The sequence below is a fragment of the Bidens hawaiensis genome, unplaced genomic scaffold, assembly GCF_021521415.1.
Source record: "Bidens hawaiensis isolate Kalapana, Puna unplaced genomic scaffold, B.hawaiensis_p1.1 tig00030839_1, whole genome shotgun sequence".
Classification (NCBI taxonomy): domain Eukaryota; kingdom Viridiplantae; phylum Streptophyta; class Magnoliopsida; order Asterales; family Asteraceae; genus Bidens; species Bidens hawaiensis.
The window spans coordinates 1-59139 of record NW_027495169.1 but is presented as its reverse complement, the minus strand read 5'-3'; the positions used below and the strand labels follow the sequence as shown (position 1 = coordinate 59139).

Here is a 59139-nt window from a genome sequence, read left to right as displayed (position 1 = left end):
TAAATTAAAAGTTTAAAAACAAGATTTTAATGATTATGTAATGAATGTTTGATGTTTTTTATATTCCTCGAAAAGATTTAATTCACTGTGATATTTAGAACTGTGTTTATGAATAAATCCAACGCTAAGGTAGGGCACCGGGACCGAGGCCTTACAAGTTGGTATCAGAGCATACGTTCGAGAGAAATAAGCATCCTACATGCTTAGACTCGAACAGAGAATGGGACTTAAGTAAGAAAAGAAAGAAGATGCTAGTTCAAGAAACCCATGTGTCACTCAAGCAAGCTAAGTAAGGGTAAGGTACATGATTAATTTCATGTATAATGTAAGAAAGTTAGCTTAATTGCTAGGGATAGGATTATTTGATTGTTTGATTGATTAACTGTTTAAAAGTATAACCTAGCACAAATGGACTCACAAAGGAAAGTGTATAGGACACTGAGAGTAACGTGGTCAGCTAATCACAGCTGGCCATTGTTATTACCTGTTAGCCTTACTATCCTTGTACTAAATAGTTCCTTGAGTGATGACGTTTGTTTTTCCCTATTAGAATACGAATGGCTGGAGTAAGAAAGGTTGTTGGTCAAAGAGGTCGCGCTGGACGTCGTAGTAGGCCACGTATTACCTGGGAACCTTCTGAAGAACCAGTTACTAACACAAGAGAAGAAGGAAGTGCGACTGTGCGAGATCAGAGTAACAATGAGTGGTATCAACTGAATCATGCTATTCAAGCCGTCATTGCTCAAGTTGTAGCTACTGCAGTAAAGAATCTACATCCTAGTAAGTCTGCTAAAAGCCATGCAAGGGCTGCTGAAAAGATAGGGGAGAGTGTTAAGAAGGGTGATGAGAATGAGAAAGGTGACTCGAGTAAGGTTAGGTCTGTGAAAGTTGATGAAAGGAAGAGGGGCCGAGGTGGGTGTAACTACAAGTCGTTCAAAGGTTGCGACCCGCCTAAGCTGACTGCTCTAGGGGATGCAATCGCTACTCTCCAGTGGATAACCGTTATGGACAAGATTATCCAAATTAGCGAGTGTCGTCCCGACCAAGCAGTGGGTTATGCCACTCAGTCGTTTGGTGATGAGGCTATGTTATGGTGGGAAACAATGGAACAAAGGAAGACGCCAGAGGAGATAGAGGCCATGAAGTGGGAAGATCCGAAAGAAATGGTGATGAAGCGGTTTTGTGCCGATGTTGAAGTGGAGAGAACAGAGATGATATTTCTGAACTTGAAGGCGGGAAATATGACGCACCACGAGTACACCACTGAGTTCAACGGCCTGTCCAATCTAGTGCAGCATATGGTGAACACTGAAGCGAAGCAGATCAAGTGCTACATCTGGGGACTTCCACAGAAAGTCCACACGTTAGTCAGGGATAGTAAACCTGCTACCTTTGATTCTGCTGTGGAACTCGCAGAAATGGTTTATGACGAACTGGCTGGGGACGATGTGGTGATGGAGGAAAATAAGGAGAATAAATGGGTTACTACAGCTAATCGGTCCGGCGATATGGTGGCAATAACTGATGAGAGGAAGTTTAAGGTTTGAAACAAAGATGCATGTAAAATATATGGGCAAGTGCATCAGGGAGAACACAAGACTGGATCAGACAGGTGCTATCGGTGTAGAAAGAGTTGACAAGGGATTGCAAGGAAACATAAGCGGGAGGCGCGAAAGGGGTAAAGACATAGGTCAAGCTTGTTAAGAAAACTGCAGAGAGGAGCATTCGATGAGAGAATAATTGCTTATATAATAATTTTAATTCATTTTGTGTATGACTGCTTAAAGACTTATTTGTGCTATTCTACGTTAAAGTTTAAGACTTATGCTTATTTATGATGTGTAAGATATTGCAATTGTTATAAATGGATTTTGGTTATGAATGAAGATTACGTGTGTCATGATAGAGTGTCGTCTTAGGAAATGGTTTTAAAATAGTATGAAACAATGTCTTTTAGAAAGACGAGATGAGACTTGCTGAATCAGAACAAGAAGCAGTACATCGATGGCCTCATGAGCAAGCTACCTTGAATAGCTAAAACACATGAACACCACTCGGTAACTGCAAGGTCAGGATTAAGAAGGATACCCCAGAAAGCTAAGACGGTCCAAGAAAGTGTATGAATATAGGAAGCGTCCCTTTTACAAGGATTAAGCAGGTTTTGAGGACGAAACCTCTTATAAGGTGGGTAGACTTGTAACATCCCGAAATTTCCATGAATAATATTAAAATATTAATTACGTTGGAAAATTTAAATTGAGTCAGTAGGAAAATAATAATAAATAATAATAAAGATAAAAGGATGGTAGGCTAAAATTGATGGAATTGGATCATGGACTTAGAATGAAGATGGGCCTAAAGTCCATGGGCTTAGGGGGTATAAATACCCCTTAAACCCTAAGTCCTTTCCATCTCCATCATTCTACACCTAAGCCTACACCATCAAAAACACACACTTAAGCCAAACACTCTCTACACTATTCTATTCAAGGATCCAAGACCAACCGAAGGTAAGAAGTTATTCATCTCAGCTGACCCAACATTTTAGAACCCGACACCGCAGCTCCAGAATGCCGAATGAGTCGTTTGAATCTAGATCTAGCTTTATTCGGGTGTTTAATCAACCAAAAACGAGCTTAAGGGCCACCTTAGCTTGGATCTGGACACCCCGAATCTATCTGGGTTAAAAACAATCAAAATCTGGCCAATCATGGTGGCTAACGACGGCTGACGACCCTGGAATCGAAGAAAAACCCTAAAAACGCGAAGAATAAGGTTGGTTTGAACATATACGGGCGTATATGTATATATGGCCGTATGTATGTAGAACGTATACGTATGTATTCGTGTATGTATGTATGCCGTATATGTATGCATACCGTATATGTATGTACACCGTGTATTTATGTACGCCGCGTATGTATGTTTGCCGTATATGTATGTATAGGACATATACGTATGTATAACGTGCATGTATGTCCTGTATGTATGGCATGTATGTATGTATGCCGGACGTATATGTATGTATAGCATGTATGTGTGGCATATATGTATTTATACCGTATATGTATGTATACCGTGTATGCATGTATGCCGTGTATGTATGTCGTATATGTATATAGAATGTATATGTATGTATAACGTGTATGTATGTATGCTGTATATGTATGTATGATGTGTATGTACATATAACGCATATCCATGTATGCCGTAATTGTATGTATGTCGTATATTTATAACGTGTATGTATATATGCCGTATATGTATGTATAACGTATGTTTATGTATGACGTATATGTATGTATGACGTATACGTATGCAAGCAAAGAATATGTACTTATACGGTATATACGCTTAGAGAAAGAAACTAATTATTATTAAAAGGTAAGGTTTAAAATGAGAAAGACCTAGAAAGAAGGGCCAAGGACACAAACGAGCACTAGAGTAGTAGTTAACTTATGTGCCTTATTACAGTTAGACGTACACAGCTAAGGAAAGGGATTACGATTAGCTAACAAAATCCAGTTGAGTTTCTAGCCCCATTTCTCTGTTTATGTTTTCGGGGCTGTGTGCATACTCAATGTAGTAGTTGATATTATATATTGCTTGTTAGTAATGTATTTGGTATTAAGAATGTAGAATGTGTACACCTAATAGGTATTTATGTCGGTACGTTATATATTTATTATACATGAGGTACGTGTAAATAGGTGTATGTATGGTATGCAGGCTCTACGTCTGAAATAGTAAGTTAGGATGGAAAATCCCTCTAACTTCCATTAGACAAAGATGTGGCATGTGATAGCGTAGTTATGGACTGCGGACCTTATACGTGTTATAGATGATAGATGTCAACGTAGATAAGGACTGTGGACCTTATATGTATTGTTGGTAAGTGTCAGCATAGAAAACGACTGCGGACCTTAAACGTGCTGGAAATTTAGTGTGGTAGAAAAGGGGAGGACTGCGGACCTCATACGTGCTATGATATAGACGACAACATAGGGAAGCACGGTGGACCTTGTACGTGTTGATGGTATAGGGACTGCGGACCTTGTACGTACCATGAATGGTGAACATAGGTAAGGATTGCGGACCTTTTACGTGTTCACAACCTTGAGTATAGGTATAGACGGCGGACTATGAACATACTCTTGGTTGACTAAGGTAAGTATGGAAGTATGAAAGAATGCAAGTATGAAAAAATAGAAGTATGAATGCATGTATGTGTGTACGTATGAATGAAAGAAGCAGGTTAATAATGTAATATGTATCTACGAATACGTGTGTGTATATATATATATGAATGTATTGCATATTTCTTGATTAACTTTAACCCACTCAGCGTAGCTGACTTTTAGTATGCACGCAGAAAAATAGGACGATGTAGCTGGCTTGAGGGGACACATGGCATGGACTGAGCTGACCGGTATCTATAGTGAATAAAAGTTATGATGTTTTATGTGAAGATAATTTGAAAGTTTAATGACAAGTTTTTAATGATTATGTATGAATGTTTGATGTTCTTATATTCCACGAAAAGTTTTAATTCACTATGATATTTAGAACTATGTTTATAAGTAAATTCAACGCTAAAGTAGGGCACCGGGACCTTATAGGGGGACACAATGAGGATTTGGTTAGAAGTGATTTAGTTTCTTATGGTTTCGGTATTTTCTAGCAAAATTTATATTTAGTATAGTTCGTGACACATATATAAAAGAAAATTATAAATATTAGTAGAAATATATATTAAACACAATGCCCTCGGGCATGTTTGTTTGTGACTCACCCGGTCAAGTTAGTTTGTGAGGTTAGTAGTTTCTCGGTTTTGTTTTGGCAGTTCACCCAAGTTCTCTTGCATTTATCGGTCATTAATAATTAAAAATAATACATACACCAGTTATAAAAACTATTTCTTTTATGAACAATGGTTAGTTTATTGATAAAAGTTATAATGAAAAGGCTATTGTTACACTCTTTCATATTTAAATCCAAACGCTTAGCAATAGTGTTGAAACTCCGAATTCAACACACCATCACAGTTTGGTTTAAAATCATCCTAAACATACAATCAGATAGCAAATGTAATCTCAAAGATCAAGAACATCGGCATAGACCGTAGGCGAGACATAGGTCAACCAAAAAACCGTGATTTTTTTGCAGCTTTATCGCCCGCTGAATTCTTATGTGGCTTCATTTTTACCAGGATAGAATTGAACAATGACATAATTTGTTGGTTTGGTATTTCTTGGCTAGAATGCATATAAACTGATCATTTCCCAAAGTTTGGTTCAAAACTTGTAGATATTATTTGAACATTACTTTAATTGTGTTTTGAAAAAAGTATTAATAATATTTTTTGGTTGAAGCGGAGTCGAGTGTGTATACTCCTTAAAAATGATTTTGTTAATATTATCTATTGAATTTGTGCATGTTTCTGTTGTTGACTAAAGCTATGACCTTCAACAAGATGAGGATTGAGGAACTAATGAGAACGACCCAAATAATAAACCCAACGTGGGTTTACAATACATATATGAATACGGAAAAACCGAAATGTTACAAGTTTAAGTAAAACTCATTTTTAAAAATTTTAAACCTTTGTAAACTTGCATTAAAAGTCATTATCTAAAATCTATATTAACACATTAACACACATAAATGTGTATGTAAGAATAACCAACACGTGCATATCTAATCTTATGAGCTCAAGTGAAGATGAGTTCTTTTGGTTACTTAAGACGAAGGTCAAAGTGGCCAAACTATTTCTTTAGTAAAAGTAAATTACTTAGTCGTGTATTTTACTATATTTTTAGCCCGTGTGGTACACGAGTCCAATTAATTTCTTTAGTTTCTTTTCGAATAACTAATGTAAAAGGATAGGTCTCTATTAAACAAAAGTCATGTGCCCTTATCATTTGTTATTCAATTTACAATAAATACAGATATATCAACCAACTTAATGGTTTATGATGAGAATTGTTTCAATTAATTCTTCCTTCAATTGATTTACTATTTGTTGTTTTCGATTCTACTTGGTTTCACTAGGTATGCTATATACGTGCTTCAACGATGGCTTGATATAGAATAGAAGGTTAGTTTTCTATGATGAATTCGATGTTAGAATTTAAGTCATCAAATTAATATCAGAAGATTTAGCTAGGACCTTCATTTGTAAAGTTAATGATAGATAACATTATTGATATGGTGAAATAGATCAAGGCTGAGGTGGGAAATCTATATCGTTCTTTGTTATTGCACTAGAAGAAATAGATGTGTCAATGTGACTAAAAGGTGCAACATGCCACTCTATGATTGCACAAGTTGCAATGTGTCACACTTTGGTTGGCTATGACAAGTCATCAACTAATAATAGCAGCAACAATACGATAAAGTTAAATAAAAGCTGAAGCAGAAAATCTAGATTGTTCTTTGGTATTGCACTAGAGGAAATAAATACTCTAATATGACAATAAGGTGTAACGTGCACCTTTATGATTACAAGTGCTGCAACGTGTCATACTTTTATTGGCTATGACAAGTCATCAAAGTAGTGATATGGTGAAGTTAATAAAAGCTAAGGTGGAAAATCCAGACTTTTATTTGGTATTGCACTAGAGGAAATAAACACGTCAATGTGACTAAAATGTGCAACGTGGCACTCTACAATTGCACGAGTTGCAACGTGTAACACTTTTATTGGCTATGACAGGTCATCAACTAGCTATAAACAAGTTGTTATGGGTATAAATCATGAAACTATGGCTACTTAAAGATGCAAACCAATCGAATGTAGAGATACACATTAAGGCGAAAATACCTCAAATTATAATATACCAATTGAAGTATTTGGATATTTGAGAATTAGAGAAGGATCAATGGAGATTCAATCAGACGCGTGGTATTTAATTTGGGTAAAAGTTCATATTTACTCTTCGTGCAAAGCATCGTTTGCAATGAAGCACCATTATCAATCGTAAGTTCTTTATTTTCGTGGTCCTAGATCCAATTTGGAATGTGTTTTTTTTAATTTATGTTTTGAATATGTTTTTTATTGTTTATAACATAGATTGTTGCATTACCTACAAGATCTTTGGCCACAAAGTCACCGTTTGATGATTTGCATTTTTTCGAGAAAGAAGATGGTAAGTTTACTGTTGGTTCAAACTTCAAATCTATATCGAATATTCTAACACCTTGGTTTATAAACGTAATTTTTAGTAATTGTTACAACTTTTGTTTTGACTAGCTCCATAAAAATCACTAGGGTTCAATCATAGTTAGTCATTTAACTTTGTTGGAGTCTTATTATAACCAGATTTGTGTTTTACATTTTTTTGATATATATGGTTTAGGTGTGGGTGGTGGTGGGGTGGGGGGAGGTATTATGCAGTGATTGATATCGACTTAATATATTTAATAAATGTGTTACTAATATATGCATCATTTAACCTGCTTATGATATACAGATTGCATCGGATAATGCCCTCCTTTACCCCAGAAGAGGACCGGATAATCTTCTGGGATAGAAAAGGGCCGGATAATCTTCTGGTCACATGCAGAGTTTGGCAACAGCTGGGTTGAGATTGCCAAGCATTTGCTCGGCCGGACGGATAACGCTGTAAAAAACCACTAGAACAACATAATGCAGCAAAAATATCCCCTTTTGAAGGCGGCCTCGGTTTCAGGCCCTCCGGATTTTAATACGGGTAGCCCATGGGGACCGAGTTCAACAATTCAAGCGTGTCGAATGATTTGGGTGTTCCCATTTGGGAAATACCACTTTGGGAGTTACATCCATGGAAACTTAGCCTGGTTCTACAGGTGAATCTTGGGGTCCATGCCTTCGACAACGGCGATTGGTGCAAAGTTGGTGCCATATATTCAAAGAACAATGTGAGGGAAGAAGTTGGGAGTTGCATGGAGGAGTGGTTTAAGAGGAAGATATGAAGCATGTTTGTTTTGTTAGTTTTAAGTTTTTGAATTTTTTAAAATGTAATGAATCCCTTTAATTAATGAACGGAAGTGTTGGCTAAGTGCCAATTTAATATGAATTTAAAAAAAATCAATGATAGTATAAGAGAAGATCCGGAAAACCCGCGCATTGCAATGGCTCGAACTTCATATGCGAATGAACCCTAAAGCCTCTGCTATTTACCTTGTCGGAAACCTAAAAGGATCCAAACCCAATCTCAGTAAAAGTGTGAATCTTTTGTCGCAATAGTTTGAAGATTAAACTTATGATGGCTAAAGTACAATAAACAAACCTGTAAGGACCAAAGTATAAGGAACCGAACTTTATACAAAGTAGAAACAAAATTTAAAGGTATGAAACTTTTTTCACAAAAGTTTGAAGGCTAAACTTGTGGTGGCCAAAGTACAAAGAACAAACTTATAGTGACCGAAGCATAAAGAACAAAACTTGGACTAAATACAAAGCACAAACTTTTGTGGTAAAAATACAAAAACCAAAATTTGATCAAAGTAGAAATAAAAACTTTCTGTGGCTAGTTTACAAAGAATAAAACTTTATAAGTAGCCTTTAATAGTACTATAAATAATATTCATGAGGAATCCATGCGATTTGAAAATAAATGCAAGTTAATTCTCCATATTATTAGGTTATGTTCCCTACATTCAAAGATATTATTAGGGTTTGTTCCATATATTCGCAGATAATATTAGGGTCTCTTCCCTACATTTGCAGATATTATTAGGGTATGCTCCCTCATTGACCATAAAATCGTGCAACCATACAACCATACAACCACGCAACCATCTAGGCATACATACCTCCCTTATATTCATATACATCATATATATCTATATACATAACTTTAACCTTCTAAAATCATATAACATTCACATGACATACACAAACTATTTAAAGTAAGTGTATTGACTTTTCACATTGAGTATGTACACAGCCCCAAAAACATAACATATACTCACTTGGATCTTGTTTCTCTCAGAGTTAGCTATAACACCTTTCCTTAGTTGTGCACGGATAACTGTGTAACAATTTATAAGTATCAGTTAACTAATTCTAACTAGATCACACTTTTTAAATTAGAAAAGCCCTATTGAATGGGTCCAGGGGTAGCGCCCTTGGTTGCGAGGTCCTAGGGGCGGCAGCCTCTAGCAGGGTCCAAGGGGCAGAGTCAAGTTTCCAAATGAATCGAATCGAGTTTCCAAAAGAACCAAGTCGAGTTTTAAATGAATCGAGTCGAGTTTCTTCCAAACGAATCAAGTTGAGTTTCTGATCGAATCGAGTTGAGTTTCCAAACGAACCGAGTCGATTTTCTTCCAAACGAACCGAGTTGAGTTCCAAACGAATCAAGTCGAGTTTTTGATCGAATCGAGTTGAGTTTCCAAACGAACCGAGTCGATTTTCTTCCAAATGAACCGAGTCGAGTTCCAAACGAATCGATTTGAGTTTCTTCCAATCAAATCGCATTCTTATGAATGCGATTCAAAACTGGTTTTTATGCCTTTCTGTTATACACGTTTTCTTTCGTCCCTTAAAGGCCCGTTTTACTACTACAACAAGTTCTGGGTCATAACTTCACCTTCTTGCTTTAAGGGGGCCCGAAAGTCACCCGTTCGTCCCGAATCGCACATTTTAACTCGTTTACTATAAAGTTTATGTTTTTCTTACACTATATGGTCCAATTTACTATCCTACTCAGTTTCATGGTAACCCGACCGCAAACACTTAGCCTTTTAATAATAAAACGTACATGTTTGGATCTGATTCGCTACGGATCCGAGTCAACACGTGATCTGTATGGGTTTCTTATTTTATTGTTTGGTGATGCTTGAACACAAAATTTGCCCTCCTTTAGCTCAGAGTTGGATCCGGATTTGAAGGAGAGTGTTTGTGTGTGTTTTTTAGTATGTATGGATTCAACGATGATGAAAGTAAGGGTTTTTTTTTGAGGTTTAAGGGTTGTTAAATTCCCCCTAAGCCCATGAACCTTAAGGCCCATTACCATCCCATAATCCATCTTTTATTTTCCAAGCCCACACTCAACTTGTTATTATTCTACATAATTTAAACACTAACACACAATTAATTAAACAACAGTCTTTTATTATTTATTCATAAAAGTAGGACGTTACAATTTTTCGGTTTCTGCTCATTCCACCCATTTTCTAGGTAAGTGTTGACCATCAAACATGTTTATATTTATTTTTTAAGCGAAGCCCTCAATAAATTTTAATGATATGGTATTTTGGGGTCAATTGCATTCCGATCCGTTTAGAGTTTATATTAAAGTTAGTTTGGGAATTGTTGATTTCACCATGAACTGTCTTGAAATAGCCTTCGACCCTTTTATGTTTCAGTTTTATTTCATCATTTTGAACCTAGCCGACCCGAATCCGGTCTCATTATGAACCTAGCCGACCCGAATTTGGGTCAATAACGTATCGACACTTAACTAACTATAATTTTCTCAATAAGTAGAGTTACGGGAGGAATTCATAAATAGTTCTTATTCAGTTAAGTTTGGTTTTAAAAGGATGACTTTATGATTTTTTTTCCCGAATATTTTATTATTAAGTCAATAGGCTCGCTTATTTCTCGTTTTTTCTTATAACGAGAGTTATAGTTTGAGTTTTAATATAATTTCTGCTTGTATATTCTCGATTTTTAATGTAATTTATTATTTGATAGTTTTAGGGTATATCATTTGAAGTTTGAAGGTTCGTTTAAGTTATGTTCATCTCTTCTTTCACTCGCCTAATAATCATGGTGAGTAATCACACTCACCTTTTTTTCGTTTTATATTTTGGGGGCTTTACGCGTACACCAAAACCGTATTATTTATTTATTACACAAGTACATACTCAAACAAAATTCCACAAATTGTGTCGTTGTGATATTGTTCGATTATTTGCTAGTTGCTAAATTGTTATGCGTTTATAGTTTTTATGGTTGGTTGGTATCTCATCCTCATCCTCATAGTATGATCATACATCATCAGAGTAACTCGACACCATTTTGGGTTGAGAGAAAAGACACTTTTATTTTATGTTATGCGAGTTGATGTAATGCATATGATCGCAAGGAATTGTCATTTTAATTATTATACATATCTCAATTTGTGATTACTTGCTCAACATTATATTGACAACCTATATTATTTTTAGGCATATCGTATATAGCTATATGGGTTAAATGAAGTAAAGTTTGAAGGATTAGTTTGAATATTAGATTTTAATAAAACAAGAACAATTTGTTGGTTTGAGTTTGATGTAATGTTTCAAATTATTTTGTTTTTGTGAAACTCTTGTGTATGATTATTTGAATTATTTAATTAGTTATGGTCACTTTATTTACTTAGTGTCTTTTAAGCTATGATACAAATATTCACGTGCCCCGGCATGTTTCGCCGCTAGGTTAGGGTGTGACAGCGAGAGAGTGTTATGAAATTTGTGTGTTTTGGACTAACCTCAATCACCCGTAATTTATAGCTGATTTCGGGTTTGGCCTTGTATAGTGACAGCCCTTAGGGTAAGGGCATCTCGTATCGCGAGCCGCTTATAGGGTTGCTGAGTCAGCTCTAGCTATGCCATGTGGCAAGCTATGTGTCACAATCCCTTGATCAACATGTCGTGTATTGCAACTACTATTTGTTGACCTGTCTCGTAGCGCAACAAAACTGACTCACCACTCGGATCGACACTTGTTATAACCTAGTCCCTCTCCACAAATATACTAAAGTGGCTCTCAAGAGGCTCGTGGTAATGTGAGTGTGCGAAGTGCAAAGTGCACCATGATGTACATAGAAATATACATCTTTTCGGCATAAAATAATCTCTAAAAACTGCAATTTCTATCAAATAACATAGCATAAAAGGCTACTTATCATAATAAAACATAATTTCAGGTAAAACCAAGCCCCAAACGAAGAAACAAGCAAAAAGACGAAGAAAAACAGAAGAAAACACAAGAAAACAAAGAAACACGCCCCCATGTCTCAAGAAACACGCCCCCATGCTTCCTACACAAGAAAAGACAAAATCTGGAAGCAAAAGCACGGGGCCGTGGAGGAGAACACAGAAAAGACAAAGAAGAATTGAGCGCATGTCACTAAAAACCACGGGGCCGTGTCTACCAACCACGGGGCCGTTGCCACCTCACAGAAAAGATAAAACAAATCTGGCACATGTCATAAAAATGCACGGGGGCGTGCTCATCAAGCACGGGGCCGTGCCTCACTATCCAGATTGCCTACAACCGCCCGAAGTTGTTAGAATTGGTATTTGAGAAATCGAAGTAAATCCTAATCTTTCTACTTTACGAAACTACTTGCCAACTTAAATTGACATCATTGAGATGGTATGACATTAGGAAAGGGTGGACTTTAAAATGCGCATGCTATCTCCTTAGTGCCAAAGATGCTCACTTATAGTTTAATGAGCTATCTATCATATATTGCTATGGCAAGTTTATCACATGTCTAAATATTAATTATCAATGTTAATATGGAGTGGATTTTTGATCTTAGATGTTAACCTTCGCATAATTGAACAACTCGTTTAGAATTTCTTGTCTTGGTCACCTATATATTATATATAAGTATTTATATTTTATAAAAATTTCAAAAATTAGCCCCAAAATGATTAAAACCTCCGATTAAAGTAAAACAACGATTTATTATTAGAAACATTTGTGTCCACGGATCGATACTTGGTTCTTACCAATACTATTCTACATATACGATAGGTACACTTGCCTATTTTGTGTGTGTTTAGTCTTTGTAGAAATCACTTTTATAAATTTAAAACACAACCTTGTGCAAAAGCTAAATATCCAATCTATCATATTTTATACAAGCCGCGCACACCACAACAAGTTTTTGGCGCCGTTGCCGGGGACACGGTACGTTTCTAAGAACTATCCAAGTTTTAATTTAATCATTGTCTATAGTTGTACAAATTTTTAACTTCTATTTTTACTTTATCTTTAATTTTTAACTAAATACTAAAATATATAATTTTACGGCTAGCCTACATTTTACCTTTATTTACCTTACCTTTACTCTAGCTTAATTAATTTAGACCTTAGTTTAGTTTAGTTAAAATAGCGTAGCATAACTCGTAGTTAAATATTAGACTAAGACTAATCTTAGCTAACTTTTACTTTAGTTTAATTTTGATTTAGTCCCATGTATGTCCTCTACTTTTGAGCCTGAGCTTGTTTCTCCAATTTCTGAACCGGAACGACTCTTCCGTCGACGAGCACGTAAACGGAAAACAGAAACCGCCGAAGCAACCAAAGACGAATCAGTAGACGCCACCACATCAGGAGAAAATCAAACCGAAGAAATGATGGCGGCCCATAACAATGAGCCGAACATGAGCCAGTATGCCAAGCCATCTCTCGAAGGCTATGGAAATGGAGTGGCTCCACCCGAAATCACCGAAAATTTAGAAATCAAATCAAGCACCATTCATATGGTGGAAAATTCAGTTCAATTTTATGGTCTCCTCAACGAAGATCCTCTTTCTCACATATCTCGATTCTTAAGAATATGCGGAACCTTTAAAATCCAAAACTGTTCAGACGATCAAATCAAACTCAAACTCTTTCCTTTCTCTCTAAGGGCCAAGCCCTAGAATGGATAGAATCTATTTCCTCTGGTTACATCACCACTTGGGACCAGATGGTTGAACAGTTTCTCCTCAAATATTTTCCGCCCGATAAAACTGCCAAATACCGAGCCAGCATCACCGGATTCCGGACCGATGATGATGAGTCGTTACACGCAGCATGGGAAAGATATAAAAGTCTTCTAAGAAGATGCCCACATCATGGACTAAGCGTATGGTTACAAGTTCAAACTTTCTTTGACGCCCAATGCAGTAAAAACAAATAGGCCATCGACCAGATCGCTGGTGGAGACCTGAGATCCAAATCACCTAACGAAGCATTTGAAGTCCTGGAGAAAGCCGCAAAGAAGAGTTTTGCTTACAACCCACCAAGATCTACACCTACCCATAAAGGAATACACCACGTTGATTCCAACACTCTTGTCACAGCACAGCTTGAAGCCCTTTCTAAAAAATTCGAACAACTTTAAGCCGAGCTATCAAAAACCAGACTCGCCTGTGACACTTGTGGAGGAAATCATAAGACAAGTAACTGTAAACAAGCCATCATAGCCATGGAAGAAGTCGATTTCATCACTAGACAGAACAACGCTTTCAGCAATAACTACAATCCAGGATGGAGAAACCACCCGAATTTCAGCTGGAAAGATGGAGGTAACAGTCAACCTTTACCCGAATTTAAAAAAAGACCGATGAATCAACCCTTCCAACCTAAACCTCAATTTCAAGATCAGAGTTCTAGTAGCCATCAAAACCCAAGCTACTCTAAGATCGAAGAAATGCTAATCCAACTGATGACTAAAACAAATGAAGCAGAGAAGAAGGCTGACTCAAGAGCTGTTGATATCAGCGGAGTATTATTAAAACATGAAGCCGATCTCAAAAGTCAACAAGCATCACTTTAGAACCTAGAAACCCAAATCGGACAAATTGCCCGAAAAATTATCCGAAAGACCACCTGGCACCCTTCCAAGCAACACAATCACCAACCCGAATGCAAAAGCTAACGCCGTTACACTCAGGAGCGGTACGACCACTGTTGCCTCACCAATTTCAGAAACAGTTATGGAAAAGAAATTTCTTGATGAAACACAGGAAAGGCTGACCCCAACAAGCACAGTACAGCCTAAGGAGCCAGTCCGAACTTATGTTCCGCCTATTCCATACCCTGGAAGACTGAAGCAGGAGCGATTGGAAGCTCAGTATGGGAAGTTTCTAGAACTCTTTAAGCAACTCCATATCAACATCCCTTTTATCGAGGCTATTGCTCAGATGCCAAAATATGCCAAGTTTCTTAAAGAAGTGCTGACAAACAAAAGAAAGTTGGAGGAGCTCTCGCATGTCACCCTAAGTGAAGAATGTTCAGCCGTCCTCCAAAGCAAGCTACCGACAAAGATGATCGATCCAGGGAGTTTTACTATCCCTTGTCTCATAGGAAATTTATCTGTTAGCAATGACCTGGCTGGCCTAGGAGCTAGTAATAATTTAATGCCTTATGCGGTTTTTGCAAAACTAGGGATAACAAAGCCCACCCGCATGAGCATTCAGTTAGCTGACCGATCTGTTAAATATCCTCAGGGCATTGTTGAAAACATGCTTGTCAAAATTGACAAGTTTGTTTTCCCAGTAGATTTTGTGATTCTAGACATGAAGGAAGACAAAAGTGTACCTCTGATTTTAAGAAGACCCTTTTTAGCCACCGCAAAGGCTATCATTGATGTTTGCACTGGCAAACTCACTCTCAGGGTCAATGACGAGGCAATCACTTTTGACATAGGAAAATCTATGCAATATCCGCAACAGCACGATGACACATTATACTGTGTTGACATCATAGATTCCATCGTAAGTTGCTATATGCGAGATTCCTCCATCAATAATCCCTTAGAAACACAAGTCTTAGACAAAACACTCAACAAACCCATTTTAGAAAACGAAAATCTCAACAATAACTTCCACGAAGAGTCAGAAATGATATACGAAATCATTGAAAACAATGAAAAATAAAAACCATCAATCGAACAACCACCAGCCTTAGAGTTAAAAGAACTACCAAAACATCTTGAATACGCCTTTTTAGAAAAAGATTCTCAACTCCCAGTAATTATTTCATCTCACCTTTCTAAAGAAGAGAAAGACGAACTTCTTAAGGTTCTTAAAAACCATAAGAAGGCTATCACATGAAAGATCATGGATATCAAGGGCATCAGTCCTTCTTTTTGTACTCACAAAATCCTCATGGAGGAAGAATACAAACCCGTGGTCCAACATCAAAGACGTCTCAATCCCAACATGCAAGATGTGGTGAAGAAGGAAGTAATCAAACTGCTTGATGCTGGATTAATCTACCCAACTCGGATTCACCTTGGGTTAGTCCCGTTCAAGTAGTACCCAAGAAGGGAGGAATGACGGTCGTAATGAACAAAAAGGACGAACTAATACCAATAAGAACCATCACAGGCTGGCGAGTTTGCATTGATTACCGGAAGCTTAATGACGCCACAAGAAAAGATCATTTTCCACTTCCCTTCATAGATCAAATGCTTGAGCGATTATCTGGAAAAATGTTTTACTGTTTTCTTGACGAATTTTCCGGATATTTCCAAATTCCCATTGCTCCTGAGGATCAGGAGAAAACCACTTTTACATGTCCATACGGGACCTTCGCCTACCGAAGAATGCCATTTGGACTATGTAATGCTCCAGCCACCTTCCAGCGTTGCATGGTGGCCATCTTTCATGAAATGATCGAAAACTCTATGGAAGTTTTCATGGACGAATTCTCAGTCTTCGGAGACTCCTTCGATCATTGTCTAAAAAACCTAGATAAAATGTTAGCTAGGTGTGAAGAAGTAAATCTAGTGCTCAACTAGGAAAAATGCCGCGTTATGGTAATGGAAGGCATTGTTCTAGGTCACAAGATATCCCAAGCAGGACTAGAAGTTGATAGGGCCAAAATATAAGCCATATCCAAACTTCCACCGCCAACTTCAGTCAAAGCTATTAGAAGTTTTCTAGGTCACGCAGGTTTCTACCGCCGCTTCATAAAAGACTTCTCAAAAATCTCAAGACCCATGACCAAACTTCTGGAGAAAGACGCACCATTCGTCTTCTCTGAGGAATGTGTTGAATCATTCAATACATTAAAAGACAAACTTGTCAACACACCAATCATGACCACGCCCGATTGGACCATTCCATTCGAAATCATGTGCGATGCAAGTGACTTTGCAGTTGGAGCCGTACTCGGACAACGCATAGAAAAACACTTGCACCCAATTTACTATGCAAGTAAAACTCTGAACGATGCACAAGAAAATTACACCACAACAGAAAAAGAGTTACTGCCAGTAGTTTTGCCTTTGAAAAATTTAGATCATACCTAGTTCTTTCCAAAACCATAGTTTACACCGATCATGCCGCAATACGTTACCTATTCAACAAACAAGATGCCAAACCCAGACTCATCCGATGGATCCTACTACTCCAAGAATTTGACATCGAGGTCAAGGACAAAAAGGGGGCAGAGAATGTAGCTGCCGAACATCTTTCACGCTTAGAATGTCCAACTCCTGTAGAACTTCACAAAGAAATTATCAATGATAATTTCCCACATGAAATTCTCATACGCATTCAAGAAGTCATAGAATAAAAAGACGAAAGTCCTTGGTACGCCGACTTCGCAAATTACCTAGCTTGTAGAATCCTAAGAAAAGGACTTACCCATCAACAGCGGAAGAAATTCTTCTCCGATCTTAAGTTTTACTTATGGGAAGATCCATACGTATTTAGAATAGGTGCGGATCAAGTTATTCGTAGGTGCGTGGCATGCAAGGAGGCCTTAGACATTCTCAAACACTGCCATGAAGGACCAACAGGTGGACACCATGGTACCGCCACTACGGTCAGGAAAGTGTTTGATGCAGGATTTTTTTGGCCCACTATATACAAAGATACACATACTTTGATCCAAGCATGCGATGCTTGTCAAAGAGCCGGGAACATCTCATCAAAAAATGAGATGGCTCAAAAGGGCATTCATATTTGTGAGATCTTTGATGTATGGGGAATAAATTTCACGGGCCCATTTCCTAACTCATTCGGAAATAAGTACATCCTTGTAGCAGTCGACTACGTGTCTAAATGGGTAGAAGCAAAAGCTCTTCCCACTAACGATGCTCGAGTAGTTGTACGATTTCTAAAAAAGTTGTTTTCACGATACGGTACTCCGAAAGCCCTAATCAGTGACAGAGGTACCCACTTCTGTAACACCCTGATGGACAAGGTCTTAGAACGGTATGGAGTTCATCACCGACTGGCAACACCATATCACCCTCAGACCAGTGGGCAGGTAGAGGTCTCGTATCGAGGAATTAAGAGAATTTTAGAAAGAACTGTGGGGATGAATCACAAAAATTGGGCAGAAAAGTTAGATGATGCTTTGTGAGCCCTCAGGACGGCCTACAAAACTCCCATAGGAACGACACCCTTCAAGCTTGTTTACGGGAAGGCATGTCATCTGACAGTAGAGTTAAAACACAAAGCCTACTAGGCCCTCAGAACAGTGAATTTTGATCTAACGTCCGCCAGAGTAAACCGGGACGATCAAATTCGTGAGCTCGAGGAACTGAGAACATTGGCCTACAAAATTTCGTGGTATTACAAGGAAAAGACTAAACGCATACACGACGCCCATTTAAAAGGAAACAAAAAATTTCAAACTGGCGATCGTGTACTGTTATACAACGCTCGTTTACGTCTTTTCCCGGGAAAATTGAAATCCCGATGGACAGGACCATACATAGTTGAATCAGTTTTTGACTATGGGAGAATCGAAATTTCAAATTCAAATGGCCAAAAGTTCAAGGTAAATGGACATCGATTAAAGCCATATATTGACAGTTCGCTTAAATAAGTTTTGGAGGTATTAACCCTCCAAACTTCTTGAATGAGAACAAATTGGAAGTAGGGTCTGGCCAAGACCCTGATTAAACTAGGCCTTGTAAATAAATGAGCTAAATAAAAAAAGAATATATATATATATATATATATATATATATAATAAAATAATAACATGAAACTGAAAACCACGGGGGTGTGCTTTCGAAAGCACGGTCCCGTGCCTAGAAATGCGGACCGGGATCTTCGCTACAAAAATCTCAGTTAGACTGGCTTGTAACAAAATTGTCAGAGCAAAAACACGGGGGCGTGCTTCCAAAAGCACGGTACCGTGCTTGGCTTAATGGTTGGTTATAAAAGGCAACTTGTGTCATTGAATTCTTTGCACAAACCAAAACCAAAACCAAAAATCTCTGAAAATTCATCATGCCAACTGAGATGAGTGAAGCAATCCCCGTTTCCCGACATCCGAGAAACGATGCCCGCCATGTTTCCAAAACCGAGCTTCTCTTGAAACTTCAAGAACTCGTGAAAGAACTCACCGAAATGAATCTCCATGCTAAGATGCGTCTCGTACAACTCACAGAATCAGTGGAAAACATGAAAATGGAACTCCGAGACATCAATGAACAACTCCAGTTTCAAGTTCTTGGTTTCACGTATTTTCCACCATAAGGACCATTCGGAGGAGAGCCTTTCGGGGAACTCTAGGAAACTTAACTTTATGTTTTTATGTGTAAACAAGTGCATTAAGCACAATGTGTTAGGACTTCGGGCTTAACCCGAATATTTTCTTTTCTCAGGAAAACCCGGGCTTATCCCGTAATTGTTCTAGGATCTTTATTTAATGAAAAGCAATTTTTAGATGACCAAACTTCCAAATTATCATAATAAACGTCTTTCTAAGAATTCCAGATCTTGCATCGTGTTGAAAATTTCAAAGAAATTCACCGTGACAAAAAGCACGGGCCGTGCTTTCCTAAGCACGAGGCCGTGGTCACCCCATAATCTTCAGCATGATACGCACTGACTCCGTACAATTCTCTAACTCAGAAACATTTATTCCTCTAGCAGCACGGGGCCGTGCTTTTGAAAGCACGGTGCCGTGTTCAACTTTCCAGTCTCTATATAATGCATGCATAAACTCACTATTCGATTCACACCAAACACAACTTACCTAAATGGAAGGAAAACGGGTTGAATGGAGGCCAGTGAAAAAGGGGAAACAACATGAATCCCCCTCATACCTTGAGGAGGAGGTCATGAGACTCCAATGCATCATAAGAGATCAAGTTGAGAGCAACATGCAAACCGAAGCTCAAGTAGTCGAGTTAATTAACAAAGTCGACCTGCTTAGGTTCAAGAACTTCCATGTGGTGGAGGGCCACCACAAAGATGTGACTTCCAAACTTAACTTTCTCAACCGAGAAATCGTTACGCTCAACAAAAAGCTTGACGAACTTTTGTAAGCCAAACGAGCACCATCACACATCCAGGACTTGTTCGGAAGTGGTGGCCGTTGAAGTTCTGACTTTGTTTCATGTTGAAGTTGTTCCCGCTAGTACTATGTGTTAGGATATGAGAGTTGTTGTTGTACTTTTCATTTTATCTCTCTTTAATTATGTCTTTAGTTTTATGTTTTAATGAAATCTAGGATTTTTAATTACCATGTTAAAGTAACCAGAAAATAAAAAAACTAGCTAAAAACAAATCAGTTCGACAAATAAACAAAATTTAAAACAATACTGTCTGCACTAAGCAGCACGGTACCGTGCCTCTAAAAACACGAGGCCGTGTTTTTGGTCACAGAGCAGTTACGAGTTTTATCTTAATAAAATAACTTTTCCCAACCACCAACCCTCACAATCACTGCGTTCTGAACCGAAAACCACCGACCATCCAATATTTCGCTAATTTCTTCATCAAATCTTCAATTCTGTATGTTAATTTAACAATTGCATTGTTCAAATTCGTCATTTTAGGTTTAGTTTAACCCTAAAATCGCTCAATTCGACCAAATCTGGTCAAAACCCGAAGAGGATATGGGTTAAATTACTTGCATATGATGAATGGATTGTTGAAAGTTTAATGGTTAGGGTTTAATTGAAAGGAACAATTCGGGTTTTGGGTGTTAGCATAAATACCCAACACACCATTAAACCTAATTAATACAATCTGTTGGAAACAAGGGTTCGAGTCTAAGTAAGTTAGAAGTCAATATTAAAAACACGAGCCGTGCCCAAAATAACACGAGTCGTGGTTAACCAAAAGTCAAACATCAATGGAAACTGAACCAGAGGCAACAGCACGGGGCCGTGCTTCTGAAAGCACGCCACCGTTCTTTGCTCTCTGTTTCAGCAAATTGAAAAATTTTCACGAATTTTGACTAATTTGGATGTAAATTGCAGATGGCAGAGTATGGAGAAGAAGTTCATGCATTCCTAGTCTTCAGAAACCGCAAATCAAAGGACCGACAAGCAAACACAAGATTAACTTATCTCAACAACAGGTATCCAGAATCCAACTTCTATGCCTGTGAAGACACTTTGAGACACGTCAACCAATGGAACCGTTATGAGAACATTGTGAAGGGACCTTGGAGGGGAATCAGTGACGGAACTTACAAAGAAATTCCTGGCCTCGTTCACTATGAAAAAGAAAAAGTTTGATATGTGGGATGAAGAGGCAATCGAGTTCCGATGTGGGGGTATATGGCGTAAAACCTCTATCACCCAACTAGGAATTGATTTAGGAATCTACACGGAGGAGGAAACTTATCAGGAGATATGGACCAAAGCAGAGATAGCATTTGCAGATGAAGACAGCAGCGACAATACAGAGGTTGGGAACACTCGGGAAAAAGCATGGGAACTGCTAGGGTTCGGGGACAAAACGAACCACACAAACAGTTCAAGAAGTGTCGCCTTAAGAGATCCACTCATGAGATATATTCACCGACTGCTAAGCCAAACAGTAACAGCACGTACCAAAAATAAATGAGTAGTGAATTTACGGGATTTGTGAGCACTTTACTGCATAAGAAATAGGACTGCTTGCAATATTACTTATCTTTTCTGTCAACTTTTCAGAGCCAATGCAACCGCTGAAAGCCCGAATACCCCAATCTTCGGTGGTGCATGGATTTATAAACTTTATAAAGCTTATCATGTAGACAGGGAAGGAACAGAAAGCCCGAAACCCATACCACTTAACCTCAATCTTTGCAACAAAATGGAGATAGCACAACTGTTTAATGCAAGGCCAGAAATTTGGAGGTTCGTTAACAGCCGCGGCCACATTTGGGACATGGAAAGCCAGTTGGAAATGATGATGGAGGATGAACGAATAGACAGAATAGAAGCTGAGTACGCACGAACAAGGACTCATAAGCCATACACGGGTAACTGATGACTGACGGCACTGGTAGGTCGGGCAACGGCATGGGTTGGTAGTATTTTAGGAACTTATTATGTGTGTTTTAAACAATTTACTTTCTGTCGTACTTGTTTGTTTGTTTTTATGTTGGATTGGATATTTTTATGGCCGTAGGTGCCAAAGACATTATGCTAGGTACTAATTTAGCCCGATAGGGCAAGGGATGGATGATTCCATACCCAATTTTCAGCAGTTTATGCTTGGTTGTTTGTGGATGCTTGCAGTTTTATATTATACAGGTACAAAAACAGGAAAACGGACGGAAAACAGGGGACGCTCTGACGAAATTTCGTTAACCCATAGGGAAGTAACTCTCCATTTTTACCCATAATACTCAATTAGAATTTTTATATTTTCATGAATCTTGTCACATTGAGGACAATGTGAGATTCAAGTGTGAGGAGGGGAATTACTTGACCAATTGATTGTCCAATTAATTATGAAAATTCTCTAAAACAACAAATATTTTTGCAGCAAACAAATATTGTAAGTCCCGAATCTGGATCACTATAATATGATATCAACCAAACGAGTATTGGTGCGGAATACAAATGCTCGGTTATTCAAGAACACAAGTGATAACAAGAAAACGAACACTAAGTTGCTTCAAAACACACGTATATTGATTACGTCGGGTGCTTAAGCACTTATAATACTTGAATAATAAAAATAATGAACAACATTAACCCTATACATCACACCACTATATACAGGGACAACATCCAAAGGCCGGCCCAACCAAAACTAAGCCCACCGAGAACACATACACAGTTCTCGGTTTACATGTGCACCCAAGCCCAAATACCAGTAAACAAGCTCAAACCATAACGCTAGGCCCAACAATCTCCCCCTTGGTTTGCAGCTTTGTCTTTACTCTTCCTCCATGTACTCAATATCCGCATCTTTCAGTCCTCCAGCCCAAAATTTGTTATTGATGATAGACGCTACCATGCGTGTGTATTCTTTGGCGGCTTCATCAGCACTGATCTGATGCGTACTGAGTGTCTTGATATCCCTTTCATGGAATTTTAACAGATCCTTAGGGTCAACAAAACGATATTGACCTTTCCGTTTTTGCAACTTGACAACAGCTGTGGTAGTAAACGGATCAAAGAACCAGAATCTCATGTTGTCCAACGTACCCTCGGGAATGGCACCGGGTACGGGAATGTAAGTAGCTTTCTTTGTGGGAGGCCACATTACATTAACCATAGTTTTCCCAGTTCGTGGATCCAGGACTCCTTTGGCTTTCTTTAGAAAAGATTCAGCAGTCGGCATATTAGGAAATCCTCTATCAACTTGACGCTTGAGAAAATTCCAGAAATCTGTTCCCCGTTTGTCGTGTGATGTATTTGAAAATGGAGCATTTATTAAGTCGATCAAATCAACTATTGTCCAGGAACCAAAATCCTTCATCTTCTTGTAATATTCCATTGTCCCTGACTTTCTCTTGACCCACCACATACTCTTGTCAACATCAAAATCCCATGATAGAACTCCAGATCGATCACCGTATTTGTCGGAGAACCCCTTTTGAAGTGTAACAACATATCTCTCTGGGTGATCTGAAGATACAACATTTTGATCCAAGTTCTTCATTACTAGTATCTTCTTCCTTCCCTTCTCAAGCAGCTTCTTCTTAATTCTGTCAGACTTCTCTTTTGTAACAGATGGTGCATCCAGGTAACGATTCAGAGAATCTGATTCTTCTTGTCGACTGACACCAACATTATCGTCTGGACGAGCATTGGAGACTTTGTCTTGATCATTAGATGGAGTTTGATGCACCATGTCTTCATTACTTTTGAACTCATCTCCAAACTTTTGAAATAGCTTTTGTTGGAGATCGAGATACATAGCAGTTAGACCTCCCATACCAGACTGCAATTCTTTAATTTTGAAGTCTTTATCTGAATTGCTGGCCTCAATATCTTGAATGCGAACATCCTTGATTACTGTCTTGTTCGAGTTCGAAAACTCGTCTTTGTAGAGCTTGGACATCCACAGGAGAATTCTCTAGAACCACCCCTTTTCCTTTGTTCTGAAGATAATTCTCTTGCATGGCCAGGATTCGAACAACCTTCTCAGAAACATCTGAACTAGACCGACCTTGGTTAAATTGACTGGTGGACCCGGAAGGAATATCTGCAGTGTCAGAATGTGGAATATCTGTTTCAAAGTCAAAATCATCACCAAAGTCACTGGACAACTCCATGAAAGTTGGCTCGACAGTAGATGCAACTGGTTCAGTCTGTGATTTTGGGGCATGTGATTCTGGTTGATCGGTGGTTTGTTGTGGACTGGTGGTTGATTCTGGTGCTGGTGTAATTGTTGGTGCTGGTGTAGCTTCGGTTGTTTCAACTTCACGAACCAACTCGCTTGAACTCATATCATTCCTTTTTCGTTTACGATGGATGAGATCAGCAGTTGGTTCTTCAACATAATCTTCCTCAATATCTTCAGTGACTGTCTGAGGAGGCTTCAGAGCAGTTGACTGAAATAGAAATTTAGCAGCTTCGAGAGCTTTTAATCTTTCAATATCTGTAAGAGTACTTGTCTGACGAGGCTCTTCTTCCTCGTCTTCATCGTCGGAAATCTCAAACGTAGCAGCACGTGGTTGAGCAGGTGCCACGTGTTCTTCAGCAACCTGAGCACTGACTGGCTCAGGTTCGGTCTCAGAAAAATGACCGAATTTCTCAAGGGGTCTCGATCCCTTGTAAGCTATTTTGGCCCCTTTTCTTGACTGCTTCATTAACCCAAAGGAGTTGGGTCCCTTTGTCTTCATATCCAAGGTCTCAACAGTTTTCACCAAATCAGTGTAATGAGAATCGAAGATCATCTGTAAAAACCTTGGGTACATCAAAAACATCTCCTTCTTCTTTGCCTTGAGATTGCTTATCATTTCATTGAAGACGAATCTGGAATAGTTGTAATTCCACCCATGATCAGAGCAGCAACGGCAGACATTTGAGTGTGGCTAATCTCATCTGAACCCCCTTTTCTTCCCGAGATGCATGTGAAGAACGTATGCAATAAATATATCCAGTAGGGATGAAACAACTTCTTGATTGCCGGTGGATAAGTACCTTCATACCCCATCCTGGTAATTACTTCAGTAACCGCGGCTGTAGAATTCTCTGTTGGGTAGTCGGTTTGATCTCCAAACAGAAGTACTTCTCTGATAATTGCTTCAGTAACGGTAACAGGCTTTAATTGTATCTTGGAGTCGATTGAAGTAACTCCATCTGCTCCTTGAGAGTTGATCTTTGCATTCTTCCAGAAGTCAGTAACCATCTTCTTGCAAATCACAGGATTCTCACGAAGAGCATGGGAAATCCTGCAAGTGTTGAGTCCAACAATCATCGACTTGAACTCCTTGTGAGCCAGTGGCGGGTCATACACAGCGATATTATGAGTGTCTACAAACTTTAACGGATTTTGATCAGCCATATCTGTACCAAACTTAACAAGTTAGATAATAATTAAATTATCTTGACATGGATCAACAATTTGTTCATGAATGGTAAAGAATTTTAGTTATTAGACCAAAAAGAATTTCAGATAGCCCAAAGTACATTAGACGGGTCCAAATTCACATCACTATGAAGGTTCGGGCTCAAATAGTAGGAATTTGGCCCAGCAAGAGGGATCGCGGTCATCAATTGGGTTTTCTGTCAATGATTTAACCGAGAACAAAGGTTCTCGGTCACGAGTTGGCCGAAAAGGGGGTTCTCGGTCACGAGTCTGCCATGAAAGGGGGTTCTCGGTCAGGACTTGGCCGAGAACAGAATTTTCTTTTATGATAAGGAGTTCTCGGTCAACAAAAGTCAACCGAGAACTCCATCACAGCTGTGACAGAAAACCCTTTTGGATTCCACCTCGGGAAGCGAACCATTGTCTTCAATCCCACCGGGACTTAAAAACACCATTAAACCTGCAACACACTGATTAATATCAACCGAAAACCCCAAATCAAAACTAATATATCTATTTTTAGTCCGATCACTCATGACATTAGTGACCAGTTCAACAAGTCATCCGTAAGAGCAAATTGTGAGACCACAACTATAGGTCTTAGTGATATGTAAGCCTCATATACCCACATCCAGTACCTGCAAGTCACAAAAACAATCTTGAAGCTTTGATTAGTAGGGGAGGTTTTGATCTCGGCAAGAATATCAAGTATTATGGAGAAGGATCTTGGCTGAAGGAGTTTGATATGGGCAAAATAATAAGAAAAAAGGAACTCTTTGAATATTTATAACACCCTTAGCAGGCTGAAAACTCCTTTGTGGGCCAAAAACTCTTGGAGGGCTCAAGAAGTCCGAATACCAGATAAAACAGCCCAAACCATTTAACACTTTCAAAACATTTGAGAAATAGCCCAAAAAATGAATCATGACCCACTCAGAAAGTCTAAGACTTTCAAAGTCCAAGTTTTGAAGATACGGTTTATGCGACGTTCTGAGGAGAGTAATTTCGAGGGAAAGCTATATAAGACAGTACAAAACAAAACAAGAAATAAAACAAAAAATGAAATTATCTTCACAAAAAAAACAACTCCCTTTATATATAACGTCGGGATCAAATTTCAGTTCTTTGTAAGATTGCTGCCACTTTTATGAAGAGATCCGAACATGGAATCATATCGTTTAAGAGGCTGTCACAAGGATTCATGTTCAGCATTATTATGACATCTAAGAGACAGATTGATAGCGTGTATCCCATACTTAGCATGATCTTTCATCGTATCAGTGATATGATTAGGGTTCAGTTAGGCATAAAGCTTAAATGGACATCACTCATGGACCTGTGATGCCTCCTATATCTTCTCAAGGCGTATTTGGCTTTCCCCAGGTCACCCCAATTTGACTCCAACCCCCTAGTGCTTGATCAAAATAAATTTTTTTAATAATAGTATTTTGTACAAAACATGGCTTAGAAGTAAGGTTGAACGTTGGACTTAGTGCCAGTAAACTGACAAGCCTTTCATTCGAGACATGATAGGACTTACTTGTGTGCCCCCATCTTTGTAGTTCTAGTTTGAACCCTTGAAGCCTTGATACTGAGATAACTATGATATACATGATATACATAAAGTACTTCAACCAATTTTTTTTTAATTGTAATAGCAATATCCTGACTATCTAATATTTTTGGTGATCAAGACACTAACGGGCTCGTGTATGACTGGGTAATTGCTTTTCTGCCTGTCATTCGGAGAGATGTATCTGGAGACATGCACCTGTCTTCAAAATGACCCTCCACATTGAGTTTAGCAAATTTAGTTTATATCACTTCAACTTTTACGCATCGTGGAAAGTGCCATACACATCAATGACTGTTCTAGAGTCTTTTAAGCCTAATAACTTCACCCGTTAGGCACACAGAAACAATTTATCTATCATTTTCCAAAGGTTGGATCAATTTTCATTTGAAAATATTTTAAAACTTCTAAAAAGCTATTAACTGAATAGTAATATCACTTCCCGGAGAGTTAATTAAAAACACACGCGTTAAGCATTCAGTCACTCCGGTCACTTTAAGCCTTCAGGTTAATGGCAATCCATTATAACCACAAGTGATTAACCAGACCAAACATGCATGAGAACACATGTCCTTCCGACTCAGAGTTACCGACATAATTTTAAGTAAAAGAACACAAAACACAAACAACATATCATAATCGCCCAGGGTGCTTTCAGTCATCAGGTAAATGGCTATCCTGTGAAACTATAGATGTAACACCGGACCAACCATATACAAGTACATGTCCTTCAAACTTGAGCAACCGACATAATTTTAAGCAAAGATGAATGTTAATTTTTTTTTTAAATAAAGACAACGCATACACACTATTTTTGTGTTTTTGACTTTTTCTCCCCCTAAATTTATGCAAAAAAAAAAAAGCAAAATAAGTACAAATTTACACCCAAAAAGACTCAATCCTCGAAACGAAGCATTTTAAGAAAACTCACAAGCACATTAAATTTTGCTGTTCCGACCGGTTTTGTAAATAGGTCCGCCACGTTATTGTCGGTGTGGACCTGTTCAAGATGAATCAATTTTCGATTGAAACAGTCACGAATAAAATGAATTTTAATGTCGACGTGCTTGGTTTTAGAATGTTGGACATGGTTTTTCACAATAGCTATGGCTGCATCATTATCACAAAAAATAGGAGTGTCAAGAAATTCCAAACCGTAATCCAGTAGCTGATTTTGCATCCAGATAACCTGAGAGCAACAAGTGGATGCAGCAACATATTCTGCTTCGGCTGTCGAAGTAGACACTGTTTGTTGTTTTTTACACTGCCATGAAATGAGCCGATCTCCGAGAAACTGACAGCCGGCTGACGTGGATTTCCTATCAATGTCATCTCCACCATAATTGCTATCAGCAAAAGCATAAAGATCAAATTCTGATTGTTTGGGATACCAAAGACCTAACTTCGGTTGTCCCTTAAGATATCTAAAAATTCGTTTAACAGCAATTAAATGAGAGAGTTTAGGATTAGCCTGGAATCGAGCACATTGGTAGACTGCGAACATTATGTCGGGACGACTGGCTGTGAGATACATCAGGGACCCGATCATCGATCGATAGTATGTCTAATCTACGGGACTCCCTTCAGGATCAGATGATAAAAGTGGTCTTTCAGCCATTGGAGTATTAGCACTCTTGCAATCTTGAAGCTCAAACTTAGCTAGCATATCTTCAACATACTTTCCTTGATGTAACAGAATACCTGTTGGATTTTGCCGAACCTGTAACCCCAGAAATGTTGTCATTTCACCCAATGAACTCATCTCAAATCTTTTCTTCATAACGCTTTCAAATTCTTTGCATAAATCTGAACTGGTGGAACCAAAAATGATGTCATCAACATAAATCTGGACCAGAATCAAATCCTTTCCGACTGTTTTTCAGAACAAGGCTTGATAAATCGTTCCCCGCTTATAACCGTGGTCAAGTAGATGCGCATTCAGTGTAGCATACCACGCCCGTGGAGTCTGATGTAACCCGTACAGTTCCTTATCTAACTTGTAAACATGATTTGGCTTCTTAGAATCAACGAAACCCGGTGACTGATCGACATAAATTTCCTCTTTAACCTCACCATACAAAAACGTTGTTTTAACATCCATCTGATAAACTGTGAAACCCATGTACGATGCATATGCCAGAAAAATTCTAATTGCCTCAAGTCTAGCTACTGGAGCATAGACTTCAGTGTAATCTAATCCTTCAACCTGACGAAAACCGCGAACTACCAGTCGAGCCTTATTACGAACAATAACCCCGATGTCATCTTGCTTGTTCCTAAAAACCCATCTTGTACCAAGAGCTTTCTTTCCTTCCGGCAATTTAACCAATCTCCACACCTTCAATTTTCATGCTGATTAAGTTCTTCATGCATAGCATCAACCCAACTAAGTTCTTGAAGGGCCATCTCAACATTCTTTGGTTCAATCTGAGATATGAAACAAGAGAACATGCAACTATTTATGTGTCCAGTCTGGCTTCTGGTGGACACTCTTGCTTCAATGGGACCTATGATGTTCTCAATCGGGTGATTCTTTTGAATTCTTGAAGGAATTGAATGATCAGAAACAACACAGTTAGGTTGCAAATTTGTTATATTCTCCCCGGAGTCAGTAAGAGGATTTTTCCATCCAGACGTTGCTGTACTGTGAGAGTACGAGGTTCCGGCAATTTATTCATCTGGAATGTCATCGGTAAATAATGTGCTCCCGAAAATCTGACGAACGGAACTCTCCCCCTCAACGTTTGCAGCATTTTCAGACGAAATTGGTTGAGTTTGATTGGTCTCTGAAGATTGAGTAGGCTGATCATCGGTTGTAGCACTACTCAACTCAGTAACCTCATCATCCAGTGACGGAGAAATATGAGACAGTGATCGAGAACTGTCTTGTGTTACACCCACGGTGGGGTCACTTGGAGAATCTTTGTTGATGACTGGAGATACATGGAAAGGCTTGAAAAATTCATTGTAGTCAAATAACCAATCAGGACCAACGCGGGCGTCAGTCTCATTTTCTTACAACCAACGAACTTCATAAGACTCTATAATCTGTTTGGTGGACTTGTTGTAAACCCTGTAGGCTGTATTACCAGCATACCCAACGAAATAACACTCATCTGCTGCGGCCCCAAACTTTGGAGTGGTTTCTAGATTCAGCAACGTGCATGGATACCCGAAAGCTCTGAAATGTGCGACTGTGGGTTGATGACCATAGACAATCTCATACGGTGTCTTCATCTTTGACTTGTTCATTATCACCCGGTTCTGAACATAACAAGCGGTATTAATGGCTTCAGCCCAGAAAAACAACGGTAATTTAGAGTCGCATAATATCGTTCTTGCTGCTTCGATTAGAGTTCTGTTTCTTCTTTCAGCGACACCATTTTGTTGAGGCGTACGCGAAGAACTATACTGACGAAGCACCCCCTTTTCTGAGCAGAAATGATTCAGAAATGCATTCTTGAATTCCGTTCCATTGTCACACCTGATTCCTTTCCGTTTTAGGTTCAATTAATTCTCCATTAATACCACAAATTTCTTGATCAGATCTGCAGTTTCACTCTTATTTGACAAGAAAAACACCCATGTAAAACGTGAGTAGTCATCAGTAATAACTACACAATAAGAGCTGCGAGACAAGCTTAACACATGAACTGGCCCAAAAAGGTCCATATGAAGTAACTGAAAGACTGACGAGATGGTATTAATTAACTTAGGTTTATGATATTTTCGATGATGTTTTCCCAAGGCACAAGCCACACATTTTTCAACGGTCACAAAATATTTGATAGGTAAACCACACACTAAATTATTTTTAGCAAGACGATTTAGATTTTTAATATTTGCATGACCAAGCCGACGATGCGAAAGCATCGCATTATGTTCCGACAATTTTGAAAACAAGCATGTAATTTCGTCGGGAACATTTTGGTTCATGTCGATCACATAAGCATTATCTTTTCGTTGTGATCGAACAAGAATCCATTCCTCTTGTATGATTATACCGGGTTTCAGAATTAAGCACTCCTTTTTAGTAAAATGAGTTGAAAAATCCTTGTCACAAATTTGTGACACGCTTAACAGACTGTGCTTCAATTCTGGAACAAAATTGACATTTTCAAATTTTAACACCGTTACTTACAGTACCCTTTTGAGTGATTTTTCCTTTCTCCACATACCCACCATTAAATGTTTGAATGTCGTTTAGCTGGGTGATGTCTCCTGTCATATGCCTGGAACAACCACTATCAACATACCAAGGTCTGATGATATTCCTCCATAGCTGTCCCTGTACAAAACGCAGGATTAGTTAGTTTTTGGTACCCAGTCCATACATACACTGGGTGACCCTGACCCTGACTCATCAACTTTTGTCACAGACTGCAATGTCATATCCTTTTGATCATCAAAAATAGAGTGATTAGTTGCTTTTGCTGGAGATTTAGGAAACCACTTATGTCTGGGAGACTTGGAATTATAAGTACGAATGGTTATCATTATCTCCGGTGCCTCAGACGTAGAATTATTATATGAAATCGTTTTCTTCTTCTCCTGTTTAGGTCTAGTGTTGGTGTTTATATGTGATTTTGAATGTGAAACACCTTTACTGATCCTTCTTTTGATCATGTTGGGTTTGGTCTGATGAGGACTAAACCTGCCAGACTTGTTTCGATTCCAATCATCATCAAAAGAACTAGCCGAAAAATGTTTAAATCCTTTCCTATATGCATCATGATGCACATATGGCATATTCCTTTGATAAAATCCATAGTATGGAATGTACGAACGATGTGGACAATTTCTGGCAATATGACCAGGAATGCCACAGTTGAAACATGTCTGGTGTTTTACGAAAAAAATATTTTGATCAGATCCTTGTCTGGACTGATTGTGTGGACCAGTCTGTTTAGGTTTGCGAGAATTCACATTATGTCTTTTGAACTTATCACCTTGGTTGTCGTTGGAGCATCCCTCCTTGACAAACTTAGGTGCAACATATTTTTCTGATGTTTTTGAAATTTTTGGAGTTTTGTTTTTATTAGAAATTCCATTACGAGAATTCAAAGTTTCAACCGAATCAATCACACAAGTATCCTTGCTATTTAAAACAGAGCCCACACAAACAGTCGAAATAACAGAATTTAAAACAGGAAGTTCTAAAGAAACATTAGAAATGAAATTATTATCAAAATCAAAACATGGGTCGTCATCCTCATCAGTCCACTCCTTCACAATTAATTTTTTTGCAACATGAGGTAGACACGTTAGAATCATTCACACTTGAGTTAGATGAATCGGCACTAGCAGAGCCAGTCCCCTCACCTTTATCTTGTTTACCGTATTTCAAATCTTTTATCTTTTCTTCCTGTTCTTTGGTAACAGGGGTAGGAACATAGTTGTGGTTGTATGGTGGGGGAACTTGACTGAATCCTATCCCCTCACCTTCATTTTCCTTCCACCACAACTGATTTTCAATCATTGAGTTGACAACCTTACTGGACCCATCGAATTTTCAAAATCAAGTTCAGCCTTTTCAAACTTGCTAGTCAAATTTAAAATTTCAGATTGGGCGGCTTCCAGCTTAGCAGTCAACTCAGCAATTTCTTGTTTAGCATCAATATAGTGACATCTTTTAATACTAAAATCAGACTTAAGTTTCTTAATATCCTTGTTGAGAGATTCAATTTTATCTAAAAATCCTTTTTCATTTTTCTTAAGCTTAAAACTCTCTGATTTTATTCTTTCCGTATCTCTAATTAGATTATCATTATGAAGTTGATACATCTCATTTTTCTCACCACAATTCAAAGAACATGGTTGAAAACGTACCTCAGATGAGTCCGGAGAAGTGAACGCCATGTATGCAAACTGAAGCTCCTTAACCTTCTCCTCAGCAGTGTTTTACTTTTCAGATTCCTCAACCGTTGCGAAATTTGCAGTTTGATTTCCAATATTCAACACAGCCATCTGTCCTTCTCATGAGAACGTTTGAGCAACCATACCTCTCTCCCCGTTACTTGAACTACCTCCAGCTTCACCCCGAGCATTTTCGGCTGGAACCAAGGCCCTTTCCATATTCCCTTCTTTAGCCGGATTGGTGCATTCTCGAGCAAAATGACCCGGCTCATGACAGTTGCAACACCTGAGAGTTTCCTTGTTAAAACCCACCTTTTGATTGTTTGGCATGTTCCAGTTATTTCTACCCGTCCTTTTGGTAAACTTCTTAGCACGAAAGACCACCATGGCAATTTGCCACGAGATGTCCATTTCTTCAACATCATCAGGATGAATCTGATCAAATTCAGTAGCAGCCATGGGTTGAACTAGATCTCCTGCCAGAAACGCATGGTAACAATTCATAAATCCTGCCATTAATGCAATATTCTCTTGAGTTTCTTTGGGTATGGTAGGAATCTGGCTGGGCTTTACACTGGAGGCGACTTTTCTAGCATCACTAACTGACTGACCAGATTTAGTAAAGAACACTGCAGCTGGGTTGGGTGAGTTTGATGATGATGATTGACCAAGGGTGGATGAGAACATCTGAAAGTTTCCCAGTGGTGGTGGTTGGGAGGGCTTAAATAGTGAGAAACTATCCTGAGACATGAGGGCACTGTTAGAAGTAACGTTATATCCAGCAGCGCTATAAGAGCTAGCATGATTTATTGCCCGTTGTTTATCATCCATGTCGCAGGCCTTAATAGTAGCAATCATCTCGGTCATACTCATTCTGATAAGATCTTTGGTCTTCTTAATGACTGCAACATGCATATCCCAATTCTTTGGCAGAGAATTTACCAACTTGTTGTTAATCTCTGAGGTTTGTAGAAGAATTCCAGCAGTTCTCATTTCAGTTACAAGGGATATGAACCTTTGAAGCTGAGATTCCAGTGTTTCTCCCAGAACGTGATTAAACATATTAAACTTCTGTCGCAACAAATCCTGGCGACTTCTCTTCATATCCTCGTTACCCTCATATACTTCTATCAGTGCATCCCACAACTCCTTTGCTGATTTGAGTTCTCTAAACTAGAGAGCAATCTCGGGTGAAAGTGCCATAGTTAGAGTTGATAAAGCTTTCTCATCTTCTTCAACTTTTGCAAAGTCATCATCGTCGTATTGAGCAACTGGTTTCATAAGAACCTCAGTTGAACCAGCCCTTTGATAAGTAATCCTTTGAGGTCCCCTCACAATACTTCTCCAAATCTTTGAATCTTTCATATTGGCATAGTGTTCAAAATGAAATTTCCATTCATTGAACCATTCAGAGGATAACAGACGAGGCACACATGTAGCAGTACCCATGATTGAATCAAGTTCTTGGTGAAGAGATGAGTTAATTGGGTTGCTCCCATTGGTTAACTTGGCCATTTCAAAATAGTTATTGATTTATTTTAAGGTCCAATTGAAATAATAGTCCAATATGAGAAGCCCAAACTTATACTGGGCTGAAAACAGTAACTTGGACCGAGAACTAGTGTTTGCCGAGAACGCAAAGCTGACCAAATAATGACCGAGAACAGGTGTTGACCGAGAACAGATGTTGACCAAGAACAGGTGTTGACCGAGAACACCTTTGACTGAGAACGCCTTTGACCCCGAGAACTCCTTGACCGAGAACTACCAAAAGTTGACCGAGATCTCTGATTTAAGCAAATTTTGACAGAAAACTAAGTGTAGCCGAAAACCAAAATGAACCGAGAACTAAAATTAGCCAAGAGCTGATCCTGGCCGAAATCTCTAAACCTTCCAGATTTTGGCTGTAACAAACTTCCTAGAATTAAGGAATTTGATTTGTTTCCAAGTCAAATCCAATCTTCCAGCAGAATTAATCCCTTTTCTTCTCCGATGAACCACTCACCGGAAAAATCCACACAAACACCAAAAATCAAGATCTTGAATCTGTTGATATCACAATAACGAGCCTGAAATCGTCCAAGGCTCTGATACCATTTGTAAGTCCTGATTGGATCACTACAATATGATATCAACCAAACGAGTATTGGTGCGGAATACCAATGCTCGGTTATTCAAGAACACAAGTGATAACAAGAAAACGAACACTAAGTTGCTTCAAAACACACGTATATTGATTACGTCGGGTGCTTAAGCACTTACAATACTTGAATAATAAAAATAATGAACAACATTAACCCTATACATCACACCACTATATATAGGGACAACATCCAAAGGCCGGCCCAACCAAAACTAAGCCCACCGAGAACACATACACAGTTCTCGGTTTACATGTGCACCCAAGTCCAAATACCAGTAAATAAGCTCAAACCATAACGCTAAGCCCAACAAAGATTACTCTAAAACCTAAAAAGAAAACCAAGAAAATTTTTTGCAAATAACCAATCATTACAAAAAAGTGAAAAAGTAAAAGAAGTTTTGTAATATTAAAAATAAATTTATGCAAAATATGGCGTTAATACCCAATTCCTCCATTACTGTGAAATAAACCTCATGCCATATAAATATTTTTTCGGAAGCTTTGAGTGAGTCATATGTTTCGTGTGATTTAGAACTTGTTGCAATTATTCATTTCAAGACCGCACGAAGCGTTGTATAAGGAAGAAGGTAATATTTACACAATTCCATCAAACCCATTACCAAATTACAAAACCTGATCAATTTATCCATTTTCACCGGTAAAATACAACACTGGTCTTTTACCGGCAGACCCTAAAGAACTGGAAATGCATTCTTTTGATTTCAATTTCCTTCGCTGCATACACTTCACAAAACCTATGTTGCCTCCAGAACTTAGGGAGAGAATCTTTCTCTTTAGCAATGAGGTGAGGAAAAAGTGGCGCCAAGACGAATAAAGGCCACCATTCTGTGGAATTTCCAAAAACGCTATGAAGAGAAGAGCAAAAAGATATGAACGATGCTTAGGTTGCGGAAACTGGTCCCACGAAGAAAGATGTAGAAAAAGTCAAACTCAGTCTCAGCATGAATATACCGAACTAATGAGGGTGGGGGATATTAGGCTCAAAGCCGAACGATCCATTAGAATTAGAAGTTACATTCAGAACAGGATTAAGGAAGAATTGATCCACATCCTCCATAAAACAGGTCTTAACGATCTGACCTTAAAAGAGTCATTAGGTAAATAAAAAAAATAAAAAAATATAAAAAAACTCGGAAAAAGGAGCTAACTATTGAAGACATCTCAAGACTCCCGACAATCAGTGGAAGTTGTATTTATCATCCTCATTAACCCTTAAACCGCCACAAAATACCAAATCCCTACTCACACAAACCCAAACCCTTGTACCTTCTGATCTATGCAACCCTTTTAAAAAGGTGGAGATTTGAACTTGTTACAAGCTTATTTATCATAGGTTGCATTTTGACTAAGAGTGTTCACATACATACATCACATGTATGATCAGATATAAAACCGAGTGTGAGTGAACATTGTGAGAACGTGATGTTTTGCATAAACGGAAGCTCATAAAAACAAAAGTTCCCTCTTATTTATCACTAACATAAAGATTGGTTATTTTTTTCGTCTTCTTGGAGCTCTCTTAAGGGATGGTTATAATCTGCGCTTGCTGTTTTTAGAGGATATTTATAAGAAGATTGCTTGAGGACAAGAAATGTTCAAGTGTGAGGATGTTTGATGTACATAGAAATATACATCTTTTCGGCATCAAATAATCTCTAAAAACTTCAATTTCTATCAAATAACATAGCATAAAAGGCTACTTATCATAATAAAACATAATTTCAGGTAAAACCAAGCCCCAAATGAAGAAACAAGCAAAAAGACGAAGAAAAACAGAAGAAAACACAAGAAAACAAAGAAACATGCCCCCATGTCTCAAGAAACACGCCCCCATGCTTCCAACACAAGAAAAGACAAAATCTGGAAGCAAAAGAACGGGGCCGTGGACGAGAACATAGAAAAGGCAAAGAAGAATTGAGCGCAAAAACAGGTGTATGTATGGTATGCGGGCTCTACGTCTGAAATAGTAAGTTAGGATGGAAAATCCCTCTAACTTCCATTAGACATAGATGTGGCATGTGTAGCGTCGTTATAGACTGCGGACCTTATACGTGTTATAGATGATAGATGTCAACGTAGATAAGGACTGTGGACCTTATACGTATTGTTGGTAAGTGTCAGCATAGAAAACGACTGCGGATTATAGCTTGTGCCAAGGCCTTCCACATGATCCATATCATCCATATCGAAGACTTGATGATGTCTCGGCTCGGCTAATCTCCTAGAATCGCACCCCGGATGTATAGTTTGTAACCTTTTATAGTTTTTCTCATGTGATTAAGACACTTGTGTATTGTTATTGATGATTGATATGATTATTGATGTTTAATATTTCTGTGTGTTCGGTTGGTTTAGGTTTACGTTGGTCTGAACGATCTGTTACCAGTTGCTAGATAATTAGTCATATAACTGTTTGGTTAGATTGAATACGATAAAACGTACAATTACCCTTAACTGAGTCACACTGGCAAGGACTGTTTGATAACCAGTGCCGTGTGTAAAGTAATTGTTGACGTCTAAGGTTTTGTCTGGTTGATCAGTTTTCAGTTAATCGTTAATAATAAATCTGTTAGGTTGCATGAGATACTGTTTGGTTGCTTACTTGAATTCCTGGGTGTGCTTTGCTTTGTTAGCTGCTTAATACTCGTTTACTTGTTCATTGCTTAGTTCTCTTAATTTAAACTATTGCTTGTGTGATCAGCACTAAATCTGTTACTTCATAATATTGAAACTGTTACACGAATTGCATTGACCACATACTCCTTGTGATACGATACCCTACTTGCTCTAACTATTTAGAATAATTAGGTTTTTGATTGACTCAAACGACGATCATCAAGTATGAAAGACTGCAAGTATGAAAATATAGAAGTATGAATGCATGTATGTGTGTATGTATGAATGAAAGAAGCAGGTTAATTATGTAATATGTATTACGGATACATATATATGTATGTATGTATTGTATGTTGCCTGATTAACCAGAACTCACTCATCGTAGCTGACTTTTAGTATGCTCGCAGGCAAATAGGACGATTGAGCTGGCTTGAGGGGGCACATGGGATGGACTGAGTTCATTGGCATCTAGTGAAGAAAAGTTATGATGTTTTATGTTAAGATAAATTAAAAGTTTAAAAACAAGATTTTAATGATTATGTAATGAATGTTTGATGTTTTTTATATTCCTCGAAAAGTTTTAATTCACTGTGATATTTAGAACTGTGTTTATGAATAAATCCAACGCTAAGGTAGGGCACAGGGACCGAGGCCTTACAAGTTGGTATCAGAGCATACGTTCGAGAGAAATAAGCATCCTACATGCTTAGACTCGAACAGAGAATGAGACTTAAGTAAGAAAAGAAAGAAGATGCTAGTTCAAGAAACCCATGTGTCACTCAAGCAAGCTAAGTAAGGGTAAGGTACATGATTAATTTCATGTATAATGTAAGAAAGTTAGCTTAATTGCTAGGGATAGGATTATTTGATTGTTTGATTGATTAACTGTTTAAAAGTAGAACCTAGCACAAATGGACTCACAAAGGAAAGTGTATAGGACACTGAGAGTAACGTGGTCAGCTAATCACAGCTGGCCATTGTTATTACCTGTTAGCCTTGCTATCCTTGTACTAAATAGTTCCTTGAGTGATGACGTTTGTTTTCCCTATTAGAATACGAATGGCTGGATTAAGAAAGGTTGTTGGTCAAAGAGGTCGCGCTGGACGTCGTGGTAGGCCACGTATTACCTGGGAACCTTCTGAAGAACCAGTTACTAACACAAGAGAAGAAGGAAGTGCGACTGTGCGAGATCAGAGTAACAATGAGTGGTATCAACTGAATCATGCTATTCAAGCCGTCATTGCTCAAGTTGTAGCTACTACAGTAAAGAATCTACATTAGAGTAAGTCTGCTAAAAGCCATGCAAGGGCTGCTGAAAAGATAGGGAAGAGTGTTAAGAAGGGTGATGAGAATGAGAAAGGTGACTCGAGTAAGGTTAGGTCTGTGAAAGTTGATGAAAGGAAGAGGGGCCGAGGTGGGTGTAACTACAAGTCGTTCAAAGGTTGCGACCCGCCTAAGCTGACTGCTCTAGGGGATGCAATCGCTACTCTCCAGTGGATAACCGTTATGGACAAGATTATCCAAATTAGCGAGTGTCGTCCCGACCAAGCAGTGGGTTATGCCACTCAGTCATTTGGTGATGAGGCTATGTTATGGTGGGAAACGATAGAACAAAGGAAGACGCCAGAGGAGATAGAGGCCATGAAGTGGGAATATCCGAAAGAAATGGTGATGAAGCGGTTTTGTGCCGATGTTGAAGTGGAGAGAACAGAGATGATATTTCTGAACTTGAAGGCGGGAAATATGACGCACCACGAGTACACCACTGAGTTCAACCGCCTGTCCAATCTAGTGCCGCATATGGTGAACACTGAAGCGAAGCAGATCAAGTGCTACGTCTCGGGACTTCCACAGAAAGTCCACACGTTAGTCAGGGATAGTAAACCTGCTACCTTTGATTCTGCTGTGGAACTCGCAGAAATGGTTTATGACGAACTAGCTGGGGACGATGTGGTGATGGAGGAAAATAAGGAGAATAAATGGGTTACTACAGCTAATCGGTCCGGCGATATGGTGGCAATACCTGATGAGAGGAAGTTTAAGGTTTGAAACAAAGATGCATGTAAAATATATGGGCAAGTGCATCAGGGAGAACACAAGACTGGATCGGGCAGGTGCTATCGGTGTAGAAAGAGTTGACAAGGGATTGCAAGGAAACATAAGCGGGAGGCGCGAAAGGGGTAAAGACATAGGTCAAGCTTGTTAAGAAAACTGCAGAGAGGAGCATTCGATGAGAGAATAATTGCTTATATAATAATTTTAACTCATTTTGTGTATGACTGCTTAAAGACTTATTTGTGCTATTCTACGTTAAAGTTTAAGACTTATGCTTATTTATGATGTGTAAGATATTGCAATTGTTATAAATGGATTTTGGTTATGAATGAAGATTACGTGTGTCATGATAGAGTGTCGTCTTAGGAAATGGTTTTAAAATAGTATGAAACAATGTCTTTTAGAAAGACGAGATGAGACTTGCTGAATCAGAACAAGAAGCAGTACATCGATGGCCTCATGAGCAAGCTACCTTGAATAGCTAAAACACATGAACACCACTCGGTAACTGCAAGGTCAGGATTAAGAAGGATACCCCAGAAAGCTAAGACGGTCCAAGAAAGTGTATGAATATAGGAAGCGTCCCTTTTACAAGGATTAAGCAGGTTTTGAGGACGAAACCTCTTATAAGGTGGGTAGACTTGTAACATCCCGAAATTTCCATGAATAATATTAAAATATTAATTACGTTGGAAAATTTAAATTGAGTCAGTAGGAAAATAATAATAAATAATAATAAAGATAAAAGGATGGTAGGCTAAAATTGATGGAATTGGATCATGGACTTAGAATGAAGATGGGCCTAAAGTCCATGGGCTTAGGGGGTATAAATACCCCTTAAACCCTAAGTCCTTTCCATCTCCATCATTCTACACCTAAGCCTACACCATCAAAAACACACACTTAAGCCAAACACTCTCTACACTATTCTATTCAAGGATCCAAGACCATCCGAAGGTAAGAAGTTATTCATCTCAGCTGACCCAACATTTTAGAACCCGACACCGCAGCCCCAGAATGCCGAATGAGTCGTTTGAATCTAGATCTAGCTTTATTCGGGTGTTTAATCAACCAAAAACGAGCTTAAGGGCCACCTTAGCTTGGATCTGGACACCCCGAATCTATCTGGGTTAAAAACAATCAAAATCTGGCCAATCATGGTGGCTAATGACGGCTGACGACCCCGGAATCGAAGAAAAACCCTAAAAACGCGAAGAATAAGGTTGGTTTGAACATATACGGGCGTATATGTATATATGGCCGTATGTATGTAGAACGTATACGTATGTATTCGTGTATGTATGTATGCCGTATATGTATGCATACCGTATATGTATGTACACCGTGTATTTATGTACGCCGCGTATGTATGTATGTCGTATATGTATGTATAGAACATATACGTATGTATAACGTGCATGTATGTCCTGTATGTATGTATGTATGGCATGTATGTATGTATGCCGGACGTATATGTATGTAAACACGTATGTATGGCATATATGTATTTATACCGTATATGTATGTATACCGTGTATGCATGTATGTCGTGTATGTATGTCGTATATGTATATAGAATGTATATGTATGTATAACGTGTATGTATGTATGTTGTATATGTATGTATGATGTGTATGTACATATAACGCATATCCATGTATGCCGTAATTATATGTATGTCGTATATTTATAACGTGTATGTATATATGCCGTATATGTATGTATAACGTATGTTTATGTATGACGTATATGTATGTATGACGTATACGTATGCAAGCAAAGAATATGTACTTATACGGTATATACGCTTAAAGAAAGAAACTAATTATTATTAGAAGGTAAGGTTTAAAATGAGAAAGACCTAGAAAGAAGGGCCAAGGACACAAACGAGCACTAGAGTAGTAGTTAACTTATGTGCCTTATTACAGTTAGACGTACACAGCTAAGGAAGGGGATTACGATTAGCTAACAAAATCCAGTTGAGTTTCTAGCCCCATTTCTCTGTTTATGTTTTCGGGGCTGTGTGCATACTCAATGTAGTAGTTGATATTATATATTGCTTGTTAGTAATGTATTTGGTATTAAGAATGTAGAATGTGTACACCTATTAGGTATTTATGTCGGTACGTTATATATTTATTATACATGAGGTACGTGTAAATAGGTGTATGTATGGTATGCGGGCTCTACGTCTGAAATAGTAAGTTAGGATGGAAAATCCCTCTAACTTCCATTAGACAAAGATGTGGCATGTGATAGCGTAGTTATGGACTGCGGACCTTATACGTGTTATAGATGATAGATGTCAACGTAGATAAGGACTGTGGACCTTATACGTATTGTTGGTAAGTGTCAGCATAGAAAACGACTGCGGACCTTAAACGTGCTGGAAATTTAGTGTGGTAGAAAAGGGGAGGACTGCGGACCTCATACGTGCTATGATATAGACGACAACATAGGGAAGCACGGTGGACCTTGTACGTGTTGATGATATAGGGACTGCGGACCTTGTACGTACCATGAATGGTGAACATAGGTAAGGATTGCGGACCTTTTACGTGTTCACAACCTTGAGTATAGGTATAGACGGCGGACTTTGAACATACTCTTGGTTGACTAAGGTAAGTATGGAAGTATGAAAGAATGCAAGTATGAAAAAATAGAAGTATGAATGCATGTATGTGTGTACGTATGAATGAAAGAAGCAAGTTAATAATGTAATATGTATCTACGAATACGTGTGTGTGTATATATATATATATATGAATGTATTGCATATTTCTTGATTAACTTTAACCCACTCAGCGTAGCTGACTTTTAGTATGCACGCAGAAAAATAGGACGATGTAGCTGGCTTGAGGGGACACATGGCATGGACTGAGCTGACCGGCATCTATAGTGAATAAAAGTTATGATGTTTTACGTGAAGATAATTTGAAAGTTTAAAGACAAGTTTTTAATGATTATGTATGAATATTTGATGTTCTTATATTCCGCGAAAAGTTTTAATTCACTATGATATTTAGAACTATGTTTATAAGTAAATTCAACGCTAAAGTAGGGCACCGGGACCTTATAGGGGGACACAATGAGGATTTGGTTAGAAGTGATTTTGTTTCTTATGGTTTCGGTATTTTCTAGCAAAATTTATATTTAGTATAGTTCGTGACACATAAATAAAAGAAAATTATAAATATTAGTAGAAATATATATTAAACACAATGCCCTCGGGCATGTTTGTTTGTGACTCACCCAGTCAAGTTAGTTTGTGAGGTTAGTAGTTTCTCGGTTTTGTTTTGGCAGTTCACCCGAGTTCTCTTGCATTTATCGGTCATTAATAATTAAAAATAATACATACACCAGTTATAAAAACTATTGCTTTTATGAACAATGGTTAGTTTATTGATAAAAGTTATAATGAAAAGGCTATTGTTACACTCTTTCATATTTAAATCCAAACGCTTAGCAATAGTGTTGAAACTCCGGATTCAACACACCATCACAGTTTGGTTTAAAATCATCCTAAACATACAATCAGATAGCAAATGTAATCTCAAAGATCAAGAACATCGGCATAGACCGTAGGCGAGACATAGGTCAACCAAAAAACCGTGATTTTTTTGCAGCTTTATCGCCCGCTGAATTCTTATGTGGCTTCATTTTTACCAGGATAGAATTGAACAATGACATAATTTGTTGGTTTGGTATTTCTTGGCTAGAATGCATATAAACTGATCATTTCCCAAAGTTTGGTTCAAAACTTGTAGATATTATTTGAACATTACTTTAATTGTGTTTTGAAAAAAGTATTAATAATATTTTTTGGTTGAAGCGGAGTCGAGTGTGTATACTCCTTAAAAATGATTTTGTTAATATTATCTATTGAATTTGTGCATGTTTCTGTTGTTGACTAAAGCTATGACCTTCGACAAGATGAGGATTGAGGAACTAATGAGAACGACCCAAATAATAAACCCAACGTGGGTTTACAATACATATATGAATACGGAAAAACTGAAATGTTACAAGTTTAAGTAAAACTCATTTTTAAAAATTTTAAACCTTTGTAAACTTTCATTAAAAGTCATTATCTAAAATCTATATTAACACATTAACACACATAAATGTGTATGTAAGAATAACCAACACGTGCATATTTAATCTTATGAGCTCAAGTGAAGATGAGTTCTTTTGGTTACTTAAGACTAAGGTCAAAGTGGCCAAACTATTTCTTTAGTAAAAGTAAATTACTTAGTCGTGTATTTTAATATATTTTTAGCCCGTGTGGTACACGAGTCCAATTAATTTCTTTAGTTTCTTTTCGAATAACTAATGTAAAAGGATAGGTCTCTATTAAACAAAAGTCATGTGCCCTTATCATTTGTTATTCAATTTACAATAAATACAGATATATCAACCAACTTAATGGTTTATGATGAGAATTGTTTCAATTAATTCTTCCTTCAATTGATTTACTATTTGTTGTTTTCGATTCTACTTGGTTTCACTAGGTATGCTATATACGTGCTTCAACGATGGCTTGATATAGAATAGAAGGTTAGTTTTCTATGATGAATTCGATGTTAGAATTTAAGTCATCAAATTAATATCAGAAGATTTAGCTAGGACCTTCATTTGTAAAGTTAATGATAGATAACATTAGTGATATGGTGAAATAGATCAAGGCTGAGGTGGGAAATCTATATCGTTCTTTGGTATTGCACTAGAAGAAATAGATGTGTCAATGTGACTAAAAGGTGCAACATGCCACTCTATGATTGCACAAGTTGCAATGTGTCACACTTTGGTTGGCTATGACAAGTCATCAACTAATAATAGCAGCAACAATACGATAAAGTTAAATAAAAGCTGAAGCAGAAAATCTAGATTGTTCTTTGGTATTGCACTAGAGGAAATAAATACTCTAATATGACAATAAGGTGTAACGTGCACCTTTATGATTACACGTGCTGCAACGTGTCATACTTTTATTGGCTATGACAAGTCATCAAAGTAGTGATATGGTGAAGTTAATAAAAGCTGAGGTGGAAAATCCAGACTTTTATTTGGTATTGCACTAGAGGAAATAAACACGTCAATGTGACTAAAATGTGCAACGTGGCACTCTACAATTGCACGAGTTGCAACGTGTAACACTTTTATTGGCTATGACAGGTCATCAACTAGCTATAAACAAGTTGTTATGGGTATAAATCATGAAACTATGGCTACTTAAAGATGCAAACCAATCGAATGTAGAGATACACATTAAGGCGAAAATACCTCAAATTATAATATACCAATTGAAGTATTTGGATATTTGAGAATTAGAGAAGGATCAATGGAGATTCAATCAGACGCGTGGTATTTAATTTGGGTAAAAGTTCATATTTACTCTTCGTGGCAAAGCATCGTTTGCAATGAAGCACCATTATCAATCGTAAGTTCTTTATTTTCGTGGTCCTAGATCCAATTTGGAATGTGTTTTTTTTAATTTATGTTTTGAATATGTTTTCTATTGTTTATAACATAGATTGTTGCATTACCTACAAGATCTTTGGCCACAAAGTCACTGTTTGATGATTTGCATTTTTTCGAGAAAGAAGATGGTAAGTTTACTGTTGGTTCAAACTTCAAATCTATATCGAATATTCTAACACCTTGGTTTATAAACGTAGATTTTAGTAATTGTTACAACTTTTGTTTTGACTAGCTCCATAAAAATCACTAGGGTTCAATCATAGTTAGTCATTTAACTTTGTTGGTGTCTTATTATAACCAGATTTGTGTTTTACATTTTTTTTATATATATGGTTTAGGTGTGGGTGGTGGTGGGGTGGGGGGAGGTATTATGCAGTGATTGATACCGACTTAATATATTTAATAAATGTGTTACTAATATATGCATCATTTAACCTTCTTATGATATACAGATTGCATCGGATAATGCCCTCCTTTACCCCAGAAGAGGACCGGATAATCTTTTGGGATAGAAAAGGGCCGGATAATCTTCTGGTCACATGCAGAGTTTGGCAACAGCTGGGTTGAGATTGCCAAGCATTTGCTCGACCGGACGGATAACACTGTAAAAAACCACTAGAACAACATTATGCAGCAAAAATATCCCCTTTTGAAGGCGGCCTCGGTTTCAGGCCCTCCGGATTTTAATACGGGTAGCCCATGGGGACCGAGTTCAACAATTCAAGCGTGTCGAATGATTTGGGTGTTCCCATTTGGGAAATACCACTTTGGGAGTTACATCCATGGAAACTTAGCCTGGTTCTACAGGTGAATCTTGGGGTCCATGCCTTCGACAACGGCGATTGGTGCAAAGTTGGTGCCATATATTCAAAGAACAATGTGAGGGAAGAAGTTGGGAGTTGCATGGAAAAGTGGTTTAAGAGGAAGATATGAAGCATGTTTGTTTTGTTAGTTTTAAGTTTTTGAATTTTTAAAATGTAATGAATCCCTTTAATTAATGAACGGAAGTGTTGGCTAAGTGCCAATTTAATAGGAATTTAAAAAAATCAATGATAGTATAAGAGAAGATCCGGAAAACCCGCGCGTTGCAATGGCTCGAACTTCATGTGCGAATGAACCCTAAAGCCTCTGCTATTTACCTTGTCGGAAACCTAAAAGGATCCAAACCCAATCTCAGTAAAAGTGTGAATCTTTTGTCGCAATAGTTTGAAGATTAAACTTATAATGGCTAAAGTACAATAAACAAACCTGTAAGGACCAAAGTATAAGGAACCGAACTTTATACAAAGTAGAAACAAAATTTAAAGGTATGAAACTTTTTTCACAAAAGTTTGAAGGCTAAACTTGTGGTGGCCAAAGTACAAAGAACAAACTTATAGTGACCGAAGCATAAAGAACAAAACTTGGACTAAATACAAAGCACAAACTTTTGTGGTAAAAATACAAAAACCAAAATTTGATCAAAGTAGAAATAAAAACTTTATGTGGCTAGTTTACAAAGAATAAAACTTTATAAGTAGCCTTTAATAGTACTATAAATAATATTCATGAGGAATCCATGCGATTTGAAAATAAATGCGAGTTAATTCTCCATATTATTAGGTTATGTTCCCTACATTCAAAGATATTATTAGGGTTTGTTCCATATATTCGCAGATAATATTAGAGTCTCTTCCCTACATTTGCAGATATTATTAGGGTATGCTCCCTCATTGACCATAAAATCGTGCAACCATACAACCATACAACCACGCAACCATCTAGGCATACATACCTCCCTTATATTCATATACATCATATATATCTATATACATAACTTTAACCTTCTAAAATCATATAACATTCACATGACATACACAAACTATTTAAAGTAAGTGTATTGACTTTTCACATTGAGTATGTACACAGCCCCAAAAACATAACATATACTCACTTGGATCTTGTTTCTCTCAGAGTTAGCTGTAACACCTTTCCTTAGTTGTGCACGGATAACTGTGTAACAATTTATAAGTATCAGTTAACTAATTCTAACTAGATCACACTTTTTAAATTAGAAAAGCCCTATTGAATGGGTCCAGGGGTAGCGCCCCTGGTTGCGAGGTCCTAGGGGCGGCTGCCTCTAGCAGGGTCCAAGGGGCAGAGTCAAGTTTCCAAATGAATCGAATCGAGTTTCCAAAAGAACCAAGTCGAGTTTTAAATGAATCGAGTCGAGTTTCTTCCAAACGAACCGAACCGAGTCTCCAAACGAATCAAGTTGAGTTTCTGATCGAATCGAGTTGAGTTTCCAAACGAACCGAGTCGATTTTCTTCCAAACGAACCGAGTCGAGTTCCAAACGAATCAAGTCGAGTTTCTGATCGAATCGAGTTGAGTTTCCAAACGAACCGAGTCGATTTTCTTCCAAATGAACCAAGTCGAGTTCCAAACGAATCGATTTGTGTTTCTTCCAATCAAATCGCATTCTTATGAATGCGATTCAAAACTGGTTTTTATGCCTTTCTGTTATACACGTTTTCTTTCGTCCCTTGAAGGCCCGTTTGACTACTACAACAAGTTCTGGGTCATAACTTCACCTTCTTGCTTTAAGGGTGCCCGAAAGTCACCCGTTCATCCCGAATCGCACATTTTAACTCGTTTACTATAAAGTTTATGTTTTTCTTACACTATATGGTCCAATTTACTATCCTACTCAGTTTCATGGTAACCCGACCGCAAACACTTAGCCTTTTAATAATAAAACGTACATGTTTGGATCTGATTCGCTACGGATCTGAGTCAACACGTGATCTGTATGGGTTTCTTATTGTTTGGTGATGCTTGAACACAAAATTTGCCCTCCTTTAGCTCAGAGTTGGATCCGGAATTGAAGGAGAGTGTTTGTGTGTGTTTTTTAGTATGTATGGAGGCAACGATGATGAAAGTAAGGGTTTTTTTAGGTTTAAGGGTGGTTAAATGCCCCCCCAAGCCCATGAACCTTAAGGCCCATTACCATCCCATAATCCATATTTTATTTTCCAAGCCCACACTCAACTTGTTATTATTCTACATAATTTAAACACTAACACACAATTAATTAAACAACAGTCTTTTATTATTTATTCATAAAAGTAGGACGTTACAATTTTTCGGTTTCTGCTCATTCCACCCATTTTCTAGGTAAGTGTTGACCATCAAACATGTTTATATTTATTTTTTAAGCGAAGCCCTCAATAAATTTTAATGATATGGTATTTTGGGGTCAATTGCATTCCGATCCGTTTAGAGTTTATATTAAAGTTAGTTTGGGAATTGTTGATTTCACCATGAACTGTCTTGAAATAGCCTTCGACCCTTTTATGTTTCAGTTTTATTTCATCATTTTGAACCTAGCCGACCCGAATCCGGTCTCATTTTGAACCTAGCCGACCCAAATTTGGGTCAATAACGTATCGACAATTAATTAACTGTAATTTTCTCAATAAGTAGAGTTAGGGGAGGAATTCATAAATAGTTCTTATTCAGTTAAGTTTGGTTTTAAAAGGATGACTTTATGATTTTTTTTTCCAGAATATTTTATTATTAAGTCAATAGGCTCGCTTATTTCTCGTTTTTTCTTATAACGAGAGTTATAGTTTGAGTTTTAATATAACTTCTGCTTGTATATTCTCGGTTGTTAATGTAATTTATTATTTGATAGTTTTAGAGTATTTCATTTGAAGTTTGAAGGTTCGTTTAAGTTATGTTCATCTCTTCTTTCACTCGCCTAATAATCATGGTGAATCACACTCACCTTTTTTTCGTTTTATATTTTGGGGGCTTTAAGCGTACACCAAAACCGTATTATTTATTTATTACACAAGTACATACTCAAACACAATTCCACAAATTGTGTCGTTGTGATATTGTACGATTATTTGCTAGTTGCTAAATTGTTATGAGTTTATAGTTTTTATGGTTGGTTGGTATCTCATCCTCATCCTCATAGTATGATCATACGCCATCAGAGTAACTCGACACCATTTTGGGTTGAGAGAAAAGACACTTTTATTTTATGTTATGCGAGTTGATGTAATGCATATGATCGCAAGGAATTGTCATTTTAATTATTATACATATCTCAATTTGTGATTACTTGCTCAACATTATATTGACAACCTATATTATTTTAGGCATATCGTATATTGCTATATGGGTTAAATGAAGTAAAGTTTGAAGGATTAGTTTGAATATTAGATTTTAATAAAATAAGAACAATTTGTTGGTTTGAGTTTGATGTAATGTTTCAAATTATTTTGTTTTTGTGAAACTCTCGTGTATGATTATTTGAATTAATTAATTAGTTATTGTCACTTTATTTACTTAGTGTCTTTTAAGCTATGATACAAATATTCTCGTGCCCCGGCATGTTTCGCCGCTAGGTTAGGGTGTGACAGCGAGAGAGTGTTATGAAATTTGTGTGTTTTGGACTAACCTCAATCACCCGTTAATTATAGCTGATTTCGGGTTTGGCCTTGTATAGTGACAGCCCTTAGGGTAAGGGCATCGCGTATCGCGAGCCGCTTATAGGGTTGCTGAGTCAGCTCTAGCTATGCCATGTGGCAAGCTATGTGTCACAATCCCTTGATCAACATGTCGTGTATTGCAACTACTATTTGTTGACCTGTCTCGTAGCACAACAAAACTGACTCACCACTCGGATCGACACTTGTTATAACCTAGTCCCTCTCCAAAAATATACTAAAGTGGCTCTCAAGAGGCTCGTGGTAATGTGAGTGTGCGAAGTGCAAAGTGCACCATGATGTACATAGAAATATACATCTTTTCGGCATAAAATAATCTCTAAAAACTGCAATTTCTATCAAATAACATAGCATAAAAGGCTACTTATCATAATAAAACATAATTTCAGGTAAAACCAAGCCCCAAACGAAGAAACAAGCAAAAAGACGAAGAAAAACAGAAGAAAACACAAGAAAACAAAGAAACACGCCCCCATGTCTCAAGAAACACGCCCCCATGCTTCTAACACAAGAAAAGACAAAATCTAGAAGCAAAAGCACGGGGCCGTGCTCATCAAGCACGGGGCCATGGACGAGAACACAGAAAAGACAAAGAAGAATTGAGCGCATGTCACTAAAAACCACGGGGCCGTGTCTACCAACCACGGGGCCGTTGTCACCTCACAGAAAAGACAAAAAAAATCTGGCACATGTCATAAAAAATGCACGGGGGCGTGCTCATCAAGCACGGGGCCGTGCCTCACTATCCAGATTGCCTATAAATAGTGGCTCATGTTGCACTCATTTGGTGTGCCTTGAAAAGAAATCTATTCGGTTCTCTCTTATAAAAACACACACTAACACTCACTTTGAAGATCTAGTGGAGAGTTTGAAGGCTTGGAGCTCATTACCATCAACCATCATCATCAAACATCATTACCATCATTAAGAAGGAAGATTCATCTATAATTGGTTAGATTGTTCCAAGTTTAATCATGTATTTGTTATCATCAATCATCTTAATATCTATCATTATGCTTATTATGAGCTAAACTCCTTTTACCATCTAAAATCTATGAAGAAGCTTTGTTTTACTTGATAATTAATCAAGACATGTGATGTAGTCTAGTAAAGTACATGGTTATATTACAATTATCTTTTGATGAGAAATGTTTCACCATATTAAATCACTAATTCAAAGTTGGTGGTTGTCAATTCCATTGGCAATCGTTCATGATCGATTCATGTTCTTGAAAGATAGAAATACTTTGATACATTATCGAAACACGGATCCTTATATTGTACTTAGAAATGACGAGATATAAGTTATGATGTATTTTTCTAAACCTTGGTAATCCGAAAATGGCTTTGCTTAGGATATCAAATTAGTTAAAGAAATCATATGTTAACGGAATGTGTAATTATAATCTACATAAATCAACCAAGGGGAGCTTGTGTGATGAACTACAACCACCCGAAGTTGTTAGAATTGGTATTTGAGAAATCGAAGTCAATCCTAATCTTTCTACTTTACGAAACTACTTGCCAACTTAAATTGACATCATTGAGATGGTATGACATTAGGAAATGGTGGACTTTAAAATGCGCATGCTATCTCCTTAGTGCCAAAGATGCTCACTTAAGGTTTAAGGAGCTATCTATCATATATTGCTATGGCAAGTTTATCATATGTCCAAATATTAATTATCAATGTTAAAATGGAGTGGATTCTTGATCTTAGATTGTAACCTTCGCATAATTGAACAACTCGTTTAGAATTTCTTGTCTTGGTCACCTATATATTATATATAAGTATTTACATTTTATAAAAAGTTCAAAAATTAGCCCCAAAATGATTAAGACCTTTGATTAAAGTAAAACAAAGATTTATTATTAGAAACATTTGTGTCCACGGATCGATACTTGGTTCTTACCAATACTATTCTACATATACGATAGGTACACTTGCCTATTTTGTGTGTGTTTAGTCTTTGTAGGAATCACTTTTTTAAATTTAAAACACGACCCTATGCAAAAGCTAAATATCTAATCTATCATATTTTATACAAGCCGCGCACACCACAACACACCACCAAAGCGCCACATTGTACCCATTGCACATTGCTCAAGCTTGTGCACATCAGGTGCTCTGCACCCTTGCAAATGCCACTAAGTGTGTATTGTCATACAAGAATATCATCTTGTGAGCCCTCCTCCTTATAAGGGGCTCACAAGTTTACCATTTTATCAATGTGGGACAAGCCATATTCTGTTTCACCAATGTGGGACAAACCCACTTTCCCATAGTTCACATTCTCAATCACACGTATTGTTGTCGCATTCATCTCTACTCTTTGGATTCGTTAATAATTTGTTTAATTAATAACACATTTTGGGTTGTTACAAAGGGGAGGTTTAGAAGACCAAGAAAGTTTTAGCGGCTTCAAGAAAACCTAATGTTGTAGTCGATTGATAAAATCAGAGAAGAGAACTGGTTTGAGTCAGTTTGCAAATGCAACGATTTGAAATTGTCACTTAAAATAACCATCAAATGAGGCAGTTGATGGTGATGGTGGTTGTGGTGGCTGTCGGCGGTGGTGCTGGATGGTGACGAAGGATATTTAATGTCGACGAGGATGTGGGTGGCCTTTGTCGGTGGAGTGGTGGCGGTGGTTGGGATTTTTGAAATGCAGCACATGAGTGAAAATGATGGATCTAATTCATCTAACTGGGTTCTTGAGATGCTATTGCGATTGACAAAAATGCCCTCATTCCTAGTCGTATTAGGAAAATCAGGATTCTTATTTGAACCCAACCTATGAAAACGTTACTCTAATATTCTATGGCTTTGAGCGTTTTGTTTTTTCCTTGAGCATTTTGTTTTTGTCTTGAACGGAATTCACGTACGTTTATGTACGTTAAGGATTATTGTACAATAACTTAACCCTATATACATATATATATATAGGATAATAAAAAGGTTAATGTAATATTCTAGATACTTTTATCATATAAGAAGAGGCTTGTTGTAATAAACGCAATATTTTTCCAATTAATTATATTAAGAGTCTGATGGTTGAGAGACTGTTTTTAACAACTTTTGGAACTACCCCATTACCTGGGTAACTTTTTCTAGAGAAGTAATGTCAAACATTCATACATATTTTGACGCCAGAGGAGGTCTTATGGAGGGACAACGTAGGTCGTCGGACGTTCATACATATTTTGACGCTAGACGAGGCCTTATGGAGGGACCACGTAGGCGTCCGGACGTGGCACATTTTATTTGAGCACTCGACAAATTAAAAAAAATATGATATTAGATACTTTTAGATATCCAAAATACTCATAAACACACTCTGACTGTAGTGATAAACATTTCCCGATACAATGGTTTTCCTTCACAAATAAAAACTATTGATACCACCATATGTGAGTCATAGGCTGAAATGATCAGAAAGGCAACGAGCCTGTTTAGATTAGTTAGTAGAGTGGGTTTGGTAGTGTTGGTGCATTTTGTGACCGTCGCTATGCAATTCTGACCAGCGGAGACGAAGTGGTGAAGTTAGAACAACTTCGCCATAGGCGAAGTTAGAACAACTTCTCCTACAGGCCCAAGCCCAAGCCCGCAAAGTTGGTTATCTATATATATGTATGTCTTGTTTAGGGTTTGGTATCCAGAAAAAGTGAGTGTGTTTTGTGTAGTTGTCATTGTCTAGAGAGAGTAAGAGAGAGGGAGGATCGTGTGGGCAGACCCAAGGTATAGCTCACCTCGGGTCGGCCGTGTTTTTGTTTTTGTTCGGTTTGTAACGTGGTTTGGTTATTATATAAAGGATCTGCAGATTCGTTTATTCCATTCGTGTGTTTATTCGTGTATTTGTTTGTGTGTAATCGTGTTCTTCGTCTTCTACACCATAAACGAGTCTAGGAGGATTCCGCACTCCTAGACATCGTGCGGATCTCGTATCGATCACCGACGCCCCGGGGGGGCTTACAAGGTGCATGATGTCAGTAGTTCAATATCTTGTGTTTTGCATGTGTCTGTAATTCTTTTAGATTGTTTGTTTTGTTTTGAAGTCTATATATATACTTCGGCTTAGGTTTGTTTTGTAAGGGTTTTTGTTTTTACGGCAAAACGTGTGTGAGTGGTTATTGATATCACGTGTTGAAGCTTTGCAATATAATCGAGTTTATTAGTATTGTTCCGTGTGTTATACTTTACTGATTCAACGTATTGCTTATCTTACACTCGTATCGTATTACGTGGGGATTCCGCACCCTCGTGATACGAGATACTCCTGTGTAGATCCGGCTGGGAACCTACAATTGGTATCAGAGCAATTGCTCGTAATTGTGTGATTCGGGATTATCACACGGGTGTTAAAATCGTTCCGTTCGACTATTCGCGGAACGAGTTTACGTTGAAATACCTAGTTCTTGTGTCTTTCCCATCTTCCACCATCAAATATACTCCAAAACACCTTCGCATACCTCGCAATACACCCAACTAAAACCTGCAAAACCTCGTGTTCATCAAGCGAAGTTGTCGTCAACTTACGTAGGGTTTAAGCGAACTTATAGGGTTTAAGAGAAGTTACCGTGAAGCGAAGTTAAGAGGCGAAGTTAGGAAGCAGCGAGGTTGAGTGTTCAGCGAAGTTAAGCTTCAAGCGAAGTTGTAACAACTTCGCTATCTGCTCACTGTTCACAGAAAGCATTTCTTTTTGTAAGTTTGAGTTTAACCATGACTTCATTAAAGATCACTGAACTAGTAAAGATGGAGGTTGAAGTTGGGTCTGCAACTAAAGCTCCAAAACTGCTTAAGGGTACCGATTTCGTTGCATGGAAAGATCGGTTTGAACAGTATGTGAAGTATCAAGATGCTAAGATGTGGGTTTGCATTCAATACGGTTACATTCCACCGACGTACTTGTTTGAAGGTCGTGAACAGATTAAAAAGTACAGGAAGATGGAAGAGGATGAAAAGAAAATGTATGAAGCAGAGAGTAAAGCGCATGCAGCTATAACAATGGCACTTCCACAAGAGATTCTCCATACTTTCAAAAAATACAAAACTGCTAGAGAACTATGGGAAGCGCTAGAAAATAGATATGAAGGTAATGTTGGGATACGTACCTCCAAGACAAAGCTGCTAAAGACTCAATTCTCCGTATTCAAGTATCTGAAAAACGAATCACTTGATGATATTATCACACGATATTATCATTTGATGATCGAACTAAATAATTAATCCATTGAATACAAGGAAGAAGAGGTAGTAGAGAAACTTCTTGATGCTCTCCCACCGAAATGGGAAATGTACATTGTTCTGATAAGAGAAGATAAAGACTTTGCCAAGATTGATTTGGAAACAGTGGTCAATAAGTTACAAAATTTTGAACTTAACATGGTTCGGAAGGAGACACCAACTGATCAGGTTCAGGATCCGGGAATGTATGGTGCGAAAGTCACTCCAAGCTCAAGTTCAAAATCAGAATCCACTGCCTACTACTCAAAGGGAGAATCAAACTCAACTCATGATGGTCATGTGATTCTCAATATGGATGGTGACGTATGTTTCGTAGCTGGAGGTAGTAATCCTTCAAAACCTCAAGCCAAAACTGGAAATTTCTCATCAAATGTTCCAAGCTATAACTACTCACAGATGCCCATGAGTGTTAAATCAGCTGAACAGCAGTTTGCTCTCTATGCATCCTTCATTGCATCTTATGAGAACTACATCAAAGGAAAAATAGTCGACCCTGCAACTTTGGATGAAGACTATGATCAGATCAATGCTAATGATTTGGAAGAGATGGACTTGCAGTGGCAGATGTCTATGATAGTAAGAAGGGTAAAGAGATTCATGAAGAAAACGGGTAGAAAGTTCATTGGAGAAAGACCAGGGTTTGATAAATCAAAGGTTCGATGTTACAACTGTCAACAAAATGGTCACTTTGCTAAGGAATGTACAAATGAGAGAGTCGAACGAAGTCAGACCAGGCCTGCACAACAGAATGGGGGTGGAAGTGAAAACATGGCTATGGTATCTCAACAGAACGGTCGATACAACTGGAATATAAAAGTTGAGGAGATGTTTGAACAGGCAAATCTGGTACACATAGAAACTGGAGGAAGTGAGAGGGAGACGGGAGAAGATCAAGCATACATGGCAGAAGTGAACGATCAGCACTCTGAGGTAAGTTCTGAACTTCATTGTGAACAATGTGAAAACCTGTCTGAACAATTGAAAACATTAACTAATCAGTTTGTTAGTTTGGACACACAATTTAAAACCTTAAAAGAAGATCATCACTATACTAAAACTAGAGAAAACAGTTAGTTGGTAAAAATAAAAGCTAGTGAAAAGGATATCAGAAGTCTTAAAGCCACTCTAGCTGAAAAAATACAAGTAATTGATCTCAGTTATGAAGTTTTAGAAGAAAAGACCAAACTAATTGCTGAAAGAGATAAACAGATAGCTGATTACCAGGTAAAAGTGGTGGAACTGAATAGAAAAATTGAACAATTTAGAAATTCTTCTAATATGTTAGATCACATAATCAGTGTTCAACGTTCCCCGGTTAACAAAGGGGGAATTGGATACTCTGAAGTTCCACCACCGTACAACAATAATTATGCATTTAATCCTAGTAATCAGCAATCTGAGAATGTTGAAATTAGTCAGACAGTTCCAATAAAAGTTTCTGCTAAAGAAACCGAAGTTAATGAGAGTGAAACAAGTAAGACAACTCCTAATGTCACTGGATCTGTCTCTAGTTCCGTCTCATCAAATTCAGACAAGTCTTCTAAATCTGATGAGATAGAAGAAAAGGTTGTGTTACTAAAACGTGGGAGGAATATAAGCCTGATGAAAAGAAATCTTCCCTAAATCCGTTTGTCCCACCATATGTTAGACAAACGGGTAGTAACGCAACCTCCACATCTGCTACAACTGTTGAGACGAAAGTTCAAAACAGAAGTTGTTTTCAGATGCAACAAAGTAGGACACCTTGTCGCTGATTGTCCTCTAAACAGAGAAAATTTAGAGGTATGAGGCCTCCGAAAACTGAGAATAAAATGAATACTAATTATGATGCTGGTAAGAATGTGAACACACCGACTTTCAGTCATTGGACTAATCAAAGATTTCAAAGAAATCAGTCTCGTTTTTTTCCCAGTAAACTACCAAACCAACAATTATAATTCAGTTAATTCACGAAGAGTTGGATGGCCTCATAGCCAGTCCTCTAGAAGGTTTCTTGTAGGTTCCTAGCCGGATTCTACACGGAATATCTCGTTCTACGTAGGTGCGGAATCCCTACGTAAGACGTTACGAGTGTAGAAGACGATACGAGCTAACACAATCAAACACACGTTACAATAAACAAGGACACGTTGTATTCAACTGGAAACATGTGATATCAATCACCGATTACAGGACTCTCTGACTCGTTACAATGATAACTGAAAAAACTCATTAACTTCAGCCGTAACCTAATGCATATATATCACGACAACTTCGCCTGGCATGTTCAGGCGATAGTTGTCACTAACTTCGCTTATCTAACAAGTTCGCCTATATCAGCGAACTTGTTAGCTAACTTCGCTTAATACAAATATACTAATCCAAACGACTCGATTACAGACACTAGACACTGAACTACTGACATCATGTACCAACTGACTCCCCCTTGGCAGTAGCTTCATATCTCTATCTTCAAGCACGTGTCTCGTAATCTTCAACAATCTTGCGTCTTTCATCTTCAAGCATGAACTCCTTCGCGTACACAAACCGAAACAACTCTTTGATATTTCCTCGCTTCTTCTTTCCAAGCAGGAAATATAGAATATCTTCTTCTCATTCAGCACCTGCAGATCAACTTGAGACAAAGTTCACTAGATGCATCGGATCATATACTCTCAGCAGCTCTTGTTCATCTTTGTCTTCCATTACTGCTTCAGCTGTCTCACAATCTACATACCACCACTTCAGATCTTTCAGCACATCTTGGGCATTTGTTTCATCGGTACTTTCTTTTAAACACCGGATCGGCTTATACTTCATAATCATCCAAGGCTTGCCATCTGCTCTCAATCCTCTATCTTTGTCTTCAATGAGTTTTCCTTTTTGTGGTTTCAACAGCTCGAACTTCTTCTCTTTTATACTTTCCTTCCAAACTATCTTCCCAAAGACTCTAGCCATGTTATCATCACTTCTGTTTATCAACCCCAATCTGGCTAAGTCTTTCACTTCACATTCAGGCAATGTATTCAACGATCTCAACAGCCTTTTGAAGTACTGAACACCATCATATCTTTTAATCACGAAGAGCCTCAACTGCTCATCATATATCCAGCATATAATCCCCTTTCTCGCTTCAGCATAGCCTCTAATGTTGTAACTCTTCTTAAACATAGTAGGGACCGCCGGTTTCTTCGTTTTTAAAAACCATTGAGCGTAGCCTTCTTTCCATCTTGGCTGCTCTTCCCATTCTGTCTCATCATTTCCAATCTCTTGACTCACATCTGCCTTATCGACTTCCGGAATCTCATGCTCCACATTCTCCTCTACAATCTCTCCCTCTTCTATCTCATTATCAATAACAATCTCTGCACCAATCTTCTCTATCACATCAACTGGTAATACATCATCATCACCTTTAAACTCATCATCCATCTCCTCAACTTCCACGACCACCACATCATCACCACCAACTGCACTTGTCGAATCCCCCTGAGATGTGGAAGTCCCAAGAGCTTGTTCATGTTCTTGGCAACTCTCCACCTGCACCTTTCGATGTATTGGGATCATCATCTCTATCATTTCGCTTCTTAGTCCTCAGCTCATCGTCTTTACAGCTCGTCTCCCCCTGAGATGCCAAGAACTCCTTCAAAGCATCAATGATTTTGCCATGTTCTATCAGCAGGGACGACTGTATCTGATTCTCTGCAACGAGGCATTGAATAGCATGGGTCTGGATAAGATTCACCCTTGATTGTTCTGCCACGACCCGTTCAAGTGCTGCTATTCGTTCTGAGTCTGATAAGGTTGCATCGAAATCAAACCTCAGATGAGATATATCTTGAGTGTACTGAGGAGGGATTTCTAATGTAACCGGGACCTCAGAAGTAGGCGTAAACGTAACCGCAGGGTGGCAACGTAACTGGTAATCATGCAGTTGCTACAACCGTCGACTCAATAAATCTTGCCACGACCTCCCTTGGAGTAAGAGTTGGATAGTGGCAACGATACAATCTCAGGAGCCGAAAGTTGGAATGTAGTGGGTGGGAGGCCGAATGCTGACGAGGTAGCCACCACAGGAACATCCGTGGCGCTTGGTCTTGTAACTTGTATGATGAAGGGACCATTGTCATACCGGACAGTGCTGGTGGAGTGAAACGTACCACCTTGAGCTCTCACCAGCTCCCGATCCTGCACCTGCCCGTTCCCTTCTTGATCTGCGAATCAACTGATGTACTTCTTCT

General features: G+C 38.1%; 1 protein-coding gene across 1 annotated transcript; it reads right to left on the bottom strand.

Moving 5' to 3' along the window:
- Positions 1-32980: 32980 nt before the first annotated feature.
- Positions 32981-34251, bottom strand: LOC143581254 (uncharacterized). The gene has a single exon (XM_077064078.1). It carries the CDS (start codon positions 33962-33964, stop codon positions 32981-32983), a length of 984 nt encoding a protein of 327 aa, XP_076920193.1. The 5' UTR covers positions 33965-34251.
- Positions 34252-59139: the final 24888 nt, after the last annotated feature.

Coding starts and splice junctions, on each gene's coding strand:
- LOC143581254 (XM_077064078.1), bottom strand. CDS start 33,964: ATGAAGAGAAGTCGCCAGGATTTGTTGCGACAGAAGTTTAATATGTTT.